General features: G+C 33.9%; 1 protein-coding gene across 2 annotated transcripts; it reads left to right on the forward strand.

The window, feature by feature from the left end:
- The first annotated feature begins 4,873 nt into the window (after positions 1-4,873).
- On the forward strand, positions 4,874-60,731 carry LOC125058628 (AT-rich interactive domain-containing protein 5B-like). 2 transcript variants are annotated; one of them, XM_047662736.1, is made up of 13 exons: positions 4,874-5,148; positions 14,530-14,671; positions 17,134-17,243; positions 47,662-47,866; positions 50,061-50,236; positions 50,912-51,094; positions 53,071-53,224; positions 54,568-54,694; positions 55,310-55,722; positions 56,843-56,979; positions 58,090-58,171; positions 58,725-58,861; positions 59,465-60,731. In XM_047662736.1, the coding sequence occupies exons 1-13, from the start codon at positions 5,128-5,130 to the stop codon at positions 60,554-60,556; spliced, it is 2,979 nt and encodes a 992-aa protein (XP_047518692.1). In that variant the 5' UTR covers positions 4,874-5,127; the 3' UTR covers positions 60,557-60,731. The 2 variants fall into 2 exon arrangements, with proteins under 2 accessions (XP_047518692.1, XP_047518694.1); XM_047662738.1 differs by having other exon boundaries at positions 47,662-47,857.
- The last annotated feature ends 217 nt before the right edge of the window (positions 60,732-60,948 follow it).

Genomic DNA, 60,948 nt, shown 5'->3' on the forward strand with positions numbered 1-60,948 from the left:
GTGATGCGGACCGTGGAACACCATAAAGATGACGTGGTCAGGCACAGAAGACACTTGTCTAGTAAAATAAAAAAATGAAAATCGTACAAAAATATATAAATACTCTGTCAAAAAGCTCGCAGGTACATTTTTTAGCTATATGTAATAATTATTATATAATAATATATATATACATATGTATAATATAAAAAATAATTTAATAAATAGGGAATTAACCCTTCATGATTTTTAAGATTTCTGTATTAAAAATCGCATTTTGTAAAAGAAATTACGAGTTTCCAAAGACATGCCATTTCTCAAAATGGCGTCCACCACTTTTCGGACGAAAAACTCTTAATTAAAATTAATTCGCCAAATTCACCATGGGCTGCTGTAGCTGAGTTATATGTTCCATATATCTTATATTATATTTTCGGTAACATATAAAAAATCTAATATCAGAATTAAAATAATCAAACACCCAGTGTAACAGCGCACTGTGTCATATCCATTTTGTTTAAATTGCTATTAGGGCTGTGTCCATACTGGAATTAGAAAAGTTGTCTATGGATTTTTTCTAAATCTATACTAATATTATAAAGAGAAAAGATTTGATTTTTTGTTTGTTTGAAATGAATAGGCTCCAAAACTACTGGACCGATTTCAAAAATTCTTTCACCTTTGGCAAGCTACACTATTCCCGAGTGACATAGGCTATGTTTCATTTTCAAAGGGGATGCTTACTAAAACTTGAAGAATCTAACCCAAGGTGTAAAAAAATAAACAAAAAATTCCTTCAATCGCGTGCGCTGCGAAAACTATTAATGATAGAACAAATTGATGTATTACAATTTTTCAGGACACATCACTTTCTATAAAAGATGTCGCGACAGCATGTCTCTATCTTTTATAGTTACGAGTACGTCACAATAAGCGTCCTTTTATTATTTTTTTTTATTATAATACCACCGCTAGAAATGGCTCTTTATTCGTACCTAGGTATTGATCCTTATCAAAATTAATACCAATGTTTCACATAAGCTACAATTTAATGGCATAACCACCAAAAAAGCATGGTGGATTGGTGTTCTCCTGCCGTTTCTCTTGAATAGTTTACTACTATGTAATATAACAAAAATCTTAGCCACAGCAACGCTTGGCCGAGTCTACTATTAGTACAATATAGGGGAAAGGAAACTGAATTAAATGTTTAACTTACAGGTGAGCTGAACAAAGCAGTATTGTCCTATTGGCTGCAGGCGAGTCCATGAGATTAGCAGTGCACTTATGAAGGTAAACATAGGAACGGCCTCAAACCCAAACACCAGCGTGTTCGGCTGACTAACTTGCCTATTAGAAATGATCACGATAGAGAAATCTGAGGCCTGACCAGGTTCTGGTACCACTGCTTCTTAACTAGCGGTCAGCTTTTTTGAATGGCTCGAATGGCGAATGGATGGATTAAGATGTCATGTGGAACGTGGTGTAATGGTTGCAGCTCCTTACAAACGTTGTGTAAAAGAAAACATAGCTATTAAAAGGAGTGGAGGAGAGTATTGCCAGTTCTTCTCTTCCGTTCTACGCCCTTGATTTGAGAACTGGTACTAAATGTAAAGTTAGAAACAGTTCATAAGTGTACATTGTGTTACCTGTATGATTTTTGAATTTGAATTTGAATGACCGTTGGTCTCAGTGCATGTAATTTATAACAGTGGCTCTATCGGTGATATCGTGAGCTTTAGAGATCAGGCACAGAAGGCTGATCACCAACTTGCCTATTAGAAAAATTATCACGAAACATATACAGAGGGCGACAATAATAACTATAGCTCTTGCCAAAACGATTCGTAATTATTTCTATCGATAACAATATAACACATCTGTTAGTCGTAGTCGTTTAAAAAAATCAAAGGTTGTCCTATTTTTTATGTTTTATCGATAATATTATAAAAACAATTCTATAACATTGCAATAGAGCTTAAATTCGTTTGCGATAACCCTAGAGATTACTAAACCAAGAGGTCTTTGTGTGAGTGCGCTTACACACTACGTCTTTTTTAATTAAAACTAGAATTATCATGGCTGGACAGACTATGTAACTTATTTTACTCAGAGAAAATGTATGCTACATATATATTAAGTATATATATATATATATATTTATATAGCTAAATATATACTATTTAATGGTAAAGAAATTTTAAAACGGTCTTGAACTTTTGAAGTTATAAAACAATAAATATTAAAGTAAATATAAATAAGTAATATAGTCTGCATTCTCTTTCATTATGAAATATCACAAAAATATTTGCAAATGTTCTATTTATTGAAATACATATTTATATATCTAAAGAACATTTTTATATATCTAAAGAACAACAACATCTATTTTTATATACTCGAATTTAATACTTTTTATAAATCCGCCATTTTGTTTAGAATAAAATAATTGTCATTTATGAAAACTATTTCTTTAAAACACGTGCAAATATTTATTTGTGTTCCATTTATGGAATATTTTTTACGAATTCGAATTAAATACTTTCTATAAATCGGCCATTTTGTTCAGAATAAAACAATTGTCATAAATATTTCATAAAAACACGTGCAAATATTTCCGCCATTTTGTTGAGAAGACCATTGTCATTCTTTGAAATGTATTATAGTTGCTCAACTATTGATTCATTTTAACATTTCATTTATTACATAGCAAATATATTTATGTTTATTATTTCTTTAATCTTTACCTTAGAGTTTTTTAATGTCGCAACTACTAACGAGGCGGGAAAAATAATGTCAATTGCGTAAAATCCTGGTAGTGACGGGGCATGGAGAAAGAGAAATAATGCCGAAAAGAAAACCCGGTAGACCCTTTGTCTTCGGTCGGTAGCTCATGTCAGAGCCTCACCCTCAGTAAACCTCTGGACTATCTCTTTCCATAGGTTCCAGTGGCCTCTCTTATTACAGCTTGGCCCAGTCCAGCAGTTGAATACAAGGACTACGTTGGCTTAGAGCAGTAGGCCTAGAGACCGCGGCAATTGGGGGCGGGGGCGCTGGAACTGTTGTTTCGGACCCCAAGTTTGGGTTGCAGAGCCAGCGGAGTGAGTGACAGTTTCCAAAGATAATAGATATATATAGATAATAAAGTTTAATTTATTAAGTAGATTAAGAAAAACCGGTACTAACATCAGATAGTGATACCGATTTTGATATGTAATTATTAAATTATTAATAATTACGCCATTTTTGATAATGAAGCGACTGAAATTAGCTAATTAATGTTGTTATATCAAATGTGTGTGACTTTCGAAAAAGGTGTATTACTGGAATTTGGTATGCGAATATTATTAGTATGTGTATGTTTGTTCACAAATAAGAATGACGTTTCTAAAAAATACATGTTTAATATACCTATATAATATTGTGGGCATATTTGGAACCTAATATCAACTATTACTAACAAATTGTATTGGATACTATATAGATAGTATCGAAATAATAGTATTTCGTTAATAATTAATTTAAATAAATACAAATTGCATAATCCTCTTCGTAGTTGGTTAAAAATAAAGTCAGAGTCGTTTGTAATCAGCCGAAACCATAGTTACTGCAAATGTGTATGTGTGCGTTATCTACTTGAAATATAATGGCGAGTATACACTGTACGAATATTTTATTGTAGCCATTTATACAACAAATGTTACATGTATGTATAATAGATACTTATACAAGCAATTTTACCTGTATAATTGCAAGGAGAATTGGAAGACACTCCTTTGGAGATGGTACGGTTCCTAGGTTTTAAATAATGTAAAAATTATGTACTTAATTATCAACCCAAACAGATATAACATAATTTAATGAAATATAATGTTAATGCTGAAGAGAGAAAGAGACCAATTCATGTGAAAACAATCATTTATGATAAACTAAGTTATTAATTGTCATAATCTTAAGTTTTTTTATTAATTTGTTTTCTATTAACCTGGAATACATAGAAATGATTTCTACTTAATTGTACTATATGTTTTTAATATCGTATATTATGTTCTATAAATTGCGAATAATATACTTTACGGTCATATGTATTACATATCATTTATTCAAATGTATAAATGGATGATATATTAATATTAGAGCACTCGAAACGTCGACTAAAGAAAATAAATTTCTGTTATCTGTCAAAGTTATATTTATATACACCCATACACCAGAGACAATATAATAATTTTTAAAATTTAATGCTAAAAATAATAACACTAGTGTAAGCACCCCTTTATAGAGCAAACGTCTGAGTTTCGATGTGGAAGTCCCAAGGTTGTCGCATTCAAAATTTAAATAAATATTTAACCGATTTAAGAAAAGTGCATACATATATGTATTATTATTAAGTGTCATGACTCATGACTCGCATGATCGTTTATATGTTTTGTCCTTTAATTTTGATTCTTCTATGTATAATATATATGTTATAATGTAACATAATTTGTTAGTAGTTTAAGGTGAATAAATCAATATATATATATATATACGGTTATATTCTGACCGAATATAACCGTATATATAATATAATTATAACGTAATTATAATTATTTAAGATTAACAAGGAAAAACCGTTAATAGCAAAACAGTCAAGTGTTAGGTTAGCTAATTTTTACTGACAATTAACAAATGATATTTAATGACATTAACTAATTTGCGAACAGAAATATAGAATGCAATTGTTTCATAATAAAGTCAACGCCAAATCTCAAGTATTTCAAAACTGTTTTTGATTATTAATAGTAAATAATCAATAAATAATAATAATTGGTTATTAAAATTAAATAATTTCAACCCTAGAGTCTCCGCGTGTGAGCGAATAAGGTATACAATGGCACACAGATGCGGTCCTGCCGTCCGTTGAGGTGGCCGCGTTACGTTTTCAAAAATGTATACGCATTCGAAATTTGAATTATTATTTTTAAACGCCATATTGTTTTTATAACCGATAACGATTCGTCGCCGCGATTCTGTGATGTGTTTTTGTTTTAATTACATCAAGTGACAAGTGAAAAAGTGCGCGTATAATATCTGTTAAAAATAGACAGTTAACAATGCAGCAAATTTTTCGTTGCATTCTGTGATTTGTGATTTGGATTACCGATTATGGAAAAGCCATCGTATAAGGTAATTTTTCTCGGTCTCTGGGCTATTTAAAAATAGAATCCATGTGGCCATTAATAATACGGAATTTTAATAGACATGCCATTGTTCTACTGTCTTATTCTTAGACGTAATTGTCAATTATTTCTGAATAATTTGAATTAACAATATTTGTATTTTCTCAAACATTTAACCTTTACATAAATTTTATTGCTGTAATAATTAAAGATGTTGTGACGTGTCTTTGTGTGCAAAAGGAAAGAAATTATTATTAATTTTTGTTTGTGTGAGTGGATGGCGGAACTAGGGTTGTGCCATGTTTTATTTTATCGATTTTTTATCGACATTAGTTAAATATTAAAATCGGTACTTAGATAATGCAAATTAGAGTTTTATAATTATTTCTGCAAATTGGAGTTCTCGATTACAAAATAAATCTATTATTGTACTCGCTGTGTGCTATTTATAACGATTCAGAATGCGGTATTTATTTTTGTGGTTTCTACTTTTAACCAATTGTGTAATGAGTAATATTTAACTATTCTTAAATGTATGGTAATTGTTATATGTTAATACTTTTGTAAAGTTGAATTTTCTTTTCTAAATAGTGACTTCATTTTTACAACAATGGTATATTTTGTTTATCTTTTTCACACGGTTCACTCATATGAATGATTTTGTCACGAATTAGGATGACTTTGTTTAGTTATCATTTAATATCGTTAATCTGTAATAGTATTAAAATAATTTAATAGCACAACATAGGGACTTGATATGTCGTTAATTATACTGATTTTATTTAAAGGTAAATTTAATGATTATTAAATTGTTACATTGACGTGACGTAACAAAATACCTAAACGGCTGAACAGTTATTAGTGAGTTTTAATATCGTAATAAATTTACTGTCGTAGCAAAAAGGTCAGGGTAAAAGTATATTTTACTTGAAATACTTAAACTCGACATTACGTAATCAACTTGATTCTATAAACTTTCACTTGTAACAAAAACTTGGTAATTCTACGTAAACAAAACAGTTATAACAGTCCATCAATTTCATATCTGTGACCTTATCTAAACGACTCTGCATATCTTGATGAATTTTATTAAATATATATTAAATGTATAAGACGATTGAATTTTGATAATTTTGATTTTGATTTAATTTGATACGACAATTATGTAGTGAATATTGATCAAAGCTAACCAACTGCATAGTTATCAAAATCGGTCAAGCCGTTTAGTTCAATTCTCGAGATGATAATTTAGCGTAACTTTTTTTTATGTAACAAACAAACTGGCAAGAGTCTCATCTGATGTTGAGTGATACCGCACATAAACACTCACATTGCCAGAGCTCGCAAGTGCGTTGCCGGCATTTGAATTGGTACGCTCTTGGTCTATTTCCTACGTTTGTTACATTGTTAGGACTTATGTAACATGATCGACAATTACACTTTAGTATAATTAACAATAATAGACTTCTAGATTCTTCCATGATTATTTACTGGTTGCAAATATATTTTAAATAATATTCTTAATTTAAACAATTATTATCGTTTCGCATTTTACGATTTATCGGTTTGCAACTCTATGGCAATGACTATTGTACATACAATTATAGTTATTTATGAATACCTAGTAAAAGATGTTATCAAACTCGAAACATTTCATATATACTTCGTATGACACTAAGAAATACCAGGTATGTAATACTAGTATATAAACTTCAAATCGAAATACGTGTATACGTTATTAGTATTATATATTTTGATGTTAAAAAAACACGCAAATTAGGTTGGTAAGCTCAAAACTCGAAGACGGCTGGACCAACTCCAGTATTCATTTATTCCTTAAAGTCTGAGGAAGGTTTCTATAGAGAAAAAAAAATTTACTACTTAGAACAGTATCAATGGGGTAGCATAGCAAAATGTTACATATGTTGGTATGTAGCTACTAAAAAGGTAGGCTAACATATTAAGGAGAAACGAAGTTGGCAGCTCGTTGAATATATAATCCTAAGTGTGTTTATAAACATTTAAACAATACATTAAGTCCCTGCCACACATGTTACTATTTACGTACTAGGTACGTACTCGTAACAGTTTAATAAGTGATACGTCACTGCTATAAATAACAGGTTATTTAAATTTTGGGTCAATAACATGTGAATCACAGCTAAATTTAAGTGTTACGCTAATGCAGCTTTACGTTTATTAATTATTTTTACATATATATATAAATGTATATGCGCGTAATACTTTAATTTAATATTTAAGTCTAAATAAATAAAAATATGTGGTATTTTAATATGTTTTAGTTAATCGCACATTACGGTTTCTATATATTACGACTAATTGATAACGATACGTTACCAATGTACTGATATGGTTCTTTTAATTATTCAGGTATCAAATAGTAATATTTAAATGGATAAGTGACGCCGGGTGGTGGCAACTAGCGTGAATTCTGTCGTTTGCGCTTGGTTATGCGTTAGTGGTTCTCAAACTTATATTTATTAAATGCATTTTTACACACACATTCGATTTTCATTAAATATGTATTAAGTTTGGAATGGCTCTCTTTAAGAGAGCAGTAAGGGACTCTCATCCCTGAGGTCGTAGGTTCAAATGTCTGTGCACCAATGGAATGTCTATATGTGCATTTAACATTCGCTCGTACGAAGGAAAACATCGTAAAGAAACCGACGAGGATTCCTACAGATTATAAATCTCATTGCTTACTTTTGCTGACAAGGGAGGAGGGGGGATAAAAAATTGTAGTAAATCTGCTAAATTAGCCAAATAATCTTCATTCTTATTGAAAACTCAATCAATATCATCTGTCTATTTCTGTCACATTTGGTTAACGTTGTGATGGAGAGAGGCGTATGACTTTAGATTGTATTAACAACTCGAGAATATACGTTTCATAATGTTAATAATAAAACTAGTTATGTATTAAAAAATTAAACAAATCATATAATGCTACCCAACTAAAGTTTGAGAAGCGGTGATCTCATCCAATATACGGTCGAAACATTATACAGAATAGGGTGTTAGTGTAGGGTTGTCACATTTTTTTTTAATATCATAAAACACATTGTGATAATTAAAACTAAAACCAAAATGTAAAAGTCATGTGGCTTTATTAAATTCAAAATTGTCTAGTATAGTTTTGTTAATAATCATAAAACTTTATGACAGTTTTGTAATTTAAAAAAAAGGTTTTAAAAAACAGTCCTTATTTTAGATTTCTTTATCAAAAATTCTTAACTCTTTAAAAATAATCGTTATATTTTAGTCAATTTACATTTAACAATATACAATAATATATCCCTATGAATCAGACTATCTATTGATGAAAACTATATAAAAGTACGTTCGGTAGTTTTTGAGATAATCGCGTTTAATATAGAGGCGTCTTCATGTTATAACATGTAAAAACTCGTTAAATTAATATCACAAAATAAATCTGGTCGTAACAGCGTATTTTATTTTAAAATGCAAGCATTAGCCATAAATATTTAATTAATTAAAAAAATTACATAATTTTTTTATACTTTAGTTTTCCAGACACATTCCTGCGGCTTTAATTTTATAAATATATTTAATTATTGTTTAATAATTTTGATAAAATTGACATCTACACAGTCAGCCATTTTGTTTAAAATCACATTAAATATTTGGAATATTGGCAACCCTGACTTTGTGAAACAAAGACGCTGCCAGAAACGGTACGTGTGTGAACGGGACGGACATATTCATAATACGCTTTCCTTTTTATGTCAATATTGAGTGGGAAAGAATTGTTTTTTTTTGTGCAGACTAAAAACTAAAATAGATACGTAGTTTTCATTACTTTATCTATGATTCATAGTCCTTTGTAATTGTGAAGTGTTCTGTAGTAAGATACAGGCCCTTTCTTAGGCACTAAAATGTTTTTGTATGCAATTGATATACATAGTTCTCTTAATATCCATAGACTAATATCCGCTGACGCAACCTTGAGAATAAAAACTCTTTATTGGAATCTCTATTTGATTTGTTTCTACTTCCGCAATTCTGTCAAAACATGGCGGCAATAATTGTGTATTATAGAAAGAAACAATTAATAAATATTGACTTCAAAGGTAAATCTCTTATTTATTTTATTGTTTTTATGGTTATTTATCCATTTTTAATTATTATTACTATATAGGTTAAGAATATTGTAAATTCTCTTTATTTGTATGTAAATTTTTAGTATGTCAAAAATTAGATTTTGACATAATTTTTTGATGTTTGTTTGTACCGAACAACTCTCTTAGTTACAAAACTATAGGTTTACATTGCTTTATTAATGTATTTCTTGATTTATATTTAGTTACATAATATGTATTTAGCGATTTTAAATTTTAATATAAAAATATTTAAGACCTGTTCCAATATTAAATAGCAAATATCAAGAAGCATAATTAGTTAGAGTAATTTTCATTTCTTGAGGAAGGTTGGAAGAAATCGTATGGAAAAACCTAAGAAGCAGTTTTTATTCCGGAGAAGTGAAAAGTCTTTGGGATTTAGCAAAATGTTCCATAATATGTTGGTATGTACTACAATAGTAGTCTAAGTAGTATCTTAAGGACCTATCTGGTCGCCAAACTCCAAAAAAGTACATTTTTTCTTTCCATTTTTCGTCATATTCAAATTCAAAAATCATTTATTCACGTAGGTAACACAATGTACACTTGTGATTCGTCATTAAAGAAATAAATATTAATGCTTCTAATTTTACATTTACTGCCAGTTCTCAAATCAAGGGCGTAGAACGGAAGAGAAGAACTGGCAATAAACTCTCCGCCACTCTTTTTAATCGCCATGTTTTTTTTTTTTTTTTACACAACGTTTGTAAGGAGCTGCAACCATTACACCATGTTCCAAATGACATTTTAAGTAATTAATAATAATAACATAAATAAAAACAAAGACTTGTCCCATATCAGCAGGAGGCATGGTGAAATAGAAGCACGCACTTACATTCATATAACATACTTACATAGTTTCTTGAAGTAAGTAGTTTATGTATCGATACACGATTTAAATAACTTCACTCGATAGAAATAAAATCCAACAAAAAATCATGTGTTTTAAATTTCAAATTGATCAGTCGGTAAAGTGACGGATTTGATAGATTCTCATTGATTTTTCTAGAAAACTGTGTAATTTAATGTTAATATTTGTATTTTGTTTCAAAAGAAACCCTATTGTTTGTATGGATTCTTCTGCGCTGCAACGTTTCCTGTAAAAAACATTGAGTTTCCCTCGTAATTTATTTAGACATTTTTTTTATAGATTATTATTATTTTATTTTATCTGTACTCTATGCCTAATCTTAGCCCGTCTCACTCGCACGTTCACTATCTGCCGAGCTGTTTCAATTTTATACTTATTGATTCAAAGGCCGTGCTTGGTAAGGTTAGCAAATTATTTTATAATTTTAAACCAACATAATCTATATTTATTTATTTCGTAATTCAGCTAACAAAAATTATATGATTATATGTTACAACAAACAATTACACTAAAAATATAGCCAGAGATGGAATACATCATATACTGTTACATAGAAAAACGTTCAAATATTAATAAAAGGGAAAAAACAATAAAAAATATTCAATACATTTAACTTAGTGATATCTAATTTGTCTGTGTCGTGTGATATATTCGTGGAAGTAATTTCTGTATATGTTTAATGATCATATGTTAATCTAATAGGCAAGTAGGTTATCAGCATTTTGTGCCTGACGCACGCCGTTGACTTTTTGGGTCTAAGGCAAGCCGGTTGCATCACGATGTTTTCCTTCACCGTTCTAGCGAATTATAATGCGCACATAGAAAAAAATCCATTGGTGGAGACCGAACCTACGCTCCAGGATTGAGAGTCACTGAAGCCATTAGGCCAACAACGCTTCACTAAATAACACACACATATAGTGTTTACCTACATATATATGAAGATCCTCGCTCAACGAATAAGTATCTCCATACGAGGAAATGCCAGCATAAAATGTCTAGCAGATGGAAACTTTTTATTTATTTATTACAGAAATACATACATTAGCCTTACAGACTATGCCAATTAGTTTTATTTGATTTACCTTTATTTTTTCCCCGCATTGAGATACTTATTCGTTGAGTAAGGAAACCAGCTCTGGGGTCACCGGTACTATTTGTGGACTCGATTATTATTATATACTAGTTGTTCCCTGCCACGCTTCGCTGTGATACATTGTGATTGAATGGATAAGAAATAATACAAAGAAAACATTTCATATAAGTTTAATTTTGCAATACTTGTGGAAAAAAATAATGAAAAAACAAAAAAAAAAAGATATAAACAATCCTTGATGCGGATTATATATACCATGCTAAAATTTCAGAGACGAGGCATATAAACTTTACTATTAAAATAAACCCAACTCTTTTTTAATAAATTAAAAAAAGAGTTTGGCCGTGGGGTTCAAGTGCACGGGTGCTAATTAAAGGTTAGAGCTGGCTTTTAAATAGCACTGGTGACCCCAGAGATTTGATTGATTTGATTTGTATTTGTGTGTATAGATTAGTTCTTGTATTTATTTTTAGTTAATCTAACATTATAGGTAACCTAAACTAATATAACCTGATATACCAAAAGACTAAAAAGAACTACCGACTAGAGTCTTTAAAAAGCGACTTGGTGTATTACTTTTGGAAAAAATGTACTATTCAATAAATGATTATTTGCGTGAGATACTATAATTGGTATAAATTTAATAAAGAATGATATGTACGATACAAATAATATAAGAATTGACTTTAACTAATAATGTAAAATTCCTTAAGACAAATTTGCGCGCCATTCTGTGAAGCAGAATATGCGAACTTACGATTGTACCACCTTACACATTTTTGTACCATATTCTTGCAATAAATAAATTGTTATTATATAGTGTAATTTCGTAAAGGAATTTAAAAAAGATATTTATTCTTCATAATTGATTTGGTTGACGCTACATAACAAAATGGCCACATCCGCAGTTCGTATCGGAACAGGCCGCGTCCACATTACGCATGAATTATATTTTTGACTTAGAATATAAACTTAAAACTACGTTGAAATATAAAATTGAAAAATTATATACCTAAACCTTCCTTAGGTATCAGACTATATATTAATGAAAACTATATTAGTTTTTCACCTCCCTTCTTCACTCAATACAAGGCAAACGCAACTATTTAAAATTCCTCGGTTTAATTCAAACTATTTACGTAACTCAGTCATGTATCGTATACCTTCAGATTATAACACAAATTACCAGCAAATAGATATTATTTTATGTATCTAAAAATCGATCAAGCCGTTTTCATGTTATGTCGTGACAACGGAAAACGGGTTTCATTTATATATATATATATAGATAGACAGTCTTTCGTAGGCATTATATAAGGCAGCGTTCGTAAGAAACGTTTTCTGTTCCGTTTCTCTGTCTAACTAATACCAAAGTCTTTTCATTTGTGTATACAGCCTATGATTCACAAATAACGTGGCTTTCTATTGGTGAAAGAATAATCGAAATCGCTTTAGTACATCCAAATATTATACCCTATAACGTGTAGATTAGCCAGTGCCCCAGTGACTTGGTGCTAGACCCTGAAGTTTGGTGCCTATTCGAATCCTGGCTGTGTACTTTTCCACTATAGGTACTATGTTTTTAGGTTAAAAGTTTCCTATTGCTTTCTGTTACATAATAAACTAGTGGACCCGACAGACGTTGTCCTGCATGATATTTCAAGCGATTAGTAAAGCAAAGTATGAAAGTACCGACTGCAGCGCCATCTGGGGGGCTGATTTGTGAATCTAAACCATTCCCGGATCCCCTTGAACACACACAAAAAATTTCATCAAAATCGGTCCAGTCGTTTGAGAGAAGTTCAGTGTACACATTCACAGAAGAATTATATTATATATAAAGATGAGCAGTGTTAGCCTAGTGGCTTCGGCGTGCGACTCTCATCCCTGAGGTCGATCTTTCGTACTCCAATGGATTTTCTATGCGAAATCAAATAAAATTCATTTATTCATTTAGGTGACACAATATACACTTTTGATCGTCAAGAAGAAATACATATTAAATGTTTCTAATTTTACATTTACTGCCAGTTCTCAAATCAGGGCGTAGAACGGAAGAGAAGAATTGGGAATAAACTCTCCGTCATTATAATATTTAATCGCCGAGCTTTTTGTTTTACACAATGTTTGGGGCTGCAACCATTACACCATGTTCCACAAGACATCTTAAGTAATTAATAATTATAAATTAGAAACAAAGATTTGTCCTCTATCAGCAGAAGGCATGGTGAAATAGGAGAACGCACTTACATTCTCGTGGGAACAACACGCAAATACCTACATCTAAATGCTACACCCAAATAGTCGACGGTGTTTGTCAAGCACAGGAGGCTGATCACCTACTTGCCTATTAAATTGAAAAATAATCATAAATCTGAGGCCCAGACCTAAAATGTTAAAATGACACATCACTATAAAAAATGTCGCGACAGCATGTCTCTATCTTTTATAGTTACGTCAAAATAAGCGTCCTTTTATTATTTTTTTTTAATTGAAATACCACCGCTAGAAAAGGCTCTTTATTCGTACCTAGGTATTGATCGTTATCAAAATAAATATTAAATACCAACGTTTCACATAAACTACAATTTAATGGCATAACCACCAAAAAAGCATGGTGGATTGGTGTTCTCCTGCCGTTTCTCTTGAATAGTTTACTACTATATAATATAACAAAAATCTTAGCCACAGCAACGCTTGGCCGAGTCTACTAGTTGTAAATATTTAAGGAATGTTTAATGTATGACTCAAGAAAGCAGATTTTTTGACGTGATAACGTCTTTAAAATCGTTTTAGTCGGGTGACATGTTCAGAAACTTGTGTCACACCAAAACCTCACGAGCGCGATCGCAGGTATAACGAGAGAGAGACGGACCGATCTCCCGTCTCATCTCGAGCGCTGCCAGTCATTCCGTGAATGTATGAAGAAAAATGTATATCATAGTCGAATAAGTAAACTTGTCATTTTACACCCGAAATTTATCATCAAAAGTGTGAATAAAACGATAGATGTAATTTAAAATTTGAAAAAATTGTTATCTTCATTTATTCCTTACTTCCCAAAAACTAATATCACCAATAAGACGTTATCACGTAAACATCTCGATCGTAAACCTACTTTACAAACAACCAATATTTTTTTGCGAATGTTGTGATCTAAATACATTCCTCACTTGTCTCCTGACAGATAGGGAGAGACACATAACCCACTTCAAAAAGTCCATTCCAGGAATTTTATTGTATATTATCTGTTAATAGCTCGTCGGAGCGCCGTGTGGTCATCATGGGCAATACACCTTCTACAAGGCACTGAGGTTGACTGGCTCCTTGGAGAGGATTATCGCGATTGGAGACTTCTTCTTCGTCAGGATATGGCAGGACTCGGAACTGGTTTCCATAGGTAGGACTTAAAATAATAAAAGCTTAGTTTTAATGGCATTATTAATAATGCAGGAAGATAAAAAGTTTGGAAGTAAGTGTATATTTGCTTTTTTAATATGTATGTCACCCTAAAATTGTAAAAACCGTTAGATTGTAATCTATCTCGCGAGATTGTAAATTGTCGAAAGATTGTGAACCTCAACGAACTGCTTACAAATTAACGTATTATTATTCGGTAGTTATATGAAATTGTTGGGAAGTAAAATTAATCTGTAATTGACCAAAGAAGTTGGAATGATAACTAAGTTAGTGTAGTACAATCTACCGAATAATAATACGTTAAATTGTAAGCAGTACGATGAGGTTCACAATCTTTCGACAGTTTATAATCTCGCGAGATAGATTACAATCTAACGGTGTTTACAATTTTACCGTAACATGTATAACAATAATTACACCAAATAAATTAGCAAAAATGACATTATTATCATTATTAATTACATGACACGGTGAACTCCGTATCACACACATTTGTGTCAAAGCTAATACATTGTAAAACAGAACAGTTATAAAACCAGGGCCATCTTAAACTAGGCTGGGGCTATTGGGCACACAAGAATTTGGGGCCCTTTTGCAAAGTAAAAAAAATTATAAGTATGACCATTTAGGTCATCAAATACAGTATAATATTATGTCATTAATGATATTATGCTGTTGGTTTTTTGGTTACGATTACGATAGCGGTTTCTTTCGAGATTTCTGTTGAGTCTTCTATTATATCCTTATTAATTAGTACAGTAGCAATAGGCGCAGTTATTGATATAGTGGCGTAGTATATGCCTTGTAAACATTCTGATACCTTTTTGATTACTGATTTGTGAAAAAAGTGTAATATGCCCGACAAAAATGTTTTGAGAATAAATGTGGGAGAGAAATTGTCGGTCCTTCGGGGCCCCCTGAGAATTAGGGCCCTGGGCACGGGCCCTGTGTGCCGGTGAAGACGGTATTGTATGAAACACAAATTTCTGAAGGCTAATAAATACATCGCTTGCCCCGGGGAACTAAGTCGTACAGTACGTCTGTTTCAATGTTTTCCCATTTTTGATTTCCTTGGGTACTGCACTGTAACTAATTTTTTTCCAGAATTTTTGAAGTTATACTTCTTTAGGCGCGTTATGAAAAATTTATGAGAGTGAAATTTTACGATGCGCGCGCACCGTGACACAAAATTAACAGAATGAAGTTGCCCACGGAAGATGCTACGGCATTGGACATAATTTAAAAACAACATTCGAATAATAATAGAATTTATGTTTCACTTAATGTAAGAGAATAATAATAAATATTTATTTATATAATTTTTCAAATGTAAACTGAACTTTATTGACTATAATGACTCCTTTTCCAGTCTTTGATTATTTAATTGTAATTAATTATTTGCATTCAATCAAAAAATATTTTTAATAATGCCAAAGAAGTATAACTTCTTACGCGCGTACATAAGTACACGCACCTTTTTTTAATCTATGGAAATTATTTTGTGCAATGTTAGTAATACTCGATTACCAAATTTAACCTCCCCTGAAATAGATCGAATAAATATAGTTTTAGTTTAGATTGTAATTATACCAAATAATCATAATTAATGCGACATTTTAAAAACAAATAATGAGTGGTAATAATATATCCCTGTTTCACCAAGGTAATATATCCGCGTAAGTAGTGGTAATAGATTATTACGTTCTAGACATTCGACAAAAATTACCGTCGTAATGTCCAATGTGTCGTCCGTAATTGTTTAAACAGTGAAACACGCTTTTGCTTTTCAGTCTAATTAGATGAATTAGTTTACGTTTTGTTACTTTTTTAACTATTTACACTAAACACATAACAACAATGTTTAAATCGTTGAATATAAAAAAAATATTTGATACATATAATATTTGTGCGCATGGCCGTCTCCTGTGAGATTCGGACCTCGGCTTAGGCCGTCGCAGGGTCAATCGCCTGAAGGGCAGGTTAGCTCATTGAAATGAGCGAAGAACGAATTTTGGTATAATTGGCTTTGATAATAATAATAATAAATGGTTTATTTGTAAATTTGTACATTAACTAAAAACCATATAAAAATATTCATGCAAATGTCAAATTAATTATCATAATAATAAGAACAGTTAAGTTTGCCGTGCGAGCGGTTTTTTTTTTGGGCCTTCTATGGGTCCTTGTTGTTGGGGATGCTCCTGCGCATGTGCCACAGCAAGTTTTATGTTCTACTACTCCGACTCGACCACCCCACTTCGGGCGGATGTTTCACGTAAATTTGTAAACAACAGAACCACTCAAACAGACAACTCTTTGTCTCATCTTTATGTGAAGATTCTTAAGAATATATGTTAATATTTCTTTAAATTAAAAAAAGATAGTATTTAATTTTCGTGTGTGATCGCAAAAACAAGTGATTACAATACAAAATTTTTCTAGGAGAACTTCAACTCCTATGGACGGACCGTGTCTCCGATCAGACCCTGGTCTCCTTGAGGCTGTACTTCCTGCCGGAGAACACCCCTGATGGACGAGGGACACAAGGCCAGGTTGGTTTAGATTATAAACTAGTTTCATAGCAGGGAAATTTTCAAAGAACTACATGAAATAAGCAATCAGCTATGTCAAAATGCTACGCAAGCGTCTAAACATATAAGTATAAAAAAAACTTTAGAGGTGTCAAGGGACACCCGGATGGAACGAAATTCCTTTCGATTAATTTATATGTTAATTGGTATCATAACAGTATGATAGATTTTCTCGACACCAATCTTACGACGAAAAAAAAAAAAAAGCCAACATCACGAGGTGTTCTCAGGCGGTCACCCATCCAAGTACTGACCTCGCCCGACGTTGCTTAACTTCGGTGATCGGACGAGAACCGGTACAAGAAAAGTGTCGTGACAACTTTTCGTCAGAATTTTTTCCGTCTAGCCCCCTTTCACAACGCGCGATAAGGAACTTCGTTCCAAAAACAGTGAAATTATTTAAGAATAAGCCAAAAATTCATTATTCCGTATCACACAAATATACAGTATTTACAATATTCTTTACCTACATATAGGTCGGTTATCAAAAGCTGGCGCGTTCACAGTACTCACACTAATGCAATTTCACTATACAGTGTGTTTAAAAATATGACTTTTTTGCCAAGCTATATATTTTAGTCTACTCTGGTTTGAGATTGTCCTGGTAATGTTTGAAAAAAGATCAACATGTACAGTAAAGATCAACATAAACAGTAGCAAAAGCAAAACAATAACTGTCACTTTTATACTCATAAGCTTGACCGAGCGCAAGAGAGACGGACAGTCTTTTCATGATGTATTTGTGATTGTATTTCAGTTTGACATCTCGCCTCGCGCTTATTCACAGACACTACACAAGCACAAAGTTTAAATGTGTTGAAGCCGCCAGCTTTAAATAACATACCAATAGTAATAATTATAATTAAGTGAGAAATTGACAATTAAAACAAATTGAAAAACTCTGTGTCCCTGTGTCTTTATTGGCAGTATTTCCTCGCTGTATTGCGATACTTATTCGTTGAGGAAACCACTGGCTCCGGGGTTACTGGTAGTACCAGCCAACTAAAATCTTTATTAAGTGCCTGTGGATTTCAATCCCACTGCCCAAAAGGGAACAAAATCAAACTAAGTTATGCATATCACACATTTATCGATATCTTAAGTCAGTTGTCAGTGCCAAAATATGACACAAAACCTTTTTACAAATCCCGTTAGTATTGTGTGGACTTAGATATTTCTTATCTAGAATATTCATAGAAACAATTACCAAAGCTAAGAGACTTAGTCCGCAATGTTTGTAATAATTGACAATAAATGAGCTGTGGAGATGTAAAAGCGCGTATTATATAAACAAATCATTGTACGTTTTATATACTATCATAATGCTATATTTGTAGCACAAAGGTTGTAAAAACAAATTGTAATATAAGAAAACCGTTAAGAAATACAACAGTTATGTACTGCACACATTTGTCAATATCTAACATCAGTTGACATTGCCAAAATGACACAAAAATAATACAAAAAGTAATTCACAGAAACAATTAGCTAAGTTTTAGACAAGAGACTTATTCCGCCATCTTTGTGATAATTGACAATAAATAAGCTGTGCTGCGTTTTAAAAGCGCATTTGAATTTATTTGTTTTTAATATTTTATAACGTATTATATGAAACTAAACTAAACTAACTAACTAAATTCTATAAGTTTTTAGTAGTCTAATATTGTAAGGCAGAAATTACGAACTCAAAAAATTTGATTTGGATCTAATTGAAAACTAAATTAGTCCAACAAAGTATTCTTGTCTCTTTCTGACAAATGCTATTTACGCTATGATGAAACGAGACAGATGAGTGATTTGTATTGAATGTTATATATGCTCGAAAATCTTACTTGGAACACATAAAATTATGCTAAACTCGAGAGTAATAAGGACTAAACATACTTAAGGCTTAAAATGAGTAAGAATAATAATTACTAACAATAACTTTACATTCAGTGAACATTCGAATTACAATAGACAAAAATTTTAAATAAACCGAAAACACACTTCTCTCTCTAACATATTGCGCTGTCTCGTTCTAATCCCTATTCGGTAACGCCAACTATTTCATGGATGAAATTATTGCTGTTTTGGTATGTACTACGAGATGTAGCGATTCGCTGGGAGTGTTTTAATCAATGCAATTAATTATTTTAAGTTGTAATTAATCTGAGAATGTTGCAATACACAAATAAAAACTATAATTTTAATCGCATTACGAAATGAAAAATTGTGTTTGATATTCTTTGTGTATTCGAATTTTAAAATGGCGCCTTTGCGGCGTCAATATGGCGTCCGTTTTTGTCGTCACAAATCTTAATTATTAATATTCTACTTTATTGACTTAATGTATGGAAATTAAAAACATTCAAATTACTAAGGTTTTGGACTTAAAAATATGCCTCTTGCCACTTTGTTTGTCAAAATATATTACGATATTTTCACCACACGTCTTTACTATCGAACTACTAACCATTATCCTTTGAAAATTAATGTCAACGACTGCGCAGCAGGGAGTCTACTACCTGCCAAATTAAAAAAAATATCAAAAATAGAACAAACTTATTTTGACTCGCACCACAATCAGTCCTAACTGGCACGCTCCAGGAAAAACAGACCTTATCTCAAAGGAATAACGGCGATATCTACATAACGCTGCGTCAGAGTAATTTTCTAGTACGTTATGGGATTTCGTACTACGATTTAATGTTTTGATACTTTGATGATAGTGTAAAATGAGAAATACGTAATATAATATATATTAGTTCCATATTAGGAACAGTCTACTAAGTAATTTAATATATACTGAATTCTTATCAGCTCTTTGAAACGTGTTTGTAAACGATAATTGTTCATAAAAAATTTTTACTCTTTTCATCGCAGTGTTAATGCAATTTGACAGGAAGGGACGAAAGATTCAGATAAAGTTTACTAACTCTGTTTATTTTCATCGCAGCGTTAACACAATTTGATAGAGAGAGATGAAAGAGTTTTTATATCATATATGGGATAGGTATCTCAAATTACAATCTCATCGTGAGCGCTGTCAGATATATCAAACTTCGTAGATGGTTTGACAGCTCTTGAAACTAGGTTTAAGATTGATATTCTTGAATACGGGCCTTAGAGCTAAGTCGACTTTAAAAGCAACAAAACAAATTAATAAATATTACGTAATACTAAATTATAATTACGGCTCACAACTGTTTAAGCGCAGTATACAATGCCACGTCGCGTTGACTACATGAGGATTTTAACAGAGACGCCCATAGAGTAGCTTTCGCACTAAATTTATTTATTTTTTCTGCCCATTTCAAAATGACAAAGTTTATTCTTTAATGACATTTTATCAATTATAATAACAGTCGTATTCAAACTAATAGTTTAAATTTAAATGAAAAAATCTAATGTAGAAACATTCGAAACATTTAATAATAAGCATGAAAGACTTCTTCCACAGTCCGTTTAGAAAACTTTCTTACGAATTGTGGAATCGACTCTCGGTGGGGGTGTTCCCTGGGAGACGACCTTAAATTGTTGAAACAGACTACTACTCCCTCAAAGGCACCCACTAAAATGGCTGTCCATGGGCTTCCATGACTGCTCTTTACTATAAACAAATCTTCAGAATGTGGCGGAAGTAGATTTCATAAGAAAATTTATAAGATCAATAACCCCTTTGCCAGACTTACAGGCATGTTTTGGCTTATGTATTTCCGCACGTAGAAAGAAATGCACGACCTCAAGGTAGAGAACAAGTTTATTAAAGCTGGAAGTAATAAAAACTGATTCTAAAGTAAAAAGGGAAAGGAACAGTTTTATCTATTACCTACAAATTCTGTTTACGCTGCGGTGAAAAGAGACAGACTTAAATTAATTTAATTAGATTTATTCAACTGAATCAATCTAATTGCATTCTTCACTAGAGAGCTCTTTTGTCTCTTTCTGTCTAATTGTGATTACGCTACAATGAGAAGAAACGTAAATAATCTAATAGAGTTTAAAAATTTAATAATTCTTGTCCCATTTATTTCGGATCTAGGCATTCGGCTATCTTATCGTGGGTTCACTCTCCGTAAATAACTGATAACCGTACAGGTACAGTCATGGACACAATGACATTGAATTTATTAAATTTTTTAAGTAAATATTTTTCCTTTTGTATTTTAAATTTTAAGAGCAGTGGTGGCCTAGGCTTCAGCTCGTGACTCTCATCCCTGAGGTCGTAGGTTCGATAGGCTGTGGACCAATGGACTTTCTATGACGAAACCGCCTTGCCTTAGACCCTAAAAATCGACGACGTGTCAGGCAGAAGAGGCTGATCAGCTACTTGCCTATTAGATTGACAAATCATGAAACAGATACAGAAATCTGAGGCCCCGATCTAAGAAGGTTGTTGCGATAAGCTTCATGCATGCCTTATGATTTATGTAGCTTGAATTAAATATAAATAATTAAATATAATATATATAATTTAACTTAGTATTTATACAAAAAATAACCTTGGAAACATATTGAGTCTTAAGATTACTACATGTTATTATATGTTTTTATGTATATATGCTAATTATATAATATTTTACGTATTCGAAGATTAATGAGAAGTTTAATGTTGCTGAATATTTCATTTTATTCGGCTTTTTTGTGGAAAGAGTTTTTGTTTTGAAGCTTTTTTGTTTACAAAACTGTGACGTCATTATTGTTTGACAGTTATCTTATAGATTAATAGCAAATAAGAATTATATTATTCACAAAAAAAATATACAAATACAAAAAAAAAACGAATTGTGTGTAATAAATAAATAAATTATTCTCATTACACAAAATTTGTAGATTCTGTACCATAAAAGGGTACTTCGGTACAAACTACAAATTTTTGCAGGAAAATACCTAGTTTGGGTGTTAATAGGCTGCGATTATTGCCCTTTTTTGTAACTATCAGATGAGCCTCCTGCCCGTTTGCCCCCTTATCTATAAAAAAACGTGAAGAAAAGAGAGTTTTAGAACTTATAAATAAATAAACATTAAGTTTTTGTTATTATTACTTTTTATTTTTTTGTTGTTGCTTGTTTATTTATTTTCCTTTCTAGCTTGCTTATGTTCTAATATAATTGATGTGTATGTAAAAGTTGTGATGTCACGTTTTCTTTTTAAATCATTTGCATACACGTATTTTTAGAAATAAATATAAATAACTGAAACAAAACATCAAAAATTCTGTCAGGACTTGTGTGACGCCATTTTAAGTTTAATAATTTTAAAACGTGATTTTCGACGCGCCTGTACACAAGTAATAATAGTTACGAACGAAAAGTACCTTTAACGTTCGCGTAGATAAGATTTCGTCAGTCGGAAATATAAAAGTAATTATTGTATAATACATAATAGGGCAGTATTGACTTCAGCGTGCGTCTCTCATTCCTGAGGTCGTAGGTTCGACTGGCTATGCACTAATGAACATGCGTGCACATTTAACCTTCGCTCGTAAGAAGGAAAGCATTGTGAGGATATCGGCTTGAAACCCTAAAAGTCTTGGCCTCTTAAATATGCCGGCCTATCGGTAGACCATAGGCCATAGGTAGACCTTGTTCTGTCTACCTATGGCTAGCTGGCTGCAGCAGCTCCACTCTGTCGATCCAGCGGTACCTAGGCTGATCAACTTCGACCACTAAACCGGCTCAAGTAAACCCCCATCGACCAATATTGCCTATGCGCTTAAGGTGCCCATTCTAAGAAATGGGTTTGATATATTTATTGCTAAAATGTATGATAAAAAAGAATTGCTTTGACAGATCTTGATACTAGATTTAACTTTACCAATGTAGCCGACGACATATTAGATCCTTACATAACTTGGCGGTTTGTATGGGACGAACAAAAAGTAGATGTTTTTAAATAATATATTTAATTAATCAAAGTATTTACCATTGCTATCTATGCACCTTTGCCATTAGGTAGTTCATTGATCCCTTTACTAAAAAAAACTAATTGCACTGGAATCAAAAAAATCTTTAAAGGCGGGTCATCTGCCCCATCAGAGTTGAATGTTTTACCTTGCAAGAAGTTATCCAAATTTCGTAAACAATGGTAATCTGTAGGAGTAAGGTCCTGGGAGTATGGTAGATGTCTTGGACATTGCAATTGAAGCTCTTCTAATTTGGTAGCAGTCTGTTGTGCAGTGTGTGGTCTAGCGTTGTCGTGAAGCAGCAGTGGCCTAGAGCGATTGACCAGCCTTGGTTGTTTAGCAGCTATCTTTTCCATTTTGGTTTGCATTTGCTGACAATAGACATCTGCCGTAATCGGCTGGCCAGATTTCAGAAAGTTATATGCACATGCGACATAGATATATGGACGACGTGTTTGCGTGTTGTTTTTCCTCATTGTAAGATAATTTTAACCTGGTTTTGCGATAAAATGTCTGATTTGATTAATAAATAAATTGTAATGATAAGATGCCTTAGTTGTTAAAAATATAGATAAAACAGTATCGTAATTGGTTATTTAATAAGCTCGCAGAGTGTTACTTTATTGGCCTCGACAATAATGCTTACCTTTCTTAGAAATCAGACTCTTTATTGGTGAAAACTATATCAAAATCCGTTCAGTCGATTTTGAGTTTACCGCATCGGATAATGGATCCCATGTGCAGCTTTAATGTGTAATGTGTGTGATGACGACAATAACCTTTATAATTTTGTCCATTTACATAAAACCATAAACAATTATACACTACAGCTACTACTAAAGCTTACATTACGAATCAGTGAATACTATATAAAAATCCGTTCAGTAGTTCTTGAGTTAATCGCGTGTGTACAGAAGCGAATTATTATTAGATAAATCCATTGTATTAAGATTTTTGTTTAGTAGTGGGCGCTGTCAAATATGTCCATACAGAAAAAATGGTTTGACAGCTCTTGAAACTATATTTGTTTGACCTTCTAGAATACGACTAAACTGACGTTCGTCTGACACTAATAAAACATAATATAAAGCGACTCCATTGTATTATTGTTCTGTTCAGTAATTATTTATGAACATAGCACAGGGCTGCCAATTCACCACAGGGTTGTCAGTTTAGCAAAATTTATTTTTGTATTTGTAAAACTTTACTATTGTCAGTAATATTAATATAATATCGCTTTACGTTCTTGGATATATCAAGTTTATTATTGCTGAACATAGATGGCGCGTTTATCAGTTGATATTATAAATCAAATTCAGTAGAGATTTTTCTAAAAACGCTTCTTTAAAAACACATACATACATACATATACATATACGATTTTCGTTTCGCCTTAATATAATACTTAGCCTACCCTTTTAGTACATACCATGATATGGAATATTTTGCTATGTACCCCATAAACTGTTCGCCTTTCCGAAATATAAAATATTTAAAAAAAAAAAAAGTGGTCCAGTTTCCGAAAATGTATTGATATATCTTTTGCATTTAAGATATTTACTACTAGAAACCCCATCATCCCATTTGTCCCTCTAAAAAGCGCGTTCTGTATAAAGATTCAGCATTCTGATAAAAGAGAGGTGGATATTTCCTCCTCTCACACTTTGAAATCAATTTTCGTTTAGTTTTTACTTGGCACATTAAAAAAAGTGCGTGCGTACAAAGTAAGTACACAATGTCAGAAGTGAAACTAATTGTTCAGTCTTGTTCATATTTATACAAATCTAAAACTATAGATTTCCGAGATTTAGAGGGAGGGAATAAGGAAGATATGTTTATAGTATTGTCTTTTATTGACATAACTTTTAGACATAGAAAAACACTTTTTTAACGGGTTTGAAGTTATGTTTTATTATATCATCTATTCTATCTTTGTTTCGCAATAGCTAACTTAGCTATTTCTGAAAATAAAGGGCGCTATTTCTATAAAAATCATTTCGTATCTGATCTTGATTAATTAACAGTGATAATAGACAATATATGTTTAATCAAGATTTTTCCTTTTATTTTATACGAGTATTGTTATATGACAATTAATTTACATAAAACAGCAATGAATATACTGAAACGTTCCTTAGAAATCATATAAGTGAAAACAGTATAAAAATCCGTTCGGTATATGGCGTTTGTATTATTTTATATTCAGATATTGTCTCAATAACGTTCAAAATTAAAAGTAAAGTTTGACATCTGTCAGACGACAAAATTTTAAAGGAATCTGATGACTAATGTATGGTTGACATCGAATGGGATATGACGTCACCAATAGACTATGGAAATATATATTTGTTGGTATGTTTTGTCCTACTCGCTTTCGTATAAACGAGCGAGATAAAACACAACTTAAAATAAATAAACATTTAGCGAGATTATTTAATGTATAAATAATTTAATTTGACTTCAAAAAGGAATATTTTAGTAGGTAAATTATCAACTGTCTGTATATTCCTATATATATATAATTAGGACAGAATTAACTATTCGTATTGTACCTACTAACACTGAACTGTTTCTGCAAAAAATAAAAAAAAATGACACGCGCCATATTGTTTTAACAAGATTAAAATATCATTATAGTACGAGATCCCGCTGCAGGATTGGTGCGCTCATCGACTATTTGTTTAAAACCAAATTTTTATGTTTATTTATAATTAAGAGAATATATATTTACTAGGGTGCCTATCAAAATTTGGCCGCCATTATTTTTAATTAAATTATTTTTAATTGATGTTTGGTAAAAAATTTCGTTCATTTATTATTTAAATAAAATAACGTCTACATCACGGTAATTAATATGAAGATTCTAAAAAATCACGGGTGCCGTTGCGCACATGGCCGCACCTCTTTGGCAGCCAGGTGTAAACAGGTATGATTTCGATAAATTTATACGTTTATAACCTATTTTTATTAATTATATGTCAAATTGAAGCTAATTTTTTTCTATTAATTATCATATAAAGTTGCTTAATTAAATCTGGCCGCAAATAAGGGCTACTGGCTGTTAAAGATAATAAATATTTAAGGTAGAGTGAAAGAGAGTTAGCGCGTAACATCATTTGTCAGACGAGGACAGCGTCGAACGTTATAGAGATTACGTTACGTTAATAGAGACGACTTATAAAAAATATGTAATTTTTTTCAAAATGACAAATTTAAAAATTGCAACAAAAAATTAATGTTGATTTGATATATCGACGGTCTAGTTAGCAATTTATTGAACATTTTGATGAAGCAATAATCCAATTACAAATTATTTGAATGATTCAAACTTAAATATTATATCTCTATTAGATATTAATGATATTAAATGGTTTTTTAAAATGATAATAAATTTTGAAGTCATTGTTTTTTTCGTACAAATAAAAGATTCTCTAAAATGGAGTTAGATAATTTGCTAATTAGAACGTCGATAATTAATATTAATTTAAAAAATAAAAAAATAAAACCAAGGTGACTTAAGTAAAAGAATTTTTTATTGCGAAAGTATTATTTAAAAAATTTATTAGATTTTATTCAAGTAATTAATTGTCTGTTACATATTAATTAAACATTTAAGCAAATTAAAAACTTAAAAAAAATAATCTTATAACTCTTATATTTCCGTAACTCTTATTTAAAAATCTGAATCATCGGCTTAAAAGCGTCGCACAGCCGACAATCGCTGTCCTCGTCTGACAAATGATGTTACGCGCTAACTCTCTTTCACTCTACCTTAAATATTTATTATCTTTAACAGCCAGTAGCCCTTATTTGCGGCCAGATTTAATTAAGCAACTTTATATGATAATTAATAGAAAAAAATTAGCTTCAATTTGACATATAATTAATAAAAATAGGTTATAAACGTATAAATTTATCGAAATCATACCTGTTTACACCTGGCTGCCAAAGAGGTGCGGCCATGTGCGCAACGGCACCCGTGATTTTTTAGAATCTTCATATTAATTACCGTGATGTAGACGTTATTTTATTTAAATAATAAATGAACGAAATTTTTTACCAAAAATCAATTAAAAATAATTTAATTAAAAATAATGGCGGCCAAATTTTGATAGGCACCCTAGTAAATATATATTCTCTTAATTATAAATAAACATAAAAATTTGGTTTTAAACAAATAGTCGATGAGCGCACCAATCCTGCAGCGGGATCTTAGACCATTATTAAATGTCAAACAATAGAAATTCCAAATTCAAATGTAATCAATAGATTAGCTACAATATTAGATAATAATCTGCAGTAGAAAACGTCACCGAGCCAGCCCTATCAAAGCTAAAATTATATCAAACAAATTGCGACTTTATCGCCAACATATTAAGGTTCGAATTTCAAATTTGTATTTCACAGATTCAACTCACGCTCGACCTGTGAGATTATTCCATTTTTGAAATGTTCTAAATTTTGGCGCGTTTAAATTAAATTCAACTTTATGCCAATGCATTTAAGTCCGATATCGATTGAATAGGGATTCAATGTGTGCGTGACCATAAAATTTGTGCTGTGTGCGTATATTAAAGGTTGGTTGCGTGCATGGAACAGGATTGCAACTTTTTAAATGAAATTTTTGGTTTAATTTTTCTTAATATAGTTATCACGAAATCAAAGGTATTTAATAATAAATTTACCCAATGCCCGATCTATATATATGTTCTCAAGTACGCCAGTATGTGTACATATGACTTCTTTTATATACCACATTCGCCTCCATTTTGTATATTTTACTATGCGACCCTATCATTAGCTAGATTTGACTACTATAATCGAGATATTTCCTTATCAGGGTCCTTTTATAAAACAGATTCTTAATAGGCCGGCAACTCACTAGCTTTTCCTCAGTACACGGCAATAACAGATGAGTCTCCTATGTGTTGTGTTCTATAAAAATATGACAATTTCTATAATCTATGGTTTGCGAGTTGCAACCTTTTTCCCTGGCGGCGCATAAATATCAACAATGGAAGGTAATTTCTCTGAACACTAGATATGCACCTGGCTTTTCTTATATAAATGTTTTCAATATACCGTTTTACAGAAAATAATTGACGTCATTTAAGCGCGAAATTGGAAGACGCCATTTTGTTTTGTGTCAATTGTCAATATAGGGTATATTTATTTTCCAAATATTTAAAACAAATATGTACCAACAAATTACGGCCACAATGACGATGACGTCACACTTTAAAACGCGGTAACGAAGTATTTTCAGCTGTGCATATATACCTCGACCAGTTCAGTGATGGCTGCGCGCTGCTAAGTGAGTCATTGTCTCCTCGCGCTGCTGCCCCTATCTAAGGCTAAGTAGCCCGCCCCCACACTATACCACGATGGGGGCTGGGGGCATATGCCCATATGGCTTACACATCCCTCGCGTAGGAGAGCGCAGCAGATGACTCCAGGGCCAGTCAGTGGTTTGACTGCGGATTACTTTAGGTCGAAGGAAGATCAGCACCTTCCTTTACCACTCCGCAGCTGGAATAGACCAGTAGTGTTACAATAATTAGCTTACAAATGATGTAGTTGTGTTTCATAGAGTTTTATGCATCCGCGAAAAAGCGTATATCTCAAAAACCACGTAACCGAAATCGATGAAATTTTGATACCATATTGCAAAATTTATTATTATTAAAGTCAGTTTAGTAAAAATATAAAAAATTAAACATATAATAATTCGCAGTCCACGTCATGTTACGTTGTGGTATGTATGTGTGACAATATATTTAATTAATACAATAAGTTTCTTATATCTTCTAAAGCATTTTGACAATTGACACAAGACCAAATGGCGTCTTCCATTTCGCGCCTAAATAGCGTCATGTGAAAAGCAACCTATCCACTCTCGCATGTCTTCGGCAAGCCTCTGCGCCTGATGGTAAGCCCTGTAAGGGTCTTTATTGGATCGGTCCAGCGAGTAAGGGGATCGGCCTCGAGGTCTGGTGCCCTTAACTCTGCCAGTCACTATGAGTTTATCTGGATCTCTCAAAGTGTTGACAGACATTTAATTTTTTTACCTATGACCATATTTGTACCCGCCTCTAACACCACATTTTCAGAGATAGTAATATATAAACTTATAAACGTGTGTGTGTTTGTGAGATATACACATCTAACGAACACAAACTTTATTTACTTTATTATTTGTATATAATTTTTGTAGGATATTGACATTTTTAATAAAACAAAGGTCGTTTTATTAATAATGTCAAATTAAATAATAATACACACAAATTTTATAAAAGAGCGTTACTTACACAATATTGCTACAGTGATTTAAACTACCAATAATTTAAAAAAAAAAGTAATTATAACTGTTGCATACATCACAGCGACAACCCTTCTATAACGAGGGGGACGGAATTAAGCGTGCGAGGGAGACAGATATAATCTTTGCGCTAAAAGGGGATGGAGTCGATTTTATTACTATATTTAAAATTCTTGTGTAGTAGTGTAATTTGTAGTTGATATATTATGGTATATTTTTCCCTAAGCTGTAAATAAATAAATGTCTTCCTTATAAACGAATTGTACTCTTCTAAAGTATTATTTTGTCTCTTTCTGTTTTATGTCTTCACGCTGTGATGAGAAGGGATAGAGTATAAATATTTAAGACATTAGAAGTTTAATACGTATGAATACGCGTGTGAACATTTAAATTGACACTTTAGACCAGTGTAGCCATCCTGCAAATCACCATTGTTGTGTGTCAAAGTCAAAATTGACAATTGACATCGTTATTTGACTGGCACTGATTTAGTGCAAACACTGACAGCTGACTTACTTTGACTTAAAGTCCTTTAACCCCTAGATGGGGCAGAGGGCGTCAACAGTGAGTCTCCATCGCGTTCGGTCTTGAGCCTCGTATTTTACCTCGCTCCAAGTCTTTCCGGCTCTCTTTGCCTCATCTGCAACTGTACGACGCCAGGTTTCCTTGAGGGTTCCAATCAAGCGCCTGCTTGAGGATATGATTGGAATCTCTTTGGAGTGTATGGCCCATCCATTTTCACTTGTCATGCTTGATCTGCTGGCTACAGACAGCCGACTGATGTTTCTAGTATATGTAATTAAATTACATTGGTAACAAAAATGAAAATTAGTAATGAATATTTAAAAAAAAAATTGTATACCGACTCTTTGTTTTTTCCGTTCCGTTGTAAAAAATGAGCGCACACTCAGGCATTCAGGGCTGTCAACGCAATAAAAGAATAAATAAATAATCGATATTTTTTCTATTTATAATCTATGCAATAATGTCTCTACAGTGCGTTTCTGCGTCTGATGCGTTCTGTATGACGTTTATTTAGATATTTTTGTCAGCTGGACCTGCTGGACACATTGTATGACGAAGTTTTGGTAGCAAATTCCCTCCTTCCTTTTTTAATAGTCCTGTGTGGTGTCGTGGTGTAACGGATTGCTTCAGGGATATCTAAATATAAGTCTGGAGTGATGAAACAAGCACTTTAGGTGAGCTTTCTGCTCTTGTCCTACATAAAAGTTATAGTTGAGGCGTGACAACTTTTTGGAGAACGGTCTGCTTTTCAATAAACTATAAATAAAAAAAATCAAGGTTCAACGGGCTTATTACTGAGCTATCTTTTCAAGGCTACCCAGCTCAATGCTAAAAATACTCACTTATAATACCACAAGAGCAAGAAATGCCCGATAATTTTGAAGCTCGTGTGGTATTCGGGGGATTATTTTTCCGACCCAAATGTCGGCCAATAGAATTGCACCCTGAGACGAAATGTACAGTTAACAAATAAGAATTTCATAATGAATAAAACAACTACTTAATACTTTTCTTGAAGCAACGACCAGAGAAAATTTTCACAAAAAATTATCAGTATAATACCATGTAGGTTGTACCACGTGACGTCGAATGGTGCAATTCTATTGGCCGATATTTGGGTCGGAAAAATAATCATTTAAATTATCTATTTACAAAGCAGTGATCATTTCATTATTGTAATTCATCAACAGATGGCGTTGTGCGTGTTTAAAACGCGATAGCAAAACGATGCCATAGACATGTATAGCGATTTAGGATTTATTATCCATGATGGGGTTGGTCTCACAAGAGACGCCCTTGTGTTAGTCGCGGGAAAAAGCCCATTCAGGCCGATCTAAGCTCGCCAAAATAGCCCGAGCTGTCAAAGCTCTTCAGGCCAACAGCTAGTTTTCATTAAAAAAAATAAACATTTTCGCTAGACGATATATTAAAGGGTTATAAATGTAAAAACAAATATTTTTATCATCAATATAAGTTTTGGACAGCCCTGTGCCCTCGAGTTTCGCTTTACTTAGCACGCTCTGTGGCAATATCGTTGCAACTGAATTTTTTGTTTTCTTTTTATTTTATTGTTGATAATTTAAATATGAATTTTGACTTTTTTATTTTCTCAGAGCATACTCTGAGAAATATAGATATATATAGAAATATCATATACTATTACACAGACAGATAAACTAAACCAGTACTATGGTACTGGTTTAGTTTATCTGTCGGGAATCTAACACTAAGTAAAAATGTTAATTTTCTCCTTAAATACCTTTTCTATGAAATTGTCTTTTCTGTATTGCCTTCGTGCCGTAATGATTTACAATACGCTTATTTGGAGAGTTTTATTGAAATTTTTGAAACATAGCACGAAAGGCAATCCTTAAAACTCATAAAAACATTATCTATTCGCTTCATATAACTTATCAAGCTTGTTAAATAACTAATAATATAAAATTTATGAAGAATAAAACTCAGTGGCGCATTTTTCTGCTGCGTCCGATAATGTTTCGTAAGCAAAATTGTGTAGCGCGACCAACTATACTTGATAGTTTTTTATTTTCTAACCCCGATTTTTGTGTCGACTATTGTATTTGTCAAATAGATTTATATTTAAATTATAAATGGGGTTTTGGGGCGAACATTTTTGTGTTTTATTTTTTCACGGAAATCGAATCTGAATAAATTAAAAAAAAATATGTTTAATTAAATTAATATGTATAAAGGTCGTTCACCTTGAGTACTTGCGTGACAACATTACCATTAAAATATGGCTTTTACAATTGGCTCAGTGGTTAGAAGCTAAGAGGTACTGGATTCGTTTACATAACTAGTTGAACCGACTTCAAAAAGAAGTTATCGGTATCTCCAAATTTCCAAGCACAATTCGTATCCACGAATTTCTCTTCAAAAGCACTTTTATATTTATAGAATAAACAAACGATCCAACGCGACGCTCAAAATGGGCAGTCAGTTTTAGCGGGTATGTTATCGGCCTATAAGGTCCACACATTTGGATAGTAGTTTTAAATGGCGTGCATACTAATATATAAAGAGGTACATTTCTTGTTGGATATCTCTGGATCCACTGAACCGATTTCGAAAATTCTTTCATCAATAGAAAGCCCCGTTATTTGTCAATCATAGGCTGTATACACAAATGAAAAGATTTTCGTAGTAGTAGGATTTTCAGACAGAGAAACTGAATCGAAAACATTTATTACTTAATATTTATAAATAGGTAGTATGATTCCTAAGGAAAGTATGGGTATATAATAGTTTAGTATTTATTGTTATTTGACTGAAATATAACTATTATTGTAAAATCTTACTTATTAATTGGAGGAATACACGAAACTTATATTGAAATATTTTATACAACTAATCGTTAATTAAACGATTCGTATCATTTAGATATAAAAAGCCTATGGTAAGGATAAGGTTGCAAAAAAATTAATTTTGAGTAAAATCGTTACATACATACAAAACATACTCAAAAATCCATTACTATTTCCATTATAGAATAACGATGTAACCCCTTTTTCGCAGTCGGTTAACACACACAAGGATCGTCACATTTAACTCGCGTTATCGATTCCCTACTAATAATAGAAGTGTATTAATTCTCTGTCCAAGTCATGAGCGGAGCGATTTTTACATTTTATTGGCACATTTTTTTATTTTGTATATAAAGTCTAGTCTTCTATATCAGTAGTATTTTTACTAATTTAATTTGTACAAAACGAAATATTTAACAGATTTAGATAAATTTTAATAAAGTAGGCTCACTTGATGTTAACTGATTCCATCCATAGATACTTGCAATGCCATAGGGCTCACGAGTTCGTTGCTGGCCTATATTTTGAACAATGTCAATGTAACGAGTAGCTTAAATGTCTGTATGTTGATTTTGTAAGTTAATTGTTAATATTATTATTTAATCCCTATCCTTAAAAGGCAGCTATGGCCAATATGAGTGGGTGCCTTGCCGGCTTTTAGAGGGCGTATCTCCCAGGAAAAGCTGTATATATTATTATTTTATTCTTCTGAAAAATTGTTCATAAATACAGCATTAAAACTGCATTTTCCTGGGAGATACGACCTGTAAAAGCTTAAAAGCCGGCAACGCACCATATTGTCCATAGCTTCTAAGCTATCATATAATTAACAGTAATATTTGTCTAAAGTTTAAAATCGCTACCGCTTATGACTCGATTGCAATCCGGTTTAAAGCAGTATGAACAGGATTAATGTCCGCCCAGTTGATTTAACTGGGCTCAATATTTGGACTTTATGTTTTAAACAAAAGTTAGTTTGACAAGGTTCAATTAATGTATTATGCTAATTTAACTAATTAGTTTTTTTAATATTATATATAAAATAGCATTTATTTCCAACATACATACATAGTAATAATAATAACAAATTGATAAATAGAAAATTAAAACTACTCGAAAACGTTTGGTCCCAGTACTGTACCTTTGGGTAGAATTTCTTCGCTGTATAACGATACTAATATTTGGTAGTACCAGGCGCCATTAGAAAAAATAATTAAATTGAGTTCAAATACTAAGTTTTATCAAATCAATAATTTTGTTGGACGCCATCTTGTTAAGTCCCGCCTTCAAATAGTTTTTAGTTTGTAGGCCTAGAACCTAGAAAGGCTGTAGCGATTTTTTTAACTATTAAGCATTAAATGACATGTAAAAAATTGATTCATTTTGCTTACTTAGCCGTTCAATACGTAAGCATTATGGGGGGGGGGGGGGGGGTTTTTTCATTTCTTATTTTTATTGAGATGGGGGGATTTACATGGTGATTACGTTATCAGTTACACATGGCAACCCACTATGTTTGAAAACAAAAAAAGATTCCTACAGATTATGAATACTTTACGTAATACTTGAAGGGCCCCTTAAATCCATATACCTACATCGAGAAGTATTAAGAATATCCATAGCGCTAAATCACCTGCATCATGAGCACACCCTCACACAACACAGCCACACTTACTTAGTTATATGTATTTAATAATTTTTATTGACATTTTCCTTTTGTTAATGTTTGAATATGTTGTATGTGTTTCATCTTTAGTATAATTGTTTTTTGTTATATAGTATGTTAGATGTAGGATTACGTAGATCATTGTCATATTTTCATACATACTGATCTTGAGGTTAGATTAAACCATGGCCTAGACAAGAAATTAACATTAAAAGAAGTGAAAAAGTCTGTCTAAACAAACCCTTCACAATCTCTAGTCAATAACAAAAAATAGCGATTTCCTAATCTACGAAATTCTACGTTATTAATAAGCTAAGTAAACAATGTTTTGAATCTTATAACAATGGGATAAGGTTGAATTCGTTGTGGATATTTGCGATTGGACTTCGGACGTTATGTGAAAACTTGGAACTGTGTACTGCGATAGAACGCCTTTGATATATTAATTTAATAGTTATAACTATAAGACCAGGGTTAGCTTGGCTTAAGCGTGTGACTCTCACTTCTGAGGTCGTAGGTTCAAATATACTGTGTAATGTGTATGTTCGCATTTAACATTCGCTCGTACGAAGGAAAACATACGGCTTTAGACCTAAAGAGTTGTGTGTCAGGCGCAGGAGGCTTATAAACTTGGCTATTAGATGGACATTGAGAAACAGATACAGAAATCTGAGGCCCAGACCTAAAAAGGTTGTAGCACTTGTAGTTTGTTTTTATTTCTTAATCTGCACACTTGTACACATGCATGTATTGTGTTTTTGTATGTTGTGTGTCCTCTGTTAGCAGTTAGTGTCTGTATGTGTTTCGTTAGTGTGCCTTTTTAAAATAAATGTTATTCAAAAAACCTTAACTGTGTTCCAATAAAATACGACTCGTATTATTTACTACTGTTTCTATACGATGTAACATGACGATGATGTCAAAACAAGTGTATTCTTATCTTTGAAAGAATGTAAAGTTAATGCGACAAGGTTCCAGCGCATTACCAAATTGCGATACGAAGCTTTCATTTTTTTTGATAAAAATGTTGGAATTAACAATTTTAATGATAAGATACCGTATCATGAGATAATATATAATGATTTGTTTGTGTGTATAAACAAAATTATAATAAGATAATTTATTTAATTATAATTAAATAAATAAATAAATAATAAATAAGATCTATCAATTCTTAAAACGCCGGCAACGGACTATTTATTCTTAAATGGCCGGCAACACACTTACCAATTCTTTAGTGACCGGCAATGTACTTTCAATTCTTAAAAGGCCGACAACGCACTTACCAATTCTTTAGAGACCGGCAATGTACTTTTAATTCTTAAAAGGCCGACAACGCACTTACCATTTAGAGGCCGGCAATGTACTAGCCAATTAGCGTCAGTGGCTCCCAGTGTAAATGTAGATTCCTAAATCCGTGATCATCCTTTGTATAAAGAATGTTTGAACAAACATTTGGTCTATAAAGTCGGTTTACGGACGATAATTTTACGTATCACGTAAGGAAAACATTGAAAATGCATACTATTACGAATTGAATTGAATAATTATCACTAAATTATCATTATTTGGTATTATACAAGGATGTAGTTAAATGAAAATTACATTTTATATGTTAATGTTTTTTAAATAATTAAAGAACAAATATATAAGATTATATCGCTAATAAAAGTTTAAAACTATTTACCTGCTGCAATTGTTGTAATAAACAATGCAATTCACATCACTTTTCACTTCACTTAATAAACACTTGACAATTTACACGTATGGGTTGTGCGCTGCGTCTGTCTCTTTTACTCGAACGCATCGGCCGATGTTCATTTTTATAAGATTACTAGCGGACCCGACAGACGTTGTCCTGTCTTAACTATGAATATTGATTTCAAATTGGTATAGATTATTAAAAAATATTTCAGAAACAAAGTGTTTATTATTCTAATGCTTTATGTTATACAACATTCTTTGTTTGTTTTTCTGGCTCGCATATTATTATATTATCAATATAATAACTCCGATCGAAGCATTTATTTTAAACAATATTCAGTTTTCTTACATCCTGTTTGACGATATTTGCAGCACGCATTCTGTCAATATTATGTCAAACGCCATAAGCTTACATCAAAAAGTTCGAATTGTATGGTGGGTAAGTATTCTTAAATTTTCTAATTTTCCGCGCAATATTTTTCTTTTTTTCTTTTATAAGAACCTTCTCCTGACAATTACAAACACAACAAACAAAAAATCAGACAAATCGGTCAAGCCGTTTTCATGTTATGTCGTGACAACGGAAAACGGGTTTCATTTTTATATATATAGATAGAACTTTTAAGTGTTTGGTTTTTGTTTTTCACGAATTAATATCGGTTTATTTTGGTTGTAGAAACATCGACAAAATTTAAAAAACTTGACAAAAATATGGAAAAATAAATAAATATCAAAATGTCCCAATCGTAGTAGTCGACCCAACTCTCATCTTTCACTGCTTAGCAGGGACGGACTCCGAATTTTAGATTTTAAATTATTAATTACATAATCATGGTTATTTGAACCTGGCTATCTGTTTACATTTTTTTAAGACAAATTAATTTAGATTTTAAGTCCAATGTTGCTGCTAGGCAGCGCTCTCTTACTTTCACTCCATGTTATTCCTTCCCTCGCCTCTGCAATGATGCTTCATTGGCTTCTAGTTCTATTTTGGGCGGACATTTGACAAATGTGACTTGCGGTGCGTTTTATAGACATGTCAATTGCTTAACAAAAATAATTAAATACGCAAGCTGAATGATTGATATAATTTTTTTTGTCATTAAGTTTAATATATATTATATATACTGTATGTCATTGTTAATATTTGGTAAACCAGCACTGAAATTCCACTAAAATGCTGTGTTCAGATCTAATTGGACTTCAGGTTTACAATTGTTGTTTAGTGTGTAATAACTGTATGTATTTTAGCCAATCTGTTTTCTGTTTCTGTACCTTAAATAAAAAAATAAAATAAAATCTCCAGCAGCCACTGGATTCTTGATTGCTTCCAAACAGTTTAAATGCATATAATCACCTCATTAACATGCCGACTGACACAGTATCAATTACGTAATAAGGTTTCATGGGTCGATTACATCCTAATATTTATATGTTAGTATGTAGTTATAAGCTGTTTGTACTTTTTGAATAAGGGAGCTTTCAATATGTAACGCAATTTTTGGAGATGTTAGATTTGTAAATAAATTAAAAACTGTATTGCATATAACAAAAATAACAAAATCTCACTTACAATATTAATTAAACTACTTACTATATTAATGAAAATGTTTGTTAATGCTGTGATAATAAAAGAAGTAGATCAAAACCCCCTCCAGCCCCTGTAACACATCCTAACGTTTTAAAATCCCCCAAATTCGTAAACTAGTATTCGACCGTGCATGACCTACGCAAGCGTAGCCACTACTCCCTTACCTTAGCTCAATGGATGAATTGGCGTTCCAACCCATTTCTTCAAGACAAAAAATATTGTTACGTTAATACTTGAATGCTTCCTAATTAATTGCCAACCAATCGCCTGTGTTAGTCCCGTGCGACGTTCAAAGCTCACGGTCACTTCAAGGTCACGTGGTCAAGCCCTGCCTCTGAATCAATGTTTTCTTGTATCTCACACTTGTACGGTGATGAAGAACATCGTGAGGACGGCATGTCTTTAACAGTCAACACTTAGCGCTAAGAATAACTGGTGTGTGTGAGTATTAACATTTTGACATTTGTGAGTGCGCTAACTCTCGTCTCATTTAAATCAAAAGCAAAGACTTTGAAGATAAAGCTCATCTGACATCGTGACAATTATTTTGTTTTTAATGAACTAAATATAATAAAATATTCAAATTGGCAGTCCAGTCCGTCTCTGTCTTCCCCTCCCGCACCTCATTTCGTGTTATTGAGAATTTATGTCCCTAAAGCTGTGTTCACAATGCTATTGTTATTTTTTTATTGTATAATTTTATTTGTTACTGATTTTTACGTGAGCCCCTCCCGGCTTTGACTAGACCTTTAGTTTTTTGTATATTTGGAAAATAAATACATATGTATGTAGTGTATATGACGTACTGTTAGCAAGCTGCACTAGATAACTAAATATATGATGAAGAAGACAGAGCAAAATTTGCTGCAAAAAGACAGAAAAAAACTTTCTCCCAAACCGAGTAGTGGCCGGCTGGAATAGGCTTCAGGAAAGTGTGGTATTTTCCGCGAAAATAGTGGTAATAAATTACGTTCTAGACATTCAAAATTACCGTCGTAATGTGCCGTTACTGTATCTTCCGTAATTGTTTAAACAGTAAAACACGACTTTGCTCTTCAGTCTAATTAAATGAATTACTGTAATGTAATTATATACATATTTTAACTGTTTACACTATATAGATAACAACAATGTATATAGTGTAACAATGCACTTAGTATCCTAGTAATAATAGCATTATCTTTTATTTTTCCTGACAAAATAGATTTTCTTTTCGCCAAGGCAAGCGAAATAATTGTATTGAATGTATTTACGATAAATGTATCTTAAACACTAGGCAATATATATGTCCCAAACTTGACCCCTAATAGTATTGACTTTGTATTTTTAATGTGCACACGCCTTTACGTCAGGGGCGATGCACTCGCTAGACCCGAAGCGCTATCATTTGTATGTGTGTGTCACGACAAATACAGGCTGTTCTGATTTGGTGATAATTTAGACTTCATTACATTAATATTATTTAAGTAGGCCGCGGCCTTATCTCTTCCAGGCGAACCTAGTAAGGTAAAAAAAAACGTGTGGCACTCGGGGACTGCCGCGGTAAAGCTATTGCATAATTATTTTTTACAACTTATGCAATTATAATTATTTATTTATGCAGTATTTTTTCTTTGATATTAATTCAAGTTTTTTCTTTGATAAATTAATTCAATCTACCACTCTACCAGACTCAGACTAACTAGCCTATATAGTCTGTCTCACACTAACGCGCACCGGCTGCACCAGAGAGATGTGAATACGCAGTATGCGTTCTGTCCCGCTCTAACGCGTAAGGTTTTTTTCGTTACGGAATTTTTGGATTCGGTCTACACGCTCGAGGCCCGCGATAGAACCTATGCAATAGCTTAAAAAAACAAACCCCCCCCCCCTGCATGTATGAAGGCGCAGTTTAAACAGTGACTAGTAGCCCCAGGAGGGCTAACACACGCACATACTTGGAGAATCACCCTCTGGGCGTCCAACATCGAAACATTCAGCAATTGGTGGTGGACGTACAGGCTGCTCTTCGTATTCCGGGGTCTAATTACTCAGAGTCCTTCAAGAAAAGAGTACCAATTCTTATTTAAGACCCAGCGTCCACCACTTATAGCCTAAACAGCCGTGGTAGACTAACCAACGAAACAATCTTTATTTGTAGTTTTAATTTTTATAAAACAGAAGGCAAACGGGCAGGTGGCTCACCTGATACCCATGGGCATGGCTCGCGAGTTAAGGAATTGGTACACTCTTTTCTTGAAGGACCCTTAGTCGAATTGGTTCGGAAATACTTCAGTGGGCAGTTGGTTCTACAGTCTGTACTCCGAATTGAGTATTATTGTATATATATAATATTCCGTTTATTAAAATATAAAAATGATTATCTATACAATATTTTTTATCTATATAGTAATCATAAAAAGAAAATTAAAACAAATTTATAAAGTTTGGTCCCTATGGCAGTGTACTAATGCTATCAGGATTTCCTCGCTGTATTGCGATACTTATTCGTTGACGAAAGCACCAGCTTTGGGGTCACCAGTACTATCTACCAGGCGACAACTTAAGTCTTTCATTATGGCCTTTGGACTTTAACATGGCCCAAGAGTCTACTCCAAAGGGAGCAAAATTTAAGTTGAAGAAAAGACTTATATTTGAGTTTATTATTTTCCACCTACATATACTACAATTATAACTTGTATATATATTTGTCATTTTTATTGATAAATAAATATATACTATTAAAAATGGCCTTGGAATGTGTGAAAACACCTTGTATATTCGAAGGAAACGCACACTAATGCAAACTATTTGGGGTGACGCACACATATTTACGCTTACAATTACAAATTTAATTAATTTGTCCAATAAGTATGAAGAAAATTATCCGATGGCGGGATCTTGGAGTCGGATTTCTGCATTTTCATGGATATAGTAGGCAAGTAGATTTGTGAGGGTTTCATATATGTTGTCGGCTGTGCACCAATGGACTTTCTTTCTATGTGCGCATTTAACATTTGATCGAACGGTGAAGGAAAACATCGTGAGGAAACCGACTTGTCTTAGACCCAAAAAGTCGACGGCGTGTGTCACAGGAGGCTGATCACCTACTTGCCTAGGGGCCATCCATAAAGTACGTCACACGTTAATGGGGAGGGAGGGTGTCACCGAAGTGTGACATCGTGTGACAAGGGGCATGGGGGGGTCAATACTTTTGTGACGTCACATGTTAAAATATTAAATACTAAAACCATTGATATACAAAAAACCCAAGATGCACAGTCTCGAATAAAAGTAACGCTCGAAAGTGTCCCGAAACACTATTTCTGTCTCTTTCTATAAGTTACAAGCATATATTATTGCAAAATCAACATTACTCGAATTGTTTAAAGTTGTTATTACAACGATTATTTTTAAAAACATACATAAATTTAAAAAATGTGTGACGTCACATCAAGAGGGGGTGGGGGGGGGGTTATAAAAATGTGACAACCTGTGACAAGGACGGGGGGAGGGGTTCAAAAGTCCTAAAATGTGTGTGACGTACTTTATGGATGGCCCCCTATTAGATTTAAAAAAAATATCATAAAACAGATTCAGGAATCTGAGGCGAAGACCTAAAGAGGTTGTAGCGCCACTGATGTTATGATGTACATATATGTTGAAATTTATAGCTTTCTGAATGTTCTTACCCATGAGGTTTCTTTAAAAAATCCAGTTGAGATGCTTATGAGTTTGGTGCCTTAATTTAATAGCATTTTATCGTATGACCTGAAGCTTCGCAAGAACGAACGAAAGATCGATAGTTTTTATTTGTGGTTTCTATGTATGTATTGAAATTTAACTGTCAAACTTGCTTGGACATACGATTCTATATAACTAGCTGTCCCCGCTAACTTCGTTTCTCCGTGATTTTACTCAGCCTACTTTTTAGTACATAACAACATGGAACATTTTGCTATGCTACCCCAGAGACTGTTTGGTTTTCTGGAATGAAAACTTTATAGGTTTTGTTGTGAATTTTTCTCTCAGACTTCAAGTCATAAGATTTTAATTAACAAATAAAAAATAGGGTTTATCGTAGAGGAGTTAAAGTTAAGGGTTGTATGTATTTTTGTATGCTGTATCATAAAAAAAATTAAACAAAAAATTGTGGTTTGAAAGATAGATAGTAGCCGATTTTCAGACTTATGCATAAAAAATTTCATAAGAATCAGTCGAGCCATTTCAAAGGAGTATGGGAACGAACATTGTGACATGAGAATTTTATATATTCGGACACTTCAATACAAAAAAGTTAGTAACATTATTAGTTTGAAGGCGAAACAGTCAAAATTTCAGTCGCGAGGTCGTGGTACGAATTTTCATATAAATTGCATGAACGAAATCTGATCTGAGGTCACGTGGTAAAATAAACTGGCTTTATTTGAACATGGTATGAAACAGCGATGCATCAGTAAGGTTGTCAATAGGCTCGCAATAAGAGCTCGCAAGCCCGAGCTTGGTTAATCTTAAGGCCGATTTACATTATCTTAGTGTTTAGGAGAGTGCTTTAGGATAGTACTTTAGTTGAAACATGTAAACGCTACTTGCTTTAGTACGGTTCTACTTGACTTTCAAGTTGAATCAAAATAGAATCGCTTTTTATTTTTGTTTCAAGTGATACCCCTCCCGCGCACCCCCCGAGACCTTCCCTCGTTGTGTGTAAACACGTAATTTAGTCAAATCTTTAGGAGAGTGCATAAGTGCCGTTTTTTTTATTTTTAAAGATGGCTAAATGGTCGGAAGATACAACTGTCAGATTTGTGTCTGAATATGTTGTTCACGAATGTTTGTGGAACGTTAAAAACAATTTATACAAAAACAAACCGGCTAGGCATTCGGCATACACTGCCTTAAAAGAAGCTATTTTGTTTATTATTTATATTTAGTTTATTTATTTCGAATAAAATCTCGTCTTCTATTTGTTCCATAACTACAGTATTTTGCGTAGAATAGAGCGTATTTGCCGACGTCGTTGCGCGTTCATTATGGCGCTGTAATGATACTCTACTGGAAGAAATGTAAACGTTCACTCGCAACGCACTAAAGCACTAAAGAACTTGCCTTTCAAGTTGTACTAAAGCACTCTCCTAAACACTAAGATAATGTAAATCGGCCTTTATGTCAAAAACGTTTTCGATTAATCTACACTAATATTTTATAGAGGAAAGATTTGATGGTTTTCATTAAATGGACTCCAGGATTCAAGTCGTTGAAGTATTACGTAAGCAGATTTACTGCAATTACCCCCCCCCCCCCCCCCCTCTTGTCAGCAAAAGTAAGCATAGCTCTCAAAAATAATAGTACATAAACGTATTAATTTTTTGTAGGAATCATCGAAAATGCATTTCGTTTTCATGTGTGGGTAATATGTGTTAAAAGTAAATAATTACGGTTGACGTAATCACCAAATAAGAAAATTGAAGTTTATTTTTAAAACAACACAATTGATACAGCAAAAGTACGCAAAACTAATTATGGACTTGACAAATTATTATAAATTTCACTACAGAAATAAAACTTGAGAATACTCCGCGTTATAGAGGGGAATACCGCGCTATATGCGGGACGGACAACGCGTTGTAGTGGTATTATGACTATAAGGTTAATATTTTTGGTTAATAATTTACAAAAATGGAAAAAAAATTGGATTTAAGTTTGATTTTGTGATAGTTATGGTAATTTATGACTATATTCGGGGTTTATTGAGACAAAATCTTCATGAAATTGTAAAAGCGTGTTTTAAAATTATTTTCCACTTATTCGTAAGTTATTTTAACTTAATAAAAACATATTAACAATATTCAATCGGTCTCCTACGGAACCTTTTTTATGACATATATTTTTTGTCTAAATTGAAATTTTATAGCTTTCCAAATGTTAGCTGAAGATACGAAAATTGCTCTGTCTTATTCATTTCTCGCTTCCTCTCAAAGTGGCAAAGACTCCTTAATTATCATGATGATGCCAAATAGCATTCAGATAATCCCACTACTTTGAACCTCTACCCGTAGGGCTCCGTCTGTTACCTTAGGTCTTGGTGCATCCCGTACTTATATTCACTATTTATGTGTTAGGGTACATCTGAACATCTTACATCTCACCCTCTCATATATTTAGTTGCTAGTGCAGCTTGCTAACATACACTACATAACAGACATACCTGACAGTTATTACATATAAATACACATTTCACATTCCACTGGCTGGTAAGCTGTGCCTTGGTCCTTCGAGCCGGAATTTATTGATCACTAATTTATCGCATCTTGTTGATGTTATGGAGAAGAGTATTTGTGTATCTTGGTCCAAAACTTACGTGAATATGAATTCACCAGGTAGAGTCCTGACTTAATATATATATATAATACTCTGGATCCTGATCCAGGGTATCAGAACCTGCACTTTTGTTAAATTATATCTAATACTAGCTGGCCTGGCGAACATCGTACCGCCTAACAGTCGATTCTTTATTTTTTTTTAATACTTATTCTGCTATTCGGGACACCGGTCTAGCTAAGATAAAACAAAGAAAGTTGATAAGACAACAAATACATTATATCAAAAAATAAAAAATTACCTTCCCGGAACCCCTCCACTAACACTTTATAATATGGCATTAAAGTTCAAATTGCCTTTAAGTATTATTACGAATATTATGTATGGGAATATAGAAAAGTGTTGTTTTTAGACTTTTTCACTCAATTTTTTTTATTTTTCCCTCCGTAAGAACCATCCTCGTACTTCAAAGAATATTATAAAAAAAGAATTGGCCGTTTTCATGTTATGTCGTGACAACGGAAAACGAGTTTCATTTTTATATACATATATAGATACTATGATTAATCTATAATACTTAAGACAAACAGTATACATATAAGTATTACTTCACAAAATGCCTGCATAAATTGGAAGACTTATTCCGATTCGAGTTCGAGGTTTTCGATACTAGATTCGATTGTCATTGTCGTGTAATTTCACGTCGCAAATTTTGGCGAATTTATTGGCATATAGCTTACTTTAGCAAATAACTGAGCCACCGAACGTTCTCACATATATTGAGATTTATTAATACAACAATTTTTATTAATGTGACATAATTCAACCAGATGTTAACAGATGTTACCAGAAGGTAAGTAACCAATAAGTAAGTAGGTGATCACACACAACTCACAACTGTGTCTGACACACGACAAATGTTTGTGTCTCCTCTAGATGTTTTGCTTAACCGTACGAGCGAATGTTAAATACGCAGATTGAAAATCCATTGACGACACTAGGCCAACACTGCTCTCAAAATTAAGACAAATACATGATAATACAAACAAATTTACGTACTAAAGTATCTTAATCCCAACAACATACGGACACTACCAGCGAAATCAAGTTAAACTGTGATAATTCAAATAAAAATAATAAAATATATAGACTATATTAAACGTCACCAATAGTATTTCCTCCAACTTCGATTTTGTTCCCATTGGAGTAGAGACCCTTGGGCCGTGAAGTTCAAGTGCACAGGCCCTTATTAAAGATTTAAGCTGTCACCTGGTAGATAGTACAAGTCACCCCAGAGCTGGTGCTTTTCTCGCTCAACGAATAAGTATCGCAATACAGCGAAATGCTGCCAGCGTTAAAGGTACACTAACACAGGGACCAAACTTCATAAATTTGTTTTAATTTTCTTATGTAGGTTAAGAAAATTGTAAACACTGTATATTTAATTAATATTTTAAGGTTTTAATCAACTTTAAAAAACATGATCTATATTTATATCTCCAGTTATAGAAATCTCGTAATACAATTATGATAAAAAACAGTACAATAGAGAAATTTAGTTTACCGGAATAACACCGCCGGCTGGTTACTTATTTGAAAGCAATTTTAGTCCCCCTTCATTTAGAATGGGACAGGGCCGTATTTGACGTTTATAATGACAATACGTTTTATTTATGTCATTTGGAGTGTCAAATCTTTAGCTTTAGTCTAAAAAACAGGTGTCTGTACTTGTGTACACTCGTTAGAAGTTATACTTCTTTTCAAAAAAATTATTGTACGTTTATATAAAAAACGACACTAACAATAGAAAAAACTAAAATGTTGACTATAGCTAACTAAGTATAGTTATATATTTAGATAGTTATTTTATTAAACAAAAAAAAATGTTTCCTAGAAAAATATACATGGCAAAACAACGTTTGCCGGGTCAGCTAGTTATGATATAATAGTAAAAGGATTTTTTAAAGTAGTTTTTGAGTATTACAAACCTATCCACATATAAACTGAGGAATTTTATCAAACCGTCCCTGTTCACCCCTTCCCCCCCATTCCACCCCAAGCGAATAAATCCACAGGCCCGCACTCGAGTGAGATTTGCTGTTAATTAATTATTTACGAAGATAATTTGTCTTTGAGTTTTAAGTGTCACCTCTTGGTCGCAATAATTACAGGCTTTCAACTCTCTCAATGTTTTTAAAGTCTACATAATTAGCATATTGCTAATAACGAGGGTTCGATTTCCGGGAAAGTAGCGAACTATGGAATCGACTTCCGGTGGCGGCCTTCTCTGAGAGATTTATCCAACTGTTTAAAGTTTACTCCTCCCTCAAAGGCTGACAACGCACCCACTAAGCATGGGTGTCCCTTTTTGGGCTTCCCGTAAAGCTACGGTTTCCTAGAAAAGCGGTGGCGTTATCTAACTACCGTAATGTAACGTTGGGTGACGTCACCCTTACGTTGTCTATAAATAACATCGGAGTAGGTTTTCTGGAGAACGTTGAGTGTCACCGTAACGTCAAATAGCGGTGCACATACTTAATTAATACAACGAGTGGAAAATGATTGTTTTTTTGCATTATGTTAAAAAGTAAAGACGGCTGTTAGTAACAACCGTAAAATGACGGCCGTTAGTTAACGGCACCGCTTTTCTAGGAAACCTAAGTCGTTTTCCCCATATTATATAAAAAAAAGGTGCGAGTATTTATTACATATGCCGGCAGCATCTTTGCAGAATATCTGTATTGGTATAAACTAGGTAATTAAGTAGTAATTAAATTGTAATTAATCAATCAATCTTATTTAAATGTAATTAATTTATAGTCTGATTTTTTAATTCCGTAGAATTCTTACATTTCATAAGTGTTGCTACTAAAAAAGTTCTCCACCGAAAAAGCTAAATTTGACTTATTTGAGGGCAATCAAAATCTTACGTATTTTTTATGTTTTACCTACAAAAAGGTAAATCTAAATATTTACTTACTAAAGTGACTTAATACAAAAGTAACAAATATTTCAATATCACGAACAATATACCGAATTAACTTTAATTACTTTATTTTATTCTTTAGCTGGCATCACTGCCTACTAATTCCAGGTTTAGTAAACCTTTAAAAAAATATATTTACTTGTGCGTGCTTAGTAAAATGGATACATTCACTAACAAATAAAATGTATGAATAGACTCAGATGAAGACTCGTATTGAAGTTGAACAATGTGCTCGGCCAAAAAGGTACGCCATCTCTGACATGTCAAAAAATTATAGCTGTCAGAATTCTACGGAATTAAAAATCAGAGTAGGGGGCCTCATAGCCTAGCGGTCTTATTAGGTGGCAGCTAGGTGAGGGGTACCGGTCTCCGCCTTTGGGAGGGTTGTGCGGTACCGGGCGAGTGCCTAAACCGTACATGGAGGACATGGTCGAATTTCTAAGGCAAAAAAGCACGAATTATAAAAATCTTATACTGGACGCTGACTAATGCACAAACCGTGCCAGAGCCATTAATAAAAAAAAAATTACTAATTAAGATCCTTTGTCTCGTTTTATAACAAAGTTTATTTCATTTCAGGACGAGGTCCTAGCGATAAATGAAAAGGTGGTGCTTCGTGCTGAGGATCTACTCTCCTGGGTCTGTGATGGAGGAGGCTGGAGGTGGGGCATCCGGGCCGTTTGGAAGGAGGCTTGTGCCCCCCCTGCTGAGACTAAGCTGACATCTCCCCTTCACCTTACAAAGCTGGATTTCAGCGATGTGGAGAAAGAGAAAAGTACTATGTGTAAGCTATATGTATCTTGGTTAATTGCATCCAATGGACATTAAATAAACATCAGTGGCGCTACAACCTTTTTAGGTCTGGGACTCAGATTTCTGTATTTCTATTACATAATTTTTTTTTTTTGCGACTGAGCCGCAAACTAGCTGCTGTGGTCTCTGGCAGAATGACCAGCACTGTGGAACAGTCTGCTCCTCAGCATAATGCTGTGCTAGGGCCAATTATAACCACAGCACACACGCATTACACACTTAAAAAGGAAAAGGAAAAAAAAATTATTTTCCGTTTTTCATTATATTTTTTTTCTTTGATTATTGTGTTTATGTGTGTGTGTGTGTTTTTGTTAGTAATAAATATTATGTCTATGTCTATTTTTCAATGTCAGTCAAATAGGGAAGTTCAAAAGCCTCCTGTGTCTGACACATGCCATGTCGACTTTGGGTCTAAGGCAAGCCGGTTTCCTCACGATGTTTTTTGATTTGAGCTAATGTTAAATGCGCACATAATAACCAGTGGACATTGGTGCAAAGCCATACGACCTCAGGGATGGGAAACTCTTATTATTCTCTTCTTATCGATCTCTTGCCTCTTATTATCTTATATTTTTATACATATAGAATATAGAAACAGCTGAAATGTTGAAATGATCTTTTCAACTACTTTCATTTTAATTATTTTAATATTATTGTAATAAATATCGACGCTTAATACGAATTATTTGTGTAGCGTCTGTATTTTTGTAACATATAAACATGTGTGCAAATAAGTATATATTTAATTTCACGAACAGTCAGAAAATGGTGAAAAATTTGGGAACAATATGTATTGGTCTAGTGGCTTCAGCGTGCGACTCTCCTGAGATCGTAGGTTCGATCCCCGGCTGTGCACCAATGGACTTTCTTTCTATGTGCGCATTTCATTATCGGACGTCAAGGCAGAATACTAAATACCATCTGTATCACCTCGACGTCCCTACCACAACTGAGCGTTTTTTAAGACAGTTTTTACCGCGAACCACCGCTTTGTAGAACCTGCTGTCCAATGAAGTATTTCCGAATCAAATCGACTTAGGGTCCTTCAAGAGCGTACCAATTCTTGAAAGGCCGCAACGCACTTGCGAGCCTTCTGGCAATATAAGTGGCCATGGGCGGCGATATCACTCAACATAAGATGAGCCTCCTGCCCATTTGCCTCCTATTAGATAAAAAAAACATTCGCTCGAATAGTGAAGGACAACATCGTGAGAAAACCGGCTTGCCTTAGACCCAAAGTCGACAGCGTGTGTCAGGCACAGGAGGCTGATGAGTTTTATTAGATTGACAAATCATGAAACAGTTACAGAAATCTGAGGCCCACACCTATCAAAGGTTGTAGCCAGTTGCGCTACAACCTTTGATAGGTGTTTATTTTATTATTATTACTAGACATTTTTATTATTATTACTAGACTAAAAAGTCGCATAGGGTCAAATTGTAATAAGCAATGGAACATGAGAGTTTTTACGCCGGCTTTTTCTCTTGGCCTACACCCTCTGTCTTCTTTGCCGATGAGTAGGGATGCCTACAGATTCATATATGACGTGGAATAAGTAATACCTGTATCTTATGTTCCATAATAAACATTTTTTATTCATTTATTGTTTTCATGAGGGCGATCGTATGAAGGAAAACATCATGAGGAAAGCACGTATACGTACGCACTATAGGGGGGGTCTTTGATTTCCTTATTTGGTGATTACGTCAACAGTAATTATTTACTTTTTTACACATTTTACATTGTCTATGCTTGAAAACGAAATGCATTTTCGAGGATTCCTACAAAAAATTAATACGTTTATTTATGTTTTTGAGAGCTTTGCTTACTTTTGCTGACAAGAGAAAGGGGGGATAAATTGCAGTAATTCTGATTACGTAATACTTGAAGGGCCCCAAAACTTGAACCCAAAAATCTACCTTCGACAGATCACTGAACCAGCAAATGTTATTATTATGCCCCTTTTAGGGTAAAATCCTCCTCCATATTTTTCCATTTCTCTTTGTCTTGAGCAACATTCATCCAGTTTCCCCCGGCTAGTTCTACAATGTCATCTGTCTCCCTTTTCCTTTGTCGTCCTATACATCTCTTTCCAGTAGGTCCAGTCCATTTCGTTATTTCTGCCAGCAAATGTTAACTGGTGTTAATTTCAAATGACTTTCAGCGTTGGATGCAGATAGCCTCGGAGTGGTGGTGTTCTCATACCCGCGTTACTGCAGATACAGAGCGATTCTTGCCCGTTTAGAGGGTATCCAAGCTGACTGGTTGAGAGACTCCTTGGTGGCCGCTTTGGGAGGGTATGCGGCACCCACAAATAACACTAGGATATTGTACTGTAAGGTGAGTTTTCAAGTACTGACAGGATCTAGAATAATAGAGGCAGATTGAGGAACACTATGATGATGAACATCCTTACACACGTATTGATATATGTCTGAAGACATACATGAACCAATTCGGCTTAGGGTCCTTAGAAGCGTACCAATTCTTAAAAGCCGACAACGCACTTGCGAGCCCTCTGACATTGAGTGTCCATGGGGCATCACTTAACATCAGGTGAGCCTCCTGCCCATCTGTTATTAAAAAAAAAGTGTGTGCATACAAAGTACACATGTCAGAAGTGAAACTTCTTTGGCAAACTAATTTTTAAGTCTTGTTCATATTTATACAAATCTAAAACTTTAGATTTCCGAGACTTACTCGCTCTCTCCCTTTTCTTCGACAAAAACGCTGCACATCTTCGTGACGTTCCCTTATGCGCCTAAAGAAGTTTCACTTCAAAAACCCTAAAAGACGATTTTGGTTTTTTGGATTATTTCGAGTGTCTATACTAAAATCAATGTCGCCATGTGGAGTACTATAATAATTAAACATAGAATAAACAGGTACATTGAAGATCCCACTAAAAATCCATATTAATTTGCCTTGCCCTTCACCGGCACCCAGGGTTGGCAGAGCTGATAATGCTGTCCTGTCATGCTGACCTTTGTTCCATCTGGATACAATCTCTTCCAGGATACCTTCGAATACCCAGAACTGGAAGGTCATGAGTTCGTGTGTAACCATCTAGCGCCAAAGATGAAGGGACGGCCGCGTGGGCGGCGGCGAGCGCGGGCACGCGACCGTGACCACGACCCTGACAGTGACCGTGACTCGCGGTCAAGTGATAGTGATGCTGTGTCTCCATCTGATCCTAGGGTAAGTGTCATCGTCATAAAGGTCAACGAGAATGGTCTTCGAAGCTAGAAAATGGATATATCTAAAATATACAGAGTATTTATAATATTCTTTACCTACATAGTTATAATATAATAATTAAAAATGAATATTGTAAGTATTGCGATACTTATTCGTTGAGGAAAGCACCAGCTCTGGGGTCACCGGTTCTACCGGCCAACTTAAATCTTTAATTAGCGCCTGTGCAATGGAAATTCTTCGTTAGTAGTAACAAAATCAAAGTTAGAAGAAAGACTTATATTTACAACACACAAATATATAGTATTAACAATTTTCTTAATCTACATAGTAATAATAATATATTGATAAAAAGATCATTAAAACTAATGGAAAAAGTTTGGTCCCCGTGCTGTACCTTTCGGCAGCTTTTGGCGCTACAACCTTATTAGGTCTGGGCCTCAGATGATGTTTCATGATCTAATAGGCAAGTCGGTGATCAGCCGCCTGTGCCTGATACACGGTCGACTTTTTAGGTCTAAGCAAGTTGGTTTCCTCACGATGTTTTCCTTCATACGAGTAAATGGGCACATATAAAGTCCATTGGTGCACAGCCTAGGATCGAACGTACGACCTTAGATGACAGTTGCACGCTGAAACCACTCGGCCAATACTGCTCTTATACAATAGAAAACTTATATATACAATTTTAACTTAAAACAAAACAAATAATAAACCTTTTTATATAACAAATTATGAATACAATCCTTGTGAATTCAGTGGGCAACTAAATTATTATATACCTAAGTTATATGTTGTATGGATCTTGAGATAGAAAGAAGAGTGTCTAGCGCCTGGAAGAGATTTTGGTCACTCAAGGAAGTACTTAAAAGTAAAGACTTCCCAATAGTAGCTAAGAAAAAGGTGTTCAATCTATGTATCCTACCATGTGTTACATACGGCTGCGAGATTTGGGCTTTATCTCAGAAACATCTTCTAAAGTTGAGAACATGCCAAAGAGGAATGGAAAGAAGCATGGTGGGTGTAACACTGAGACATCGAAAAAGAGCAGAAGAGATCAGATCAACGACCAAAGTAGAAGACATTATAAAGAAAATAAGGCAGTTGAAATGGCGCTGGACTGGGCACATGACGAGAGATAGCAGGTTGAAATGGACAAAAATAATTACAGAATGGCAACCACGTGATGGAAAAAGGAAAAGAGGAAGACCGACCAAGAGATGGGCAGACGATATTAAGATAATAGGAGGCACAACTTGGACAAGAAGAGCTAATAACAGAAAAGAATGGAAACAGCTGGAAGAGGCCTACGTGTCACAGGACACGCTGATCACCAAAAGCGGGTCATATGATGCATTAGATTAAGTTTTATTTTATTTATGTGTTAGAATTAAGTGTTTTTTTTATGTAACTTAAATAATTGTTATTACATTGTATGGGTGTCAGCAATAAAGGCTAATCAATTCAATTAAATTCAAGTTATATGTTATATATAAGGTAACAAATAAAGTGTCTTGAAGGTTTTTGACACGTTGCTGCCTATCTTTTCGGCCTCAGACCTGCCTCTTCACCCCCAGTCTTTCTAATATTTCCGTGTTATATACTCCTAAGGACCTTAAAAATAGTGTATTTGCAAGGTACCTCCTTACCTCTAAATTGTTTCTTAAAGCAGTTCTTGCAGCGACACCACTATATGGAACCAGCTGCCCACTGAAGTATTTACGAACCAATTCTACTTAGGGTCCTTCAAGAAAAGAGCGTACCAATTTAAACATCCTGCCCGTTTGAAGAAAAAGAATTGCCTGTCCCAATAATGACTCTTTGTTTCCAAGATTGCGTCGCTACGGATATTGAGAGAACAGCAGATCCAGAAAAGCTTCTGGATCTCTGTCAAATTCAATCGCTTTGTTCCCAATTAAAGAACGTAGAAGAACTGGCAAGAAACCTGTCACTCTTTTTAATTCATAGTATACTTTCAGATACAACGGCGGGTGTCTCTTCGAATTGGCGCAGACAAGCCGAGTGAAGATGATGAAGGAGGAAGGGAGAAAGAGAAGGATGAAGCGTTCCTTCTAGAACTTAGGGAGTTTTATAAGGAAGACGTAAAGATTGTACACACCAAGCATAATTATAGTAAGTGTTCATTTGTCGATTATAATGAGACTGATGGATGGAGACGGGATGGTCAATAGCCTGAAGGGCAGGACGGAAGCTTACTGGTGTGAGCGAAGTGCGAAGTAAAGGTGGACTTTTGACGGAGGGGACTCCTACCCTGCTAAAGGGGTTTTTTTGTGATTGGATTGCCCGGATCCTTTAAGACGTGTCGGGGCCTCTTACGGGTCTTTTTTACACGCTTTATATTAGCTTCACTTGTATGTATGTTTGTATGTATGTAACCGACTCCTTCGGACTCGATTTTGACCCACTTTTTAGTTTAATTCAAACTTTGCGCACCTGTCAAAGATCGATGACAATGCAATAATCCGAAAAAAAAATATAACTAAAAAATAAAAAATAAATAATAGTTTAAAAAAACTAGAACACTCTGTGCCATATTTTTCGTCTATCGAGCAACACACGCTTTTTCACAATAATACCAGTATTTATTGTTCATTACCATTTTCAGCCTAAATTAGGAATTATTTTTCACTTTTTAGTTTGATGAAAAAACACGCTTTTAGTTTTTCTAAACTATTATTTATTGTCGGGTAATATTTGATGCTCTTACACACCTACTGGTTGGAATGATGATTAGCCTTGTCACAGTGGACGCCATCCATTGTGCCTATGGTAGTGAGCTCCAGGTCGTGGAGGTCGACGTTTCTCACATAGCACCTGCAGATGGTGAATATGAGAGGGGGCACAATGCGGGAAGACTACGCTAGCGTAGGTGATGATTGGTCCCCTGATTCCTTTTATTCAAGAGGAAGTAGAAGCGTGTGCATCGAGCTGATCTCCAGCCCAGAATCTCTGCTATTTCTCTATCTCTGGTCTGGACTAAAACTGCCTCGGATAGTTCCCTAGAAGGCCACGTTAGAAAGGTTAGCTCTCGCATTCTACGGGGCCGTAATTTATATGTAATAAATAATAGTTTAAAAAACTAGAACACAAGCTTTTAAAGCACATCAAACTAAAATGTGAAAAATAATTCCTAATTTAGTCTGAAAATGGTAATGAACAAAAAAACTGGTTTTATTGTGAAAAAGCGTTGGGCGCTCTGTGCCATATTTTTCGTCTATAGAGCAACCCATTTTTTTTTCGGATTATTGCATTGTCATCGATCTTTGACAGGTGCGCAAAGTTTGAATTAAATCTGTCCGTTAAAAGTGGGTCAAAATCGAGTCCGAAGGAGTCGGTTACATACATACAGGTGAAGCTATTGCATACATACAGGTGAAGCTAATATAAAGCGTGTAAAATAGGGGATGTGATTCCAGCCGTAGTTATCCCAAATATAATATTACTTCTTTTTACAGTATCACTACGAAAATTGTATTCACGCGTGAAGTCTTACGGTGGCTATGAGACAGTGTGTCGAGGGAGGATATGGTGTTTGATATATGAAGGAAAAATGGCGCCGAGGGCAAAGAAATTATATGAAAGGTAAGAGCGTATCAATTCCTTAAAAGGCCGGCAACGCACTTGCGAGCATTCTGACAATGTAAGAGTCCATGGGCGGTGGTATCACTTAATATCAGATGAGCCTCCTGCCCGTTTGCCCCGTTCTGTAAAAAGTGCGTGCGTACAAAGTACACATGTCAGAAGTGAAACTTTTTTGGCAAACTAATTTTTAAGTCTTGTTCATATTTATACAAATCTAATCTAATTTATACAATCTAAAACTAACTAGGTTAAAAGTTTTAAACTCTCTCTCAATCTTTCTCACTATAGCTATCTCCCACCTCTCGCTCCATGGCACTGTACGTGATACGACGTTTGCTCTATCTCACTCTCTCTCGATCATTCTCACGTGCTTGCTCCCTACTTTCGCTCCATGGCTATTTGCTTCATGCTACGTTCTCCCTTTCTCACTCTCTCGCAATCGCTCTCTCCCTTTTCTTCGACAAAAACGCTGCACATCTTCGTGACGCTTATTATTATTGCGTATTCCAACCCACCAACGCAGCCTTGGTCTACCGAGCCCTCTCTTGCCTGTTCTGATTTCACCAAGGACCTTGAAGATTCAAACACATATAATATATGATGAATAAATTTCAGATACCTCTTGCCTTTGGAAAAGCACCAACGCCGCCAAAACTCCCGGCTCCTGCCGAAAATCAACGGAAAAATAGACGATAAAACCATAGACACAATAGACGTCACAGAGTCGCCTCTACGTGACATAGACAAACCCATAGACAAAGCAGACAAACGACTGCGCACGCCGTCGCCCAAAGACAAAATTATTCTAGACAATGAAACTGGTGAAATATTAAAAGACGAAATTAATGTGACTTCGAAACCGGCTGAAGAGCTGAACAGGGAGTTTCTAGAAGCTATATCCAAGCAGAAGGAGACGGAAGAGAGAGAAGAGAAGGAGAAGGTGAAGATTTCATTGAAGCCCGTAGAGAAATTGATTGAGAAGGATGAAAAGGGTTTTCTGAATGAATTGACGCAGAAGTTGCATTTGGGTGAGTTTAATTTGTTTTAATAATTTAAATTGAACCGAATAAATACTGATATCAGAAAAAAATAAGGATAAAATCCACCAGAAATTCGTGGTGGAAATGAAGTTACTGAGTATAAATAATAGTGAAAACAAAACATATCACGAAATGTATAATAATTCCTCCTGTTTTTAAGTCGGTTATAAATAGCGGGTCAAACTTTTTAAAATATTTTTGTCTTTAAAGAAATAACTACTAGAGTCAGGCTAATTTAAGAAGATAATGAAAAAAAAAGCGCGGCAAATTCAAAAAATTTTAGTATGGCATATTTTGTGGATTAAACTTACTATACTTGATTTTATTTTATTATTTTTAACATTTATAGTAACTGTATTTCTATGAAATTAAATACTATACGTATTTAGTCTTTCACTATTGATACTTAAAATGACTAGCATTGCATGGAAAACTAAAACTATATTTATTATAAAACACAACTTTATTCGGAATAATCAAAATCAGAATCCAAAAAATTAATAAAACAAAGTTTAGGCTATAATACCTGTTAACTATTCGGAAAAAATATATAATAGAAATAAAAATGAGTAATTGCATGAAGTAAATAAATAAATCATACTAACCTAAGAAATTCAATGACATTGTGTGTTGCCATCCGAAAGTTTCAAATAATTCAATTATCTGCTCTCATTAGCCAGACTCTACTCGAGCAAATAATAAAAAAAAGGGTGCGTGTACTTATGTACGCGCGTAAGAAGTTATACTTTGGCATTATTAAAAATAGTTTTTGATTGCATGCAAATAATTAATAACAATGAAATAATCAAAGACTGGAAAAGGAGTCATTATAGTCAATAAAGTTCAGTTTACATTTGAAAAATTAAATAAATAAATATTTAATATTATTCTCTTATATTAAGTGTAACATAAATTCTATTATTATTCGAATGTTGTTTTTAAATTATGTACAATGCCGTAGCATCTTCCGTGGGCAACTTCATTCTGTTAATTTTGTGTCACGGTGCGCGCGCATCGTAAAATTTCACTCTCATAAATTTTTCATAACGCGCCATAAAAAGTATAACTTCAAAAATCATTAGAATATTTAAATCTAATATTCTTTCAGGCAACACTGACACTACAATATTAAAAGAGCTGTCGGACGCGCAAAGCAGTGTTGCCAGCAATGCGCTAACTAGCCTATCGTCACTGAGTGAGAAGTACGCTGTGAACGGACACATGCCCGCGCTGGGAATAGATCAGGTAATTACATTTTTTTTGTAATTAAATTGATTTATTTATTCACAAAAATATTCCTTTAAAGTACTAATCTAATAATGTCGAAATAAAATATATGATATTAAATACATCGTCAAGATGCACAATATCGTTACCGTGAACTTTGTGGAATCTGTGCAACAGATTCTGGCCCTTGGTATCGCAAATAACCATGTTCTCACAGATATCCCCTAGGTATAAAAAAAGTGCGTGCGTATAAAGTACACATGTCAGAAGTTAAACTTCTATGGCAAACTAATTTTTAAGTCTCGTTCATATTTATACAAATCCAAAACTTTAGATTTCCGAGACTTAGAGGGAGAGAAAAAGAAAGACATGTTAGGAATTTAATGAATTTAATTTTCATTAAAATATAAAAAGTGTCGAAAAATAATACAAATTATAAATTTATTTATTCGTTAATAAAAACACGTGGCATTTTAATTTACAATTCGTCATTTGAGATTTCAGTAAATTATTTTGCATAAAATTTAAAATACTAATATTTCATAAATTCTCTTAACGAAATTTTAATTTTAAAACTAGAATTTCTATAAAGTAATTCGCCCTTCTCACTCTCAATTGCTCTCTCCCTTTTCTTCAACAAAAACGCTGCACATCTTCGTGCTTTAATTATCAGTATAAAAGTACTATCATTTATGTGGTAGAATACAATATTTATTTGTTGCGCTATCGTACACAAACATGACAATTTATATTACATTAAATACGCCGCGCCAGCTGTCTACTCTCCATCAGTCTTACGAATTTTCGATCAGGTCACGTGTCCTGACGCGAGTTTAACATTTTTTACCCATTCCAAAAAAGTGTACAACGCCGCTAAAGAAGTTTTCACATCAAAAAGTAAATAATTACTGTTGACGTTAAATCGCCAAACAAGAAAATCAAAGACCCCCTCCACCCTATAGTGCGTACGTAGTAATACTTGAACTTGTCTGTCTGTCCTTTTTCCAGTTTAGTTATCAACTCATTATACCACTTCACAGGTTCCCAAAGGTCCTTTTGAAAACTGACAGTCTTTTTCCAAATATTTACTGTATGTAGATTTATCATAAATTTATTTGTGAATTTCAGCAAAAATCACGACCGGTGGGGCGAAGCTCCCTTCGCGCAGTTCGAGTTAAGCCCACGAGACCGCAACTGCCGTCCAGTACCCGTAAGTTTGCACGATTTAACTCTCTAGAACTCGGACATAATTCTTTAAGCTGTGATATTTGACAGTACTCTAGAGATTCTAAAATGTTGATTCGTCGACTGTGTGAGCTAACCAGCTACTTTAATTAAAGTCAAAGCTGATAGAGGACAAACCTTTGTTTTTTTTAATTTATTTTATTATTATTACTTAAGATGGCATGTGGAACATGGTCTAATGGTTGCAGCACCTTACAAACGTTGCGTAAAACAAAAAACTTGGCGATTAAAAAGATTGGAGAGTTTATTGCCAGTTCTTCTCTTCCGTTCTACGTCCTTGAGAACTGGCAGTAAATAGAAAATTAGGATTTAGTATGTATTTCCTTTTTGACGTTTGTGAGTTGCCTACATGAATAAATGATTTAGACTTTTGAAAACACACAGGTTACGGCAAGAGGACGTTTGAGGGAGCGCAACTATTTTTTAGTTGACAAGTGACAGCTGACAAAGTAGTTGGCGAATTTGACAGAGGTTTGGTTGAATAAATTTATTTAATTTAAAACTATTTGTAATTTCAGCCCCCCAATCATCAGTGACGGAAACTTCACCGCCTCCACCAGCGCCCTTGACCAACTTCGGGATCCATCACCCCCCTGCCCCTCCCAGACAAGTGCCCCTCAAAACTACATCGCATAGTGATGACGAAATCGTTGAGGTAAATATATCTCCAAATATCCAGCAAGCTTACCACGTATTCAATACATTTTAGGTTTTTCCCGGAATATTCCAAATATTAGAATCTAAGAATATTAATATTCTTAGATGACGTCACAAGGGTTATTAAAGGAGTGCAATTATTATTTATTTAATTAATTAATAATTGAATTAATTATTTAAATCTATATAAGCGGTGCTTTAAAACTTTATCTCATGAAACAACATTTTATATTAAAAGAATTACCTATATTAAATTAATTTATGTTTCGATTCATAATTATAAACAAAACACTTCTGAACTTCTCAGTTCTCAAATCAAGTAGTAAACTATTTAATAGCCAAGTTTTTTTAATGTAATTTGCTGACTAGCTATAGTTGTACAATACCAGTATGTATGTATGTATGTACCTGTATATTCCTGTATGTATGTGTATCACGAGATGTTAATCAAATATTACTACGATATATATACCCTTTAAATCATTTATTTGGGCGTGTCTACATACCTAGTCTCACTCAGGAACTAGCAGGTCACCAAATGGCTCTGACTAGGGCTAAAATAATAGTCGGGATTTAACAAATTTTCTAATTTCTTCCACAGGTCCCATACATACCAAAAACACCAGAAATAATAGACCTTGATGAATACCCCGAAAGCCCGCAAGGTGTTAAGAAGAAAAAACTAGATATTCTCAAAGAGAGGGGGTTAGAAGTGACGGCTATACCCCCTGCACCCATTTGGCCTCAAGTGTTAGCGACCCCCATAGCGCCCCTCATTAATCCTACCCCCGTTATACTAAATCCTGCGGTACAACACCAAATTATGACGCAAGCGCAGCTGTTCCAAATGTACAATATCATACCTCCGACTTACAACAATGGCGCTGTACCACCCAGAGTCATCCAAGCGACTAGTGCGTTCGGGACGTCGGGCCCCGAAAAAACAGTCTACGGCAACCCAAAGGACCCGTTCATGCCGCCCCCACACGTCCTACAAGGCACCCCCATCAAACCCCAAAGAAGCATACAAGTTACCGGACCTACCCCCCAAGATATTCTGGATCTTACGTGCAAATCTCTGTCTCCCCCACCGCAGAAACCAGCTGTGGAAATTGTCAGAGTACCCCCACAATCGCCCTCAAGAACACCAACTCCACAAAACCTATCCAAAAACTACACTCTGGTGGATGGAAAAGCCGTTGTCGGCTCCAATTTAGAAATAACTCTAGTTAACCCCAAAACGCCAACGCCGCCAAAACGACCCCCGCAAAAGCGGTCTTCGAACGGCAAATTCATCTCGACAAAGACGCCGACGCCCCCCAAAGACTACACGAAACCATTCCCGCCCCCGTCCCCATCGGGCGTCAAAAAACCCCCAATAGTAGTACCGAATTATCAAATTTCCCGCGACGATGTCTCACCAACGAGTTCTACGGGCTCCAAGGAGTCCCAAAACAGTGTTCAGAACAATTTAGCTAACGTATTTAAGGGGCAGAATTTGACCCAAATGATGGATATGCAGAAGAATGTGCCCCTGACCCCTTTTATGGACCCCATGTATATGAACGCGTTTTATAGCAGTCTGGGACAAATGGACCAGCGTCAATTGGCTCTCTATAGAGACTTTATGGCGAATCAGTTCAGGGGATATTCGGGTTTATTGAATATAGGAACGCCGACAACGAAAAATTAGTGTTAATCTAGTCGTTAAGCGAATTTGCGTTATGAAAATATATTTCCAAAATGGCAGCTATTTGCAGTTTTTAAATAGGTTTGACAAAGTTTAAACACACAAATGCGAAATATTGTTTTTTGGGCCGTTCAAGTATTACGTAAGCACTATAGGGGGAGAGAGGGGGAGGGGATTAAATTTTCTTATTTGGTGATTACGTCATCAGTAATTATTAAATTTTTCACACATTACCCACATATTGTCTATGCTTGAAAATGAAATGCATTTTCGAGGATTGCTACAAAATTTAATACGTTTATGTACTATTATTTTTGCTTTGGTTACATTGCAGTAAATCTCTTTATGTAATACTTGAATGGCCCCAATTATGTGAAAATCATTTAATAAGTAAA

Source organism: Pieris napi, chromosome 18, assembly GCF_905475465.1.
Source record: "Pieris napi chromosome 18, ilPieNapi1.2, whole genome shotgun sequence".
NCBI lineage: Eukaryota > Metazoa > Arthropoda > Insecta > Lepidoptera > Pieridae > Pieris > Pieris napi.

What these genes read in the sequence shown, in the direction of transcription:
- LOC125058628 (XM_047662736.1), top strand. Translation starts at nt 5,128, where the DNA reads ATGGAAAAGCCATCGTATAAG. An exon ending in TGTCTCCATCTGATCCTAGG is followed by an intron (nt 51,095 to 53,070) that starts GTAAGTGTCATC and finishes GTATACTTTCAG; the next exon opens with ATACAACGGCGGGTGTCTCT. An exon ending in GTGATGACGAAATCGTTGAG is followed by an intron (nt 58,862 to 59,464) that starts GTAAATATATCT and finishes TTTCTTCCACAG; the next exon opens with GTCCCATACATACCAAAAAC.